Source organism: Dromiciops gliroides, chromosome 2 (genome assembly GCF_019393635.1).
Source record: "Dromiciops gliroides isolate mDroGli1 chromosome 2, mDroGli1.pri, whole genome shotgun sequence".
Taxonomy (NCBI): Eukaryota; Metazoa; Chordata; class Mammalia; order Microbiotheria; family Microbiotheriidae; genus Dromiciops; species Dromiciops gliroides.
The window spans coordinates 330,849,569-330,921,657 of record NC_057862.1 but is presented as its reverse complement, the minus strand read 5'-3'; the positions used below and the strand labels follow the sequence as shown (position 1 = coordinate 330,921,657).

General features: G+C 37.3%; 1 protein-coding gene across 9 annotated transcripts; it reads left to right on the top strand.

The window, feature by feature from the left end:
- Nucleotides 1-33,093: 33,093 nt before the first annotated feature.
- Nucleotides 33,094-71,788, top strand: PWWP2A (PWWP domain containing 2A). Of its 9 annotated transcripts, XM_043982975.1 has the most exons (5): nucleotides 34,001-35,178; nucleotides 53,108-54,075; nucleotides 65,918-66,038; nucleotides 67,847-67,889; nucleotides 69,384-71,788. In XM_043982975.1, the coding sequence occupies exons 1-5, from the start codon at nucleotides 34,523-34,525 to the stop codon at nucleotides 69,459-69,461; spliced, it is 1,866 nt and encodes a 621-aa protein (XP_043838910.1). In that variant the 5' UTR covers nucleotides 34,001-34,522; the 3' UTR covers nucleotides 69,462-71,788. The 9 variants fall into 9 exon arrangements, with proteins under 9 accessions (XP_043838909.1, XP_043838908.1, XP_043838912.1 ...); XM_043982976.1 differs by lacking the exon at nucleotides 67,847-67,889; XM_043982974.1 differs by lacking the exons at nucleotides 67,847-67,889; nucleotides 69,384-71,788 and having other exon boundaries at nucleotides 33,094-35,178; nucleotides 53,108-54,808.
- The last annotated feature ends 301 nt before the right edge of the window (nucleotides 71,789-72,089 follow it).

Sequence of the window (72,089 nt, the reverse complement as noted above, 5' to 3'; positions counted from 1 at the left end):
GGAAGACCTGAGTTCAATTCCTGCATCAGACACCTATTAACTATGTGACTCTGGGCAAGTCATTTAACCTGTCTGGCCTCAGTTTCTTCAACTATAGCAAATGGTGATGATATTAATAATAGCTCTCTCTAAAAGTTGTGATGAGGGGCAGCTAGGTGCACAGTGGATAGAGGCACCTCTCATCCACCTTTGCATAATTATTACTACTTGTTTGGAAAAATGGATCTCTAGCAACTCATGTAACTGGTTTTCTCCTTATGTATACCATTATATTGGTGATTATTTTTTAATCCTACCAAAATAGCATTTAGTGCCGTATAAGCTTTTAAAATGTTTATACATGGGCAGCTAAGGTGGCACAGTGGATAGAGCACCAGCCCTGGAGTCAGGAGGACCTGAGTTCAAGTACAGCCTCAGACACTTAACACTTACTAGGTGTGTGACCATAGGCAAGTCATTATACCACCAATTGCCTCACCAAAATACCAAAACAAAACAAAAGTTTTGCATATATAAATATATGTAGAAATATATATATACAGAAATACCAAATATATATTATATTTGTGTGTATGTGATATGTAATAGACACACACATACAGAATACCAAAGTTTAGTGGATGGAACCAGTCCCAGGACAAAGGATGAGCTCATTTTAGATACAGTAAATTTGAAATGCGCAACAAGATGTCCAGGGAAAGATTTTTAGTAGTCACTTGATTATGTAGGAAAGGGAGTTTAGAGGAGGTATCAGGACTAGGTATATAGATTCATTCCTCCAACCAAGTCATTCATAAAAGTAGTCGACTAGAATAGGGCCTAGGCACCCCAGGGGTAGACATACTTTCAGATTAACATCAGTCCACTACTCTTTGGGTTTCATCATTCATCCAGTTCTGAATCCACACAACCTATCTTACCATTTAATCTGTAACTCTCCATTTTGGACATATCAACCTCATGAGAAACTTTTTCAAACACACGTGGAAATTCGGACATATTGTCTATGGCTCTTCCAGTCTAGAAATGAGGGCATCTGTGGTGACATGGTGGATAGAGTGCTAGACCTAGAGTGAAAACCTGAGTTCAGATCTGACCTCAGATGTTTGCCAGCTGTGTGACTCTGAATGTCACTTGCCTCAATTTCCTCAACTATAAAATGAGGATTATAATTGCATCTACCTCCCACTATTGTTATGAGAATTTGATTAGATAATATCTGTAAGGCCCATTATAAACCTGAAAGCCATATGTAAATGCTAGCTTTTATTATTATTATTATTAATCAAGTAACTGTCAAAAAGGAAATGAGGCTAGTCTTTTATGATTCATTATTGATAATCTCTTGCTGGCTCTTTGTGGTCACCATTTCTCTAAGTGCACACGAGCCATCCTTTTTGATAATATGTTCTATAATTCTGTTAGGATTCAAAGTGAAGCTCACTGGCTGGAAATTCTATGTCTGTAATCACAGACTTTTGATGACCTGCCTTCATACATTTGTGAAAGCCATCTGTTTTGATTGAAATATAGGTCCTTTAGTTTCTGTACTTTGAAATTCTTGTTGCTGTTGTTCAGTCCTTTCAATGAGTCAGAGACGACTCTCAGTGATCTCATTTTGGGGTTTTTTTTGGGCAGAGATACTGGAGTGGTTTGCCATTTCCATCTCCAGCTCATCTTACAGATGAGGAAACTGAGGCAAACAGGGTTAAATGACTTGTTCAGGGTCATATAGCTAGTAAGTGTCTGAGGTCAGTTTTGAACTCAGGAAGATGAGTCTTCAAAAACAGCCTCCACAAAGTCTTCTCTGGTCCTCCTGCTAGAAATGATCTTTCCTTACATTTTCTTAGAGCATTTTATTAGAATATCTCCTTTCCCCTTTTAGTCTGTCTTGAATCACAATTTTTTGTGTCCATGTCCTGTTTCCAGTTTTCCTTCTGCCATTCTACAAGCATCTTGAAGGTAGGGACCAGGTAGTTTTTTCATATTTGTATCACCAGCACCTAATTACTCAACTTTGCATATAGTAAGAACATAATGGGATCATAGATGGAACCATTATCTCAGAGTCCATTCAGTCCAACTCCCTTATATTGCAGATGAGGAAACTTAATACCAGGGAAATTAAGTGACTTGTGCAAGGTCATACAGGTAATAAGTACCAGAAGAAAGATATGAACTCGGGTCCTTGCACTCCACTGTACAAGTTCACAGCTGAGTCTCTCTTACTACCTCCTCACTTATCTTTATTTTCAATTCTCTTTTGTTCCATTCTTTTTCTTCCCCACTCCCCCACCCCGTGAAGAACCCATAAAGTTTTTTGTTGTTGTTGTTGAAGGCAAAAACTTTAAAAAAGAGGTTTTTTCTTTATTTAACATTTTGTTTTGTTTTTTAGTGAGGCAATTGGGGTTAAGTGACTTGCCCAGGGTCACACAGCTAGTAAGCGTTAAATGTCTGAGGCCGGATTTGAACTCAGGTACTCCTGACTCCAGGGCCAGTGCTCTATCCACTGTGCCACCTAGCTGCCCCTTTATTTAACATTTTATTTCCCCCCAATTATATGTAAAAACAAAATTTAACATCCATTTAAAAAACTGTTCCAAATTCTTTCCCTTCCTCCTCCCCTCTTTGAGAAGGCAAGCAGTTCAACATAACGTTCTATCCTTTTTCATCTGAAAATCATTTTCCTTAGAAGAGAAAACTAAAGGAAAAAAGTGAAGGTTTAAAAAAATTATAAATGTGGAAAATGAAGTTAGCTGGTAACTGACTCCATTTAGTGAGAAGCTATGTGATGTATATACTGTGGGCAGAGTCACATCAGGTCAAGTGGGAAGGCAAAAACAGTCCCTGCCCTCTTTGAGCTCATATTCTAATGGGGGAGACTAGATATGTGTGAGACAAGCAGAAGGGAGTTTCAGAGGGAAAGCCTTAGCATTAAGGTACCAGCATGAACTGTTCCTTGGTTTCACCGTTTGTAAATTGGGGACAATATAATTCCTTTCCCTACAACCTCACAGGATTGTGGGAAGTTGCTTTTATGCACATGGAAAATGTCAGTCATTATTAAAACACATATCTGCTTTTCCCAGATAGGAAAAAAACTTTACATTTTTAGATGATTTCTTTTTTTCCCCCTTGGGTGAATGGGGGTGCCCCATGGAATTACAGAGAAGATAGCTCTGGGGCACAACTCCTTTATGTAGAATTACCAGTGAAGACATCAGAAACAAATGCCTTAGGCCCGGAAATTCCTGGGTTGTAAAAAAAAAAAAAACTAGCCGAGAACAAAGGACAATGACTACCAACTAGTCAAGGAGCCCAGGGGCTTATCAAGTATCTGACTCACCCAGGTGAGTTTCTAGCTTTCCGTGGCTCACACAATAACCTCTCAGACAAGATAACCGAAAGCTGCCTTATCTGGCTTTAGGAGGCAGCCTCCCCAGGTCACTGAAATCTATGGTCCGCCAGGACCCTAGAACTATTGCTTGGGTCCTTTTGAGTTGTAGGTTTCTCCCAGGAAACTGACTTGCTTGGGTTTGAGCTCTGGGTTCCCTGTTTGGGCTGCAAGGTCTCTGAGAACCTCTTGTTCTGTGATTCTGGCCCTGAGAATGTCAGCTGTAGGAAGCCAGGAACTTGTTATGCTCCTGCGGCCTGGCATGGCCAAGTTCCTTCCCCACTCTTACCCCCAGCTTCCACAGTCCTGGCAGCGAAACAGAGCACTTCCTGATCTATTCAGATGGTTAGTATGAGAAAGTAAGATGTTTGGGAAATGTCCCTAACCTCATCCAGCCTTATTAATACTCCCCTTAATGGGACTTATTCAAGTCAAACTGTATTATCTAGCTCTTTCCCTACCTCTTTTCACCTATTATAGGATGGCAGCACATTCAGGTAGAAAGAGTCTTTGGAAATCACAATGCTACCTGTTCCACAACCTCAGTCGTTCTGGGCTAGTTGGTTCACATGCCCAACTTTAGGATTGGTATAGTAAGTTCCTAATAAATGTTCCCTGCTTCTTGTGAACTGTTACTTGTTTGAATGTGGAATTTGGTTCTATCAGAGAAATTTTTGCTCACTGGAGGCCAAAGCTAAGGAAATGAAGCAGCTGTGGAACTAACTCTGGGTAGTTTTAGAAGCAGAATCTGGGCCGGAAAGGACCCCAAAAATGACCTAGCCCTACCTCTTTTGTTTTACAAATGAGGGAACCCTGGCCTAGGGAAGATCTGTGATTTGCCCAAAGTCTTGCAATCAGTCCACAAGCAATTGTTAAGCATTTGCAGTGGAGGCATAGAGACACAAAGACAAAAAAGAAAGAAAGGAAAGAAAGGAAAGAAAGAAAGAAGGAAGGAAGAAAGAAAGAGAGAGAGAGAGAGAGAGAGAGAGAGAGAGAGAGAGAGAGAGAGAGAGAGAGAGAGAGAGAGTGAGTCCAGGCCTCAAGGAACTTACATTCTATAAGAGTAGGAAAATGTATGTAAATAAATATAGCATTTAGAAAATAAATATTGGTAAATAAAAGGAGACTAGCAACTGGAGAGGCTCAGGAAAGGCTTTCCTTTCCTAGATGGTGTCATTGAGCAGAGATTTGAAGGACACTAGAAATCTTTAGAGGTGAGGTGGGAGCATATTCCAGACAAATGGAGAAGCCAGCCTGAAGGCCCATGGAGGTGGGAGATAGAGTCATGTGTGAGGAACTGCAAGCAATCTCAATTTGACTGGACAGTTATATATACTTTAAGATTTGCAAATCACTTTCCTTACGACAAGCCTATGAAGTAGATAACACAGGAATTGTTATCCCCATTTTACAGATGAGTCAACTGGGGCTTTGAGGGGTACAGCAACCTGTTCATAGTTACATAGCCAATAAGTATCCCAGCCAGGATTTGAACCTGCTATCCTGACTCTAGTCTATCTAGTGGTCTTTCCATTATACCACATGGCTCTCAACTAGACACCTGACTCTACTTGTATTTCTAGTGGTACTACTGATTGAGCTTAGCACAGTGCCTGGCACATAGTAGGCCCTTACTAGATGCTTCTTGACTTGATTTGACTTGACTAATGCTTATACCCTGGGCTGGAAACAAGTGATGAGGATTAATGACTTTCTCTGTAATCTCACACCACCCCCAAGGATTCCTACAGAGTTGAAGGACACAAATAACAGCTTTCATTTAGAACAAACATTTTGGTTTTCAAAAGGCTTTTTATTACCTTCCTAACAATCCTTTGAGCTAGGTAATACAAGTGTTATCATCATCATTTTATAGATAAGCAAACTCAGTGCCAGAAGATGACCTGACTTGTTCATAGTCACTGGACTAAGGAAGGGTCAGAAGAGGGACGTGCACCTAGGTTTTCTGAGTTCACTTTCCATTAAAGCATGTGCCTGAAAAAAAATCTTCAGTTCATATTTGAAGTGAAAAGAAATTGTTTCTTTTATGTGATAGTCAAGAACTGGAAACAATGAAGATACAGCATCCATAGACTGGGGAACAGCTAAACAACTGTGATTTGTGAATGTAATGGAATATTATTGTACTGTAAGAAACAATAGGGGCAGCTAGGTGGTGCAGTGGATGAAGCACCAGCCCTGGATTCACGAGGACCTGAGTTGAAATCTGGCCTCAGACAGTTGACATGTACTAGCTGTGTGACCTATGGCAAGTCACTTAACCCTCAATGCCCTACACACAAAAAAAGAAAAGAAACAATAAAAATAACGAACACAGAGAAGCATGGAGAGACTTAGAGTAAATGGCGCAAAGCTAAGTTAAACAGAGCCAAGAAAACAATACACACAATGATGACAATAATATTAATGGAAAGGAACAACAACAATCACAATCCAGTCAAACATGAACATTTTGAATGAGCTTGGCCCCAGAGAGGAAGCATAAGAAGATATTTCCCACTCCTCCCCACTTTCCTTTGCAGAGGTGAGGGATTCCACAGGTGAGGAGCACTGCATATAAATGCCACATTTTAAAAATATATTTATCAATTTTTCTGGCTTCTAAACTATTTTCCTTTTAAAAAATATTCTTTATTATGAGGGATGTCTCTCTGTGGGGACATCTAGGTGGCCCAATGGATACAGTGCCCAGTCTGTAGTCAGAAACACTCATTTTCCTGAGTTCAAATCTAGCCTCAGATGCCCACTAGTTGTATGACCCTGGGCAAGTCATTTAACCTGATTTGCCTCAGTTTCCTCTTCTGTAAAATGAGCTGGAGAAGGAAATGGCAAACCACTCCAGTATCTCTGCCAAGTAAAACCCAAATGTAATTACAAAGAATTAGATGGGACTGAAAAATGTCTAATAACAACAACAAAGCAACATGACTGTAATTGGGGAATAGAGATCAGTACAAGAGGATATCTGAGTGAAATTAAAAACAAAATATATCGGGTCAGCTAGGTGGTGCAGTGGATAGAGCACTGGCTCTGGAGTCAGGAGTACTTGAGTTCAAATCCAGCCTCAGACACTTAACACTTACTAGCTGTGTGACCTTGGGCAAATCACTTAACCCCAATTGCCTCACACACAAACCCTCCCCCCAAACAAAATATATCAATTCGAATATATTTTAAAATAATTTTTAAAAAGAAATTGCTTATTTTGTATTTTAGTATCTTTGTGTTAATGACAGAATACAAATACATTATGATTTTTGCTTCATCCTATATAACGTATAAGTGATTCTCTTTTATGCCTTGTCTTAACCCTGTTTTAGGTATTTTCTTAAACACATCCACTAATCTCAAAGTCCATGTTACTGTTGTTGAGTCATTTTCAGTTGTGTCCAATTCTCTGTCACTCTATTTGGAGTTTTCTTGGCAAAGATATTAGAGTGGCTTGCCATTTTCTTCTCCAGCTCCTTTTACAGACGAGGAAGCTGAGACCAACAGGGTCAAGTGACTTGCCCAGGGTCACACAGTCAGTAAGTGTCTGGAGGCTGGATTTTAACTCAGAGAGATGACCTTTCCTAGCTTTAGGCTAGGCACTCTATCCACTGCTCCACCTAACTATCCTCTTAAGGTTCACAGGACCTTAAATTTAGAGCTTAAAGAGCTGGAAAGGGTCTTAGAAATCATTTAGTCTAATACCCTTATTTTACACACCAGAAACTGAGGCCTAGAGGGCCTTGTCCAGTGTTTCACAGAGCAGAGCCAGGATTTGAATCCTTTGGATCCCAACCTGGCACTTTGGTATTATGCTCAAAACAAAGTCAAATTTCATTCATTTCAATTTTAAAAAATCTTTTTCTGATGGAGAGCCAACATTCAATAGCTAGAGTCTGTGCAGAGGACAAACAAGAAGGGGAATGGGAGATCATGCCATATAAGGGCGAGGTGAAGGTACCAGAGATTTTTAGCTTGAGAAGGAGAAGATCTGGGGGAAGAGTTACCAGGATCTATATGAGGAAATGTCTTTTCTTGCTTTTCTAACCACACAGATTGTTAGCTCCTCCAGAATACAGACTAGGTAGCACCAGCCAAGATGGCTATCTAAATAGGAGGCAAACAGCCCAGCTCCCACATATATACTTCAAGGAAAATCCTGAGGTTTGCACCAGACCAAATAATGACCAAGAAATCCAATGAGAAATTATAGTGACTCCTTCTGCTCCAGAGCTGCACAAAAAGTTAGACAGAAGCCCAGGGGAAATAAGAAAGGGTACTCTGCTAGCAAAGAAGACAAGTCAGTGAACAGTAGCCTCCCAGTATTTCCAGAGACATGTAGCCTGCAAAGCAATGCATCCAGAAGCACCAAGAGGGGAAGATTCCCCTGAGAAAGCCCCAGAGTACCTTAGAGGCCCCAACATACAGTTTGAGAAGATGTCTACTAACATGTATGGTGCCATAGTGCTCTGACTAAAACAGCCCAGGCCTGGGGGCTCTGAGGGCCTTAAAATTCTGTCCTAACATTTCAGGCTAGAGAGGGCCCTAAAAAAATCCAGTGCTCTGAACCTCAAATATACAGGGTAGAAGCTAACCCAAGAGGAAGAAACCAAGGAGACCTAAAGCAAGACAAAGTAGGACTGACCACCCCACCCCAAAGCTCAACAGAAAGCAAAGCCCGACCTTGTCACAAAGTCCAATTCAGAAACTAAACCTATAAAGAAGAATAAATAAAAGAAATATCCATCGGTATCAAAATTATTGTAAATCTAAAGGAATGAGAAACTCTAACAAATACAATGACACTGAAAGGGGGAAAAAATGGATTTTCCAGAAAGACTTGCATGAATACCTCGAAGAAATAAAGCAAAAGATAAAAGAAACAAATAAAAGCTCTAAAGGAAAGAATTGGAAGAATAAGTAGCTTTGAAGAAGTGGTAAAGCTTACATAAGAAATGGACTCCCTGAAAATTAGAACAGGTCAAACAGAAATGAATGACCTCAAGAAATAGCAAGAAATATTAGAACAAAATTAAAAGCTTGAAAAAAATAGAAGAAAATGGAAACTACCTTAAATAAAACACTACTGAACAAAGAGATCAAGGAGAGATCATTTAACAATCACTGGCCACCTTGAAAACCATAATTTTTAAAAATGCCCAGATATTATATTTCAATAAATCAAAAATGGAAATTGACCAGATTCATTAGAACCAGAGGCCAAAGTAAAAATAGAATCTACCAATCACCCAAGATAGGAACCTCAAAATGGAATTCCCAGGAATTTCATAGCCAAAATCCAGAGTTTCCACAGAAAAGAAAAAGTATTGCAAGCATCCAACTAGTCAGTCAGTCAGTCAAGACGTTCAAGTATCAGGGAACTACAATAAGCATCATGCAAAACTTGGCAGTTTCTATAAAAGGGAAATCTTGGAACACAATATTCCAAAAGGCAAAAGAGATAGATTGACAACCAAGAGCAACTTACTTTTCCCTACTGAGGAAAAAATGCACGTTTAATGCTTTTATGCATTGGTTATGAAAATACCAGAGTTTAATAGGAACTTTAAATATGAACCTATGCCCAGAGAAACACAAAAAGTTAATTGTATTTGAATAATTGCATTGAGCTGTATGAAGATATAATCCAAACATTCAAGTTGGGAGAGAAGAAACAAGCGTCTCTTTAGAACCTCTAAATGTTATTAAGGAAGTTAAGAAAAACCAAGATCTTGATGCTGGATTGATTCTGTTCTGAATGTTTTAAGATGGAAAAGAGAAGGGAAAGTAAAAGGAGGAATAAATTAGTGTAGAAAGGAGGAAGAAGAGAGTGTTACTTGCTTTTCTTATAATTGGGATGTGTGAGAAGAATATACAAACATAAAGTAATGGATGGATGGAATGGGCATCAGATAAACATTATTCCTCCCTGAAATCAAAGGATGGTTGGTTGAGCACACACACAGTTTGTGCTAAAAAAAAGAAAGAAAATCCTAGGAGATGCTTTAGATTGCTTCTTTGAAAACTGGAGTGGCTGAATAAATTGTGGTTAATAAATATAACCAAATATTATTACATTATAAAAAGAGATGATTTCAGAATATCCCGGGAAGTATGAACAGATACAGAGTAAAGTGAGAAAATCCAGGAAAACAATTGATACAAGGACAGCAATAATATAAAGAAAAATAGCTTTGAAAGGCAAGAACTCTGATCAACCATGTTTTCAGAAGTCCTATGAGGAAGCATGTGACCCATCTCCTAATAAAGAGGAGATGGACACATACATTTTTGGCCAAGGCCACTGTGTGAAATCATTCTTGCTCTACTAAACTTATTAGGTTTTTTTTGTTTTTTAATTTCTGCGGGGCAATTAGGGTTAAGTGACTTGCCCAGGGTCACACAGCCAGTAAGTGTCAAGTGTCTGAGGTTGGATTTGAACTCAGGTCCTCCTGAATCCAGGGCCTGTGCTTTATCCACTGCACCACCTAGCTGCCCCCAGTTTTTTTCTCTTTCTATAAGTTTTTTTTTCTTGGTGAGGCAATTGGGGTTAAGTGACTTGCCCAGGGTCACACAGCTAGTAAGTATTAAGTGTCTGAGGCCGGATTTGAACTCAGGTCCTCCTGAATCCAGGGCCGATGCTCTATCCACCTAACTGCCCTCTATAAGTTTTTAATGGGTTAAGGAGAGATAATGAGGCAATGAAGGTAAGCAATAGTAATTCCAAAAAACCCTAACATTTTGTATATATATGTAATATATATGTGTGTTTGTGTGTGTGTGTGTGTATATATATATATATATATATATATATATATATATATATATATATATATATGAACAGAAGTAAAGTTCAGAAAAAAGTAAAGATAGGCAGGACAATTTTGAAAGTAGCATGTAGAATTTATTTTATTATATATTATGTATTATTAAAAGCAAGTGGTAGGAAATAGAGATTCACAGTTTCATATAGAATCCTCTTCTGCTCTGTGTCTAGAAATGTCCTTTTTTGATGTTTAAAGTTCTGAATATTTTTTTTAAATTAAGAAATGTTTCCAGCACAGTCATCTAAACACATAGGTGTTTAATAAACCTTTGTTGAGGAAAAGAAAAAAAGAAAGAAAGGGACTAAGGAATAGGACTTTTACCTGACTCTGTATACTCCACAAGAGCCAACAAAGTAGTCCACCTAGCACAGAGTAGAGTCAAAGAGTACCTACTTGGGGGCAGCTAGGTGGTGCAGTGGGTAAAGCACCAGCCCTGGATTCAGGAGGACCTGAGTTCAAATCAGGCCTCAGACACTTGACACTTACTAGCTGTGTGACCCTGGGAAAGTCACTTAACCCTCATTGCCCCCCCCCAAAAAAAAACTAAACTAAACAAACAAAGCAAACAAACGAAAATAAAGAATATCTGCTAATTGATATTCCAAAATATGTGGGAATATTCACCTCCTACTAACTAGCTATGTAACCTTTGCCAAATCACTTGATCTCGATGTTTTTGTAGTTCAGTGGTTTCAGTCCCGTCTCACTCTCTGTGACCCCATTTGGGGTTTTCTGGGCAAAGATAATGGAGTGGGTTGCCATTTCCTTCTCCAGCTCATTTTACGGATGAGGAAACTGAGGCAAACAGGGGTAATTGACTTGTCTAGGATCACATAACTATTGTCTGAGGCCAGATTGGAACTCAGGTCTTCCTGACTTCAGGTCCAGCACTTTATCCACTGCCACCTAGCTGCCCTCATCTCTATGGGTCCCTCCCCCTATTTCCTCACCTATAAAAGGAGAGAATTTGGATTATAGAATCACCAGAGTCTCTTTCAGTTCTCATTTGGAATCCTTCTTCCAAAATCCCTGGGAACAACTGTGACAGAGGGAGAAGAAGGAGAGGACTTTCAGGCTTGTCATGGCTTCCTGTACATATTCCCATTCTTCCTTTTACCTGGAAGTCTGACTTTATGAAAAAAGACTGGCCACAAAAAATGACCCATCCTCCAATCGGGTAAGGTTTTGGCTGGTGAGGAAATTACCAAACAGGAAATCCCACACTCCCCTGGGGAAAGTAATGTCATGTTCCTCCCTTAGAGCATAATGACAGTCAGTGCCCATCTAACCAAGGGTTACTATCACCATAGTACCTAGAGCCCTGGGTGGATTGTCTCCTTTTAAACACATCCTCTCACCCAAAACTGTTTTCTGTTTATCCTTCAGGCAACTGGAGAGACAGCTAACTTCATGCTGTTCTTTACCTTGGCTATTACTGGGTTTGCATTCTTATCTAGGTTTTGCTAGTCTCAGTCCCTAAACTGTTACCAGTGAAGGGTTTGGGGTTTGTGGGTTTTTGTTTTGTTTTGTTTTTCAGGGCTAGCTGAGCTCTCTGGGGCCTAGCCTTTGTCTACACTCTCAGGCTACACATTCTCCCACCATAGACTTGGCTTTACCTCATCATGGCTGGGATGTCCAGGGAATTCAGTGACCAGCTAACAAATCTGTATCCTAACTACCTCAGGAAAGGGAAAGGACCTGGGTGAAAAAAGAGCTAGAAATAGACAGGAGGAAGTGTTCTGGGAAGGTGAGAGTCTATACGGCATCCCACACAGCCTTTGTACCTTAGTTAGGAAGTGTTAATTGGATGTAGGGTGCCAAGTTCAAATACTCCTTTAAATTGAGATGGGTTGGTGGGCGGGGGAAGCAGGGGGAAGAAGACAGACAGACAGAGACAGAGAAATAGGGGGGAAGGGGGGAAGGAGAGAAAAAAGAGGAGTAAAGCAAGTAGTAAATTGGTTATCTTAAGGTTCTTTTTTGTTGGCTTCTGTCACTGAACACCATTCCAGGAGATGGCTCTTTGCTTATTCACAAGAAGCTGAGGCAGAGAGAATGATTTAAAAAAAAAAAAAACCTGCTACCAAGACACACCACCGGTTTTTGATTGATGTTTGGAAAGAACAATGGGAAATGAACAGGCTCAGTAGCTCCCGGGGTGTATACCCCCCAGGGAGGAAGAGAATATGGGAAGAGGGGAAGGGGGGTATCGGGAGTAAAGAAAGAGGAAAAAGAAAGAGAAGACAGAAAGGAGAGGGAAGGGAGGGAGAAGGAGAGAAAGCTGAAGAAAGGCAGGAAATTGATGCGAGGTAAGGTTTTGTAAACTTGAACTCGCTATATAAATGTAACCTGTTATTTAGTTTGTAGCAGCCCTGTGATAAGCTTCTGTTTGCAGAGCTCCAGAATTGAAAATGGCAAGGTTTAGCATCTGTGCTTCTGGGTAAGGGAGGGTGAAAGGGGGAGGCTGCGGTGGAGGGGAGGTTCTCTTTTTATTGATGTCTTTGTTCCCAGCTGGGCACTGTGGTATTTAAGGATTTGTCCAAGCATTCTCTGAGCCTAACAGGTCTGTCCTAACTCCACCCCCAGTCCAGTTAGAGTATTTAAATCTATAACATCTCCCCAGAGACTAAGGAGGTATAGTTTAGTGACCATATTTAGGCACCAAAAATCAGGAGACATGTGCTGACGAAAGACATTCCTTTTGGAAAGCCTATTAAAAACTATATTTTGTTTTCAATTGGGTGCTCCCTCCAGATCTTAGGGTCAGAGTAGGATCCACACTTTCATACTTTTTACATGGTTGTATGGCATGTGTCAATCTCTAGATACCAATGAGTCTCATAGATCATAAAATTTAAGAGCTGGAAGGGCTTTAGGATCATCTGAGATAATTTTATAATTGAAGAACCTGAAATTCAGAGAAATTGACTTGTTCAAGGTCACACAGCCATTTTGTGCTAAAGCTGGGATAATACTCAGTATTTTTGATTATTCATACTGTAGTAAAAGCAGCAGCAGTAATAACAATAGCTAGCATTTATATAGTGCTAAATGCTTTATATATATACATGTATATATGTATATATGTGTATATATATATATATATATATATTATATATATAAATAAAATCTCATTTGACCCTCACAACAATGCTGGTACTATTATTATCCCCATTTTATAGTTGAGGAAAGTGAGGTATATAGAGGTTAAATGACTTTCCCCAAATCATATATCCATTGTCAGAAACTGGATTTGAACTCAGCTTTACTGTTACGGGGAAAATTTCCCCCATAACATTTTCCTTACTCCAAGTTCAGCTCTGTTCACTGCATCCCACAGCTGGGATGGATTCATTAAGCCTCTGCTTCTATCCAAAAGAAAAGCAGCCCAATAAAATTTCTAAAATCTTGAGACCCAAAGAAAAAAATCAGAGTGGTTTGGCCATCTCCTTCTAATGGGGGTGAAGGGTGGTGCTCTTTTTTTCATCCATATATAGCTAGTATTGAGCATCCTGACACTCCAGGTCAATGAATCATTTCCTAAAAGAGAACTTTCCAGAGGAATGATACTGAGTACAAGTTACTGACAGTGAGGGGAGAGGGAAAGAAGAGGAATTACAGACCACAATGCCCTCCCTAATGTCAGTGTCTTTAGGAACAATGCACAATAGTCATCTACGGAGATCGACTAGGTCAGTTTTCAAGAGCAATTCGATAGTCCCTCCCTGTTCTAGTTGCTGTGGAAGAAGTACCAGAATATATAAAGAGATGGATATTATATTCTTTGCAACAGTTTCTACCTTAAGACTTGGGTCCTAATCTTCAATCTCTGAAATGACTTATCTGAAATCTCATAGAAAAAGGCATGACTTGATTTGCAAATAAAAATTGGTAAAAAATATCAAATGTTGGGCAGCTAGATGGCGCAGTGGATAGAGCACCGGCCCTGGAGTCAGGAGTACCTGAGTTCAAATCCGGCCTCAGACACTTAACACTTACTAGCTTTGTGACCCTGGGCAAGTCACTTAACCCCAATTGCCTCACTAAAAAAAAAAAATCAAATATTTTCATGTTTAGGGTAAAATGCAGGTTGTCCAGATTCCTTGTCAAGGAAAAAAAAAGGAAGATTAGGATTAAATCAGAAGTGTCACACACCAAACCAAAACAAATTAAAATTTAATTTAACAAAATAAATAAAAATACAATAAATGGTAGATAATGTTAACATATAGTTTTCTAAGTCAACATTCAGCCCATAAGGATCCTTATATAGAGTTTAGTGTTTTATTTATTTATTTGTTTATTTATTTTTGGTGAGGCAATTGGGGTTAAGTGACTTGCCCATGGTCATACAGCTAGTGTTTTAAGTGTCTGAGGCTGGATTTGAACTCAGGTCCTCCTGAATCCAGGGCCAGTGCTCTATCCACTGCACCACCTAGCTGCCTCCCTCATTTATTTTAAAAAATATTTTTATTTAAAGTTTTTGAGTTCCAAATTCTATTTCCTTCCCTCCTTCCCCCACTCCCTGAGATGATAAACAATCAGATATAGGTTATACATGTGCAATTATGTGAAACATTACCATACTAGTCATTTTGTATAAGAAAACTCGAATAAAAGAAAAAAATGAAAAAAGGTGAAAAATAGCATGCTTCAGTCTTAGTTCAATTGATATTCTTTCTTTGGAGGTGTTTAGTATGCTTCACCATTAGTCTTTTAGGATTGCCTTGGATCATAATATTGCTGAGAATAGTTAAGTCATTCAGTTCTTCTTCAAACAATAGTGCTGTCAGGGGGCAGCTAGGTGGCACAGTGGATAAAACACCTTCCCTGGATTCAGGAGGACCTGAGTTCAAATTTGACCTCAGACACTTGACACTTACTAGCTGTGTGACCCTGGACAAGTCACTTAACCCTTGTTGCCCCACAACAACAAAACAATATTACTGTCACTGTGCACCACGTTCTCTTGGTTCTGCTCATTTCACTATACATCAGTTCATATAAGTCTTTCTAGGTCTTTCTGAAATCATCCTATTGTCATTTCTTATAGCACAATACTATTCCATTATAATCATATACCATAGCTTGTTTATTTTTGTATAAACAGGTCTTTTTCTCTTTTTTGGGATGTCTTTGGGATATAAACCTAGCAGTGGTATTGCTAGATCAAAAGGTATACAAAGTTCGATAGCCCTTTCTTTGGGCATAGTTCCAAACTGCTCTGCAGAATGTTTGAATCAGTTCACTCTACCAACAATGCATTAGGGTCCCAGTTTTCCTAAATCTCCTCCAACATCCAACATTTTCCTTTTTTGTTATTTTAGCCACTCATTAGTTACACAGTGTGAGGTGGTACCTCAGAGTTGTTTTAATTTGCATTTCTCCGATCAATAAAGATGTAGAACTTTTCTCATATGACTATAGATAGCTTTGATTTCTTTGTCTGAAAATTGGGTGGCCTATTTCTATTTTAGTTTGATACTACTGGTCTAGATCAAATGTTCTTAACCTTTTTTGAGGCATGTCAGGGTGATGAAACATGTTAATCCTTTCTCAGAATGGTGTCTTTTAATTGCACAAAATAAAATACATAGCATTACAAAACAGATCAATGATGTTGAAATAGTTATAAAAATATTTTTATAAAATTCATGCATCCCACATTAGACCCTTGTCTAGACAGTGCTGGATGAGGCAATCTAGGTCATCAGGGATTAAACAGGAAATATAATGTGGTGATCTGGGGTTTAAAGTAATGTTGGCAAGGCTTAAGTGAGATGCATGGTTGGACTAGCAACTTGTAGGAGACTAAGTGAAGTCACTGTCAGCTGAAAGTAAAGTTTTGGGGGGCAGATAGGTGGCGCAATGGATAAGGCACTAGCCTTGGATTCAGGAGGACCTGAGTTCAAACCCAGCCTCAGACACTTACTTACTAGCTGTGTGACCCTGGGCAAGTCACTTAAACACCATTGCCCTGGGGAAAAAAAAAAGAAAGCAAAGTTTTGGTTGGGGCTCACAAGAGGATAGATTGGGAAGGTAGGCTAAGTAGTGATCACAGACACAGATTAAGACAATGAGCAAAACAGGCTGTTATATGGATTTTGTGATCAAGCAAGGTAAGGGCCAGAGTAAAAACAAAGCATAGTTTGGGCAGCAATAATATCTGATGAGTTTTACAAAACATTTTTTAAAACAGCTAGAATTTATTAAGTACCTATTCTATGCCAGTCACCATACTAGGCCCTGAGGGTACAAATACAAAGAATGAAACAATCCCAACTCTTATATTCTATCTGTTATTTACAATAACTTTGTGAGGTAATTCAATTCAATACTCGTACTAAGGTCAAAGTGCAAGTAGCTTTCTCATTTTTTAGATAGACAAATTATAGCTCAGGGCTAGGACTCAAAATCAAATCTTTTGACTCCAGATTAGTGTTCTTATCAGTACACCATTCCCTCAGTTGGTCTTAAAGCTCCATTAGGAGCTGGAATACATTGCTGCCTTTATTTAGGTGCCTCAGATCTTCCCTAGTCATTCCTTTCTTAGAAGCTGCCCTTCACTCTAGGTCTTAAAGGATCTCTGCTGATTTGGGTGAGTTCTAATCTTCTGGTCAGCCTCTAAGGCCTCCCTTGGTTGACATATTATAATTCAGTCTCATTACACTTAGTACTTAGTGAATTAAATTGAAGATCATCATAATTACCTGAATTTACTCTGCTCAGCTCAGCCATTTCAATTTGCATCTTCTACTAATCTTCCATCTTGCAAATTTGCAACTTCAGGACTGAGAAAGGTAGCTACTTTAGGTTCACCTCTAGAAGTTTGACAGCTAGTTCCCTGTGGGCTAAGCATCAGAGGAAACTAGGGAAGTATAAAAGTCAGAAATCAATTGTAGCTCATGCATATGAAACTGGTTTCCTAAATCCCTTGTCAAGCAAGAAAAAGAACTGCAATGTTCTAGTAACTGCCCATACCCCATCAAAGCCAGGCCCCTTTGTAGTTCTGCTCCTACCAATGCAGTTAAGATCTCTAGGGAGTGTCCATATCTTTTGGAAGAATGCAAATTCTTCCTAGCATATAAGAGAAGACATCTCAAAACCTTAGTCCTTTGACTCAAATACTAAGTCTCAGTGCACTGCCATTCTCATCAGGATTTTGCCACAGAAACATCTTGGCACTTTCTCCCAAGTGCTGGACTTGAGTCAATCTAATTTGAAGGTCATCTAGATCGAAATCACCTTTCCCAGTGAACACTCACAGTGGTACAGTGGGCAGACTTCCTTTTAAGTTCATGAGACATTTCAAGTGTAATTAACTTTTCCCAAATTCATTTGCATTCTCATTATTGGGAAAATGCAGCTGACTCCCAAATTTACATACCCAGCTTTTATTTCTCTGGAGCTCTAGCCCCCCCATCACCAACTGCCTAGTGGACACTTCCATGTAGAGGCTTCTGTAGGTACTCAAATTCCATAGGGCCAAAAAAAAAAAAAAGATTAAAAATGCATTATAGCAGGCAGCTAGGTGGCACAGTGGATAGAGCACTGGCCCTGGATTCAGGAGGACCTGAGTTCAAATCCAGATTCAGACACTTGATACTTACTAGCTGTGTGACCCTGGGCAAGTCACTTAACCCCAATTGCCTCGCCCCCTCCCAAGATGCATTGTGTATTAATATTTTTCTTCATCACTTTCTTAAGTGTAAACAATCAGTAAAACAGTCATTAAGCCCTGATCTGTAGTGTTTGCCAGTTTCCAAGGTGTAAATGCACGCTAAAAATTTAGCAATCTTCTGCTCTCCACCACCACTAGCTCCAGCAGGAGTTGAGTCCAGCACACAGCTGAAAACTTGCCATTCTAACCAGCCTGGCCTGCATGCTATTTCCCAGATGGGATATTCCATCACCTGTCTCTAATCCATTCTCCACACAGTTGCAAATTGATATTCCTAAAACACAGGTCTGACCATGTCATCCTTCTGCTCCTGAAGCTTGAGTGGCTCCCCATTGCATCGGAGATAAAAGACAAAACACTTCACAATTTGGCTCCAACCTATCTTGCCAGACTGATTTCATATTACTCCCCCTCACGCATGCTATGTTCCAGCAAAATTGGCCTAATTGCTATTCCCAAAACATGACATTCTATCTTCTGCCTCTATATCCTTGTACATCCTGTCCCTGGTGCCTGCATGTCCTCCCTTCTCACTTCTGCCTGTTAGGAAACCTTAGCTCCCCTTCCAGGCTCTGCTCAAGTGCCACCTCCTATGAGAGTCTTTTTCCAGATTCCCCCAGGCCTTAGTTCCTCTCCCCTACCTGTAACCTCATGGCTTTGTATTTACCATGCATTTATATTGTATTGAATAATCTGTATAGGTGTTGTTTCTGTCTATGAGAATTTAAGCTTCTCTAAGTCAGCTAACAAGCCATTTATTAGATGCCTGCAGTGTGCTAAATGCTAGGGACACAAAGACAGGTAGAAAAAATCTCTGCCCTCAGTGAGCTGTTCTGCTGTGTCCATTCTTCTTTTGGCTCTGATTTTTTTGGTTCTCTATCACTACGATAATATTCCATAACATTCATACACCACATTTTGTTTAGCCACTCCCCAACGGCTGGGAACTTAGATTGTTTCCAGCTTTTTGTTTTTATAAAAGAGCTCGACTGTGCTATTTTTGTACATGTAGATCCTTTATTTCTAGCATTGTCTTCCATGAGGTTTTTGTTTGTTTGCGGGGCAATGAAGGTTAAGTGACTTGCCCAGGGTTACACAGCTAGTAAGTGTCAAGTATCTGAGGCCTGATTTGAACTCAGGTACTCCTGAATACAGGGCCGGTGCTTTATACACTGTATCACCTAGCTACCCCCCTTCCTTGAGGTTTTAAACCCTGTTGGATCAAAACTTATGATACATTTTTCTTCAGTAATTCCAAAGTGTTAACCAGGATACTTGGACAAATTATTGCTGCACTTAGGGTTTCTTATTCTTTTATGAGGTTAAGGGAATAAGTAGCGAATAACTGATCACTAACCATATTTTCAATTTAGTTTTCAATGAGCATTTAAGTGCATGCTATGTTTCAGATGCTGTGTTGGGATAGGATACAAAAGCAACAATTGTTTTTACCTTCAAAGAGTTTACATTCTTTTTTTTAAAGTAATAAACAAGGGGCAGCTAGATGGCACAGTGGATAGAGCACCAGCCCTGGAGTCAGGAGTACCTGAGTTCAAATCCAGCCTCAGACACTTGATACTTACTAGCTGTGTGACCCTGGGCAAGTCACTTAACCCCAATTGCCTCACTAAAAAAACCCCCAAAAAACCAAACAAAAAAATAAAGTAACAAACATTCTTATTTATAGTTTTGGGTTCCAATTTTATCCCTCCTTCCCTCTCTCCCCTCCCCGCTCCCTGAGGCAAGCAACCAGATATAGGCTATACATATAGGATTATGTAAAACATTACCATATTAGTCACTTTGTATAAGAAAACTTGAATAAAGAAAAAAAATGAAAGAAAGGGAAAAATAGCATGCTTCAGTCTGTGTTCCATCAATATCTGTTTTTTCTTTGAGGTGGATAGTATGCTTCATCATCAGTCCTTTGGGATTGTTTTGGATAATTGTATTGCTGAGAATAGTTGTCATTCACAGTTCTTCATCAAACAATACTGCTGTCTCTGTGCACAACATTCTTTGGGTTCTGCTCTCTTCACTATACATCAGTTCATAAAAGTTTTCCCAGGACTTTCTGAAATCATCCTGCTCATTATTTCTTTTTTTTTCTTTTTTTTTTTTTAGTGAGGCAATTGGGGTTAAGTGACTTGCCCAGGGTCACACAGCTAGTAAGTGTTAAGTGTCTGAGGCTGGATTTGAACTCAGGTACTCCTGACTCCAAGGCCGGTGCTCTATCCACTGCGCCATCTAGCTGCCCCTCATTATTTCTTATAGCACAATAATATTCCATCACTATCCTATCCACAGCTTCTTTAGTCATTCCCCAATTGACAGGCATTCCTTTGATTTCCAATTCTTTTTTTTTTTTAATGTATAAGGTATTTTATTTTTTCTGTTACATGTAAAGATAGTTCTCAACTTTTGTTTATACAAGCTTTACAATTTCAGATTTTTCTCCCTCCCTCCCCTCCCTCCCCCCCTCCCCTAGACAGCAGGTAATCTGATATAGGTTATATCTATATATCTCTATACATATAGATATAGATATATACACACACATATATATACACATAATAACATTAATCCTATTTCTGCATTTGATTTCCAATTCTTAGTCACCACAAAAAGCTGCTATAAATATTTTTGTACAAATAGGTGTTTTTCTCTTTGGGGGGGGAATGAAAGAGTTTACATTCTACTGGCATTTTAAAGAAATTATAAAGAGGAGTAGCTAGGTGGTGCACTGGATAGAGCACTGGCCCTGGAGTCAGGAGGACCTGAATTCAAATCCAGCCTCAAACACTTGACACTAGCTATGTGATCCTGGGCAAGTCACTTAACCCCAGTTGCCTCACCAAGAAAAAAAAAAGAAAGAAATTATAAAGAAATAATATTTTAGGTCATTAATGACTGGTTCATTCATTCGAGAAATCTCTGCATCCCCACTAGATTATATGTACAAGAATAGGTTTAGTCTTTACCTTAAATCATTCCTTAAATGACCTACTTTTGATACATTAAACTACTATTTTCAGTTTCTCCCTTTTTGCTTTTATCATTTTAATCTTATCCTTTACTTTGTCATACAAAGCAACAGTCCATTTATAAATATATGTACATATATGCACCTATAGTTTTAAGATTTGCACTACAGTGTCTTATTTGTAGATGTTTGTTTTTAACAGAAGGTGTCATCTCCACATTAGAGATGAGGAAGTTGAAGTGCAGAGAGGTATAGACTTGTCCAGGGTCACAGAGTTAATGTGTCCACGGCTAGATTGAGCCCATCTTCTTGATTTCAAATCCAGTAAAAGCAATAATTTAAGGCAATAGTAAGGATTTGAGTGGGTAGCATGGAATATTGGATAGACAACTAGCCTTGAATCCAGGAAGACCTGGTTCAAGTTCTGCTTGACATACTGGCTGTGTTACCCTGGGCAAGTCACTTAGTTTTCAAGTGCTCTGTGCAAGTCTCTTTAAGAAAAGGTGCTGACCTATACATTGGTAGAGAGTCTCACTTGGCAGTAGCTGGTAGCACTGAAATCATAGTTCCAGCCTCAGTCCTAGGTGGGAATATTGTTGAATATTCAGCTAGTTCAATAGTACACGAACACTGGTGTCACCATTTTTTAAAAAATTTTTTTAGTGAGGCAATTGGAGTTAAGTGACTTGCCCAGGGTCACACAGCTAGTAAGTGTGTGTTAAGTGTCTGAGGTCAGATTTGAACTCAGGTACTCCTCACTCCGGGGCTGGTGCTCTATCCACTGTGCCACCTAGATGCCCCCGGTGTCACCATTATTACCAGCATTGACCATAACTTGTCCCTTGATTAGGGAATAATTTTATTGTGTCCCATATCTAACTTTAGAAACTTCACTCTGGTAGGAATCATAGTGGAATTTCTCTTAATTTTGGTCGCTGGCTGCATCTTTACATTGGCCTCCCCAATTAAGTGGTAAATGTTTTCTTCCCCCCCCCCCTTTTTTTCTTGGGTACTGAGACTTTTAAATAGCAAAATCAAACTGTGAAAAAGCCTTTCAAATTCACTTTGCAAGTATTGCCTTAGGAATACTTGGCTTTTGTTTAGCCCTAGGTTCCACCAGAGACACAATGGAAGGCTTTAGACTAATAAACCCAATAGGCCTCAAGATTTTTGAAATGTAGATCGAGCTCCTTTATACTAGGACTAAGATTCCCTGGGTCAGTTCTCTGGGGTCAATTATCTGTCTTCCGTGGATTGGAAGAAGAAAACAGGAAGGTGACATATAATCATTGTATTATGGAATTGGAAAGGATTTTGGATATTTTCTAGTCCAGCCTCATCCAGAGGAAAACTTGATAAGGAAACTTGGGCCCAGAGAGTGACTTGCCCAGGGTCACAAAGTCAGAAGTAGAGGGAGACTAGAAAATCTCATGTTCTTTCTACTATACCAGAATCACAGATCCATACTGCCATTTAAACCTCACCTTAAATTTACCATGTAACAAATTGAATTGTTAACCGTGTAACAAATTAAACTCATATTTTAAATTTAAATTAATAAATGAAATAAACTAAATTAAAAGAAATCAGTGTCACCTCTAAGTTCTCAACTACTAAACATTATTTATTTATTTATTTATTTGTTCAATGTATGCCTTGTTTTCCTCATTACATTAGCTAATGAAATTTATGGCTATCACTATTTCCTATTTATTTGTGTTTTCTCCCCATAACATAAAAAATAGTGTCGACTAATAACAGCAACAAGACCTCATATCTTTTATTTTATTTTTAAATTTTATTGGTATCTTTTGTTTTTAACATAGCCCAAATTTCTGCTTGTGTTTCTCATCTTATCCTCTTCCAGAAAGTCATCCATATAACAAAGAATTTTTTAAGAGAAAGAGGAAAAAGAATAATCAGAAAAACCTATCAATACATAAAAATGAAAATGTATTCAGTGCTTATGTTCCACACCTGGGAGCCTCCTTCTGCAAAGGAGTGGGGGTGGAGTATCTTCTCATACCTCAAAGAAGGGATCATGTTTGTTCTTTATAGTTTTGTAACATTCTTTTTTGCTTATTTTTCTTTCTGCTTACATTGTTACTATGTAGATTGTCTTCTTAATTCTACTTCACTTTGATTCAATTACTGTCAGATTTTTCCATGTTTCTCTATGTTCATCAGATTCATTGTTTCTTACAGCACAGTAAGGTCCCACAGTTTGTTTAGCCTTTCCCCAATCAATAAGCATCTTGTATGTCTTGTTAATGATTAGACTGAATGTGTTCTTAACTCAACCTACCAACATGATCCCTAAAGGCCAATAGGATCATGAATCTAGAGCTGGAAGGGACCACAAAGGCCATGATTCTTGTCCAAATCCCTCATTTTAAAAATAAGGGACTCAAAGCCCAGGGAAATTTGGAGACTTGCCCAGTGTCACAGAGAAAGTAAACACCAGCAGCAAGATTTGAATCCAGGTCTTCTATGTTCAGGGACATTTCTCTTTCCAGTTGTCTCTGCTGCCTTTCAGGACAGGAATTTTTTTTTTTTTTTTTTGTCTAGGGCTCTGTACTAGGGCTCAGCTGGAATGTCACCTCCTATAGACTTTTGCTATCAAATTCTTCCAGTTAATAGTTCTTTCACCTCCCCAGACTCTCCTCCTGCCCATTATTTGGTATATATTCTGTATTTATCTATATTACCCCCCCCCAAGTAGATCATACATTCTGTTCCTTGACACAGGGTCTGTTTCCCCTTTTTGTCTTTGCACCCCCAGTATCTAGCACCATGCCTTGGATGTAACAAGCTTTCAATGAATATTTGTTGAATTAAACTGGATTGAGTCTGCCATCATTAATGGATTCGATTTCACAAACATTTATTAGGCAGCTATCATTTGAATAAAAAGTAGTTGTATAGAAGCTACATTTTCTGAGTTATACTAAAATCTTAGAAACCCAACACTATGGAGTAGTTGCAAAAGATACTCTGTAATATATTCCCTCCTCCCTAATCTGTTTAATGACATTTTATCCAGCCTTCAAAGTCTAGATCAAGTCTTATTTTCTCTGTGAACCCTTACTCCTTGAATCCAAGAAAGGATTCCTAAGAATTCCCTGTAATACTTACTTTCTGTACTTCTAATTTTCTTTTAGAATCAGCACATAGGCTTTATTTAAAAATTGAAGACACTATCTATACATAAACTGTGAATTCAACTCTGGGATTTAAAAAAAATCATTCCTTTAAAACCATCATTTATTGATACTTTTTGTTTTTGTATCACTGTTATTTCTGGATAACATTTCCTTGCTTCCCCATTCCTTTTTTTCAATCAACCAATCACAATTACTTATGTGATAATCACTGTAAAGGGGGGAAAACTCTGCAAGACCTCAGAACTATGATCAGTGTAGTGTCCAGTCTCTACAAGACATGATAAAGCATGTTTCTAATGTCTTCTCAGAAAGGTAATGTTATCACAGATGAAGATATATGTGTGTGTACATACATAGCCAATGTAGTGATTTGTTTTCCCTGACTATTACTTAGAAGGGAGAGCTATTGGGTGACATGGGGGTTGGGGAGGGGAGGAGGGAAGAGTTTGTAGGCCTTGATAGAGACACTGAAAAGAAAAAGCCAGCTCTCAAAACCTTGCTTTCCTTATCTCTAAACCGAAAGGGTTGGCCAAAGAGATCAAAGAAAAAGGAAAAGGATCCATTTGTACTAAAATATTTATAGCAGCCCTTTTCATTGTAGCAAAAACAAAAACAAAAAACAATACCCCTTCTCCCCCCTAGAAACTAAGATGAGAGAGAAGGAGCCTACCTACTTATTGGGGAATGGTTGAACAAATGATATATGAATGTAATGAAATAATACTGTGCCATAAGAAATGATGAAGTGGACAGTTGCATAGAAAACTGGGAAGACTTGTATGAATTGATACAGAGAGAAATAAGCAAAACCAGGAGAACAATTTATACAACAGCATTATGGTTGTATTTATATGGTTCTTGTGTGTGTCTTGGGAGGTAGACTCCTAAGTATTTTATACATTCTGTGGTTATTTAAAACTTTTTTTTTAAGTGAGGCAATTGGGGTTAAGTGACTTGCCCAGGGTCACACAGCTAGTAAGTGTTAAGTGTCTGAGGCCAGATTTGAACTCAGGTACTCCTGAATCCAGGGCTGGTGCTTTATCCACTGCACCACCTAGCCGCCCCTATTTTAAATGTAATTTCTTTTTCTATCTCTTCCTGCTTGGTTTTATTAGCAATGTACACAAATGCTTATGATTTATGTAGATTTATTTTATATCCTATAACTTTGCTAAAGTTATTATTTCAGTTGATTTTTAGTTAACTCTCTAGGGTTCTATAAGTAAACCATCATATCATCTGAAGAAAAGGATACTTTTGTTTCTTCTTTGCTTATGTTTACTCCTGCAATTTATTTTTCTTGTTTTCTTGTTATAGCTAACATTGACAACATTATGAAGAAAAACACCTCTGCAAGATTTTAGAATTATGATCAATGCAATGACAAACCAAGATTCCAGGAGACCAGTGATGAAGGATGATGCTAACTTCTTGATACTGAGGTGATGGACTTAAAATACAGAATGAGACATATATTTTTGGACATAGCCAATATGGTATTTGTTTTGCCTGACTATGCACATTTATCATGAGCATTTTCTTTTTCTTTTTGTGGAGGATTGGGAACAGGAGAGAGAAAAAATAGAAGCTTGTTAATTATAAAAATAATTTATATAAATTGAAGTGGTCAGAATAATCTCCAAGTGCTACTATGTCACTAATATTTCAAATCTATGGTATTCAAACAGTGCCTAAAAAATCACTTCATTATTAGGTTGACTGACTTTGCTGCACTATTTTTCAGCATACTTATTTGCTTTTGCTATACTGACATAACTATATAACTATATAACTATATATATATATATATATATATATATATAGTGAGTTCTTTGAAGGCAGGGACTATCCTATCTTGTCTCTTTGTGTATCCTTAGCACTTAGCATAGTGCCTGACATATGACAGTCATAGGCATTAATTAATGCCTATTTACCAACATACCTGCTTATTGATTTTGTGTTTCAAAGGTGCCATGACCAAGTAGTTCCTCAGTGGTGGACATACTAATGATAATGATGGTCTCTTTACTTAACTAGGCTGGTTCTTGGAAAACTGATACAATCTTCTGTGGGACTCACTTCTAAATCAGTTGTCTATATGCAGTAATATCATTAACTACTTATAATAAAGATCAAAATCAGTGTCACATTAGAAGAAAAAGGAAGAAAACTCTTGGTCCAATTACAATAGCTTCAACTGACCTATTCAAATAGGCAGTGGTACTCAAAATGGGAAATGAATAAAGAAAAAGATATGAATTATATTTATTATGATTATAATCTCTGATAGAAATTTAACCAATGGAATTTCTACAATGAATTGGGCAAAAGAGCAGATGACTCAACAAGCAAGTACTTGATTTCCTTGGCAAAGGGAAAGATGGACGTTATTTTGCAAAATGATTCAGAGGAAGAAGGTAGAAGACTATAAGTGGTCAACTCACAAAACAGGAGAGGTAGATGGCAAAATGAGCCTATGTTTTTCTACATTCTTTGACCTTGGCATGAGGCACAACTGACCTAGATTATTCAAAGAATATTTATAGATGATATTGGAAGAAGAATAAATATATTTAAAATGGAATACATCTGGCAATGCTTCTCTAATGGTCTATTTTAACCAGCAGTGAAAATGGAACTACTAAATCTGAGCTCTCATATTTTGATCTTAAATGCCATATACAAGGAATAGAAAATGTAACTTAAGAAAACAGAGTTAGGAAGAACTGGACCAGACTGAATACATAGTGAAGAAAATCATCCTGGAGGCCAAACAATTTTGAAACCCTTGATTAACTTATTTTCAAAATATCTAAAAGAAGGAAAAGATACCCAGATATAGTTACAATTTGTTCATCTCAAAAAAAGAGGTCACAATAAGGCCATAAGCTTGTTTAATAGATGATGGCTTTCTTGTGGGCCCCTCTTGTCCTGAAACTGGACAAGCCAAATCACATCTAAGATCTAAACTTAGGGAGTGCTTTCTGATATGGTTTTTGAGGATTGCATGGCTTTCTCCTCTGCTATAAACAAAGGGAGCCATTCCCTTTTATAAATATATCAATCTAGAGCATGCAGATCCTTGGTAGCTCAGAATGTACTAATCAAAAGTAAGCTAGATAAGAATAAGCATATCTACTGATACTACTTCTCTGGTGCTTAGTGATTATACTTAGATTCATGGACTTGGAGTTAAAAGGCACTTTAGGGGCTCTCTAATCCTACCCCTTCATTTTAAAAATGAGGAAATTAAGGCCTAGAGATGTAACTTGATTTGCCTAACATCACATAAGTAGTAGCAAAACCAAGATTTGAATCCAGGTCCTCTGTCTCCAAATTTAGCACTCTTTGCATTCATTGACTCATGGTTGCCAGAGTACTTCAGCACAGCGCTTCCAATAATTCCAAGTTAGTCTGACACTAGTCCCAGTATTTTTAATGCCAATAATTTTCTAATGATGCCATGTGCTGAGAATCATGCAACAACACTTCCTCTCCTGAATCAAAATTGTGGGTGAATGAAAGGGCAATGGAGAGACTCACTGTAGGCATGAGTAGGCTGTAGCTTGTAACCAAGGATGACTTTAGAGCAAAAATGCATTCCTACCCCCAAAAAAGATACCATCTAGGAAATGCACAATCAGAAAGGAGGCTGTCTAGTCATACAATAAGATCCTGGGGTTGTCAGGTGGCAGATCGGATAGAGCATTGGCCCTGGAGTCAGAAGGAGTTGGGTTCAAATCTGGCTCAGACACTTCCTAGTTGTGTGAATCTGGGCAAGTCTGTTTGCCTCAGTTTCCTCATCTGTAAAATGAACTGGAGAAGGAAATGGCAAACTACTCCAGTATCTTTGCCAAGAAAACACAAAATGGGGTCACAAAGAATTGGACATGACTGAAATGACTGAACAACTACAAGAGCCAGAGATAACAGATAAGGAACAACTAAGGTAGACCATTGTGAGACTATTTTAGGTAAGTAAAGGATAACAGGAGAATGAACTGGCAAACTTAGAATGTTAAAAAACCAAGAGAAAGGTCTCAAGTGCCTTAAGGAGCTCATAAGGATAGAATAAGAATAAGAATGAAAGGCTTGTTTTTTAAATTAAAATTTTTTTTAATCAATGAAAAAACATCTGTTTCTTCCCTGCCACTGAGAAAGAAAAACAAGACTGGTTACAAACATGTATTGTCAAGTAAAAAAAAATCCCAAATTCTATATGTCTAACAACATATAGATCTATATAGATAGATAAAGATATAGATATAGTTATACACACACATGAATAAAAACACAATTAGGTTGATCAGAATTCCAAAGTTTTTTAGAAGTAGTCTTTACAATATTATTTCATAAGTTGTACTTTTGGTTCTGCTCTCTTTCCTTTGTCTCAGTTTATACTAGAAGATGAAGTATTTTAATTTGCAATGTGAAGGGAATATTCACATTGAGGCTCTCATGGATCCACTGAAGTAGTTAACCTTTTATCATGTCTGCTTATTAGGTGAGGTCAAGCCAATGCTGTGGGTTAATTAGTTATTACCATTATCAACAATATATATTTGTTGGGGAACAATAAAGCATGAATTCTGTATAAAACATTAAAGTAGATCAAATCTTGATAAACAGACTAATACTTTTGCTTCCAAAACCACCTACATTGAATGGTTAATATGACAAAAATGGAAAATGTTGAATGTTGGAGGGGATGTGGGAAAATTAAGGCACTATTGCACTGTCCGTGGAGTTGTGAACTGATCCAACAATACTGGAGAACAATTTGGAACTATGCCCAAAGGGCTATTAAACTGTGTGTACCCCTCGATCCAGCAATAACCCCGCTAGGTTTATATCCTAAAGATATACTAAAAGGGGGAAAGGACCTATTTGTACAAAAATATTTGTAGCAGCTCTTTTTGTAGTGGTTAAGAACTGGAAGCCAAAGGCATACCTCTCAAGCTGTAGTATAAAATTGTAATGGAATATTATTGTGCTATAAGAAATGACAAGCAAGATGATTTCAGAGAAACCTGGAAAGACTTAAATTAACTGATGTACAGTGAAGTGAATAGAACCAAGAGAATAGTATACACAGTAACAGCATTATTATTAGATGAAGAACTGTGAATGACTTAACTATTCTCAGCAATACAATGATATAAGACAATCCTAAAGGACTAATGATGAAACATACTATGTACCTCTAGAGAAAAACCTGATATTGGTTGAATACAGACTAAAGCATGCTATTTTTTTTTACTGTTTTCCTTTCATTCCAGTCTTCTAATACAAAATTACTAATATGGAACTGTTTTACATAATTGCACATGTATAACCAATATATGATTGCTTACCACCTCAGGGAAGGAAAAGGGGAAGGAGGGAGGGATAGAATTTGGAATTTAAAACTTGAAATAAAAATGTTTTAGAAAAACAAACAAATAACTATTCCTCAATTACTTCTTTGGAAATACTTACATGAACTGATGCTGAGTGCAGTGAGCAGAACCAGGAGAACATGGTACACACTGAGAGCAACATTGTTCAATTGTTCAACTGTGATAGACTTAGCTCTTCTCAGCAATACAATAATCCAATACAATTCCAAAAGACTCAAGATGGAAAATGTTCTCTACATCCAGAAAAAGAACTATGGCATCAGAAGGCAGATCAAAGCATATTGTTTTCACTTTTGCCGTTTTTTTTCTTTCTAGTGTTTTTTTCCTTTGTTCTGATTCTTCTTTCACAACATCACTAATGTGGAAATGTTTAACATGATTGTACATATATAACCTATATCAGATTGCTTGCTGTCTTGGGGAGGTAGGAGGGAAGGAGAAAAATTTTGGAACTCAAAAACATACAGAAAGAATGTTGAAAACTATTTTTACATGTAATTGGGAAAATACTATTAAGAAAAAAATAAATCATAAAAAGTTTGAAATTATTGAGATTTGTCTAATGAATATTATTGTACAATAAAAATATAAAAAACCCAAATATCAAAAAAACTCAGCTATATCCCTTAATTATTCCATTGTGGACATTTGAGTGTCATTTCTTACTGTTTACTCACTGAACAATCAATACAATTCTGCAATTGGTCAAAAAAGGGGAGGTGGGTAGCAAGGAAAGCACCATTGAGTCAGGAAATCTGGACCATAAAACTAGCTAGCTCTGTGTTGTTCTAAACTCTAGATATGTCACTTGATGTCTTCAATTTTCAGTCTCCCCAGGTCCCATATTTATATTCCCTTTAGTGGAACTGTTACAAGAGTGAGATCACAGAGAGCTCTGAGCTCCTCAAAAGATAAGAAACCCTAGGTAATGATGTTATGAATGGATGGTAAATAAGGTTAAATTATCTCTATAGTTTCTTCTAGTTGTGAGATTCCATGAGGTTAAGAGCACAAGATCTGGTGACTTCACAGAGAAATCACTGTGGCAATTGAACCCCGGGAAGAGTAACCTCTGGATCCTAACACTATCCAAAGACTCCCATTTCACTTCAGGTTTATTTTCTTGTAACACGGTGAGGACTTCTGAGCCACTTCAAGGTCATTGGAAGAAAGAAGCTATGTAGCTACTGGCATCTATTATCCCTTACTTCCTTTTTCAGCATCCACAGCATCTACCACCCTCGTTCAGTGGGCTGAGGCTGCTTGGGAACTTGGGAATCAGGTCCTCCTAAGGAAGGGTCCACCTTCTCAAATTTTCCTCCTTCCATCAAAAAGAGAGAGAGAGAGAGAGAGAGAAAGAGAGAGAGAGAGAGAGAGAGAGAGAGAGAGAGAGAGAGAGAGAGAGAGAGAGAGAGAGAGAGAGAGAGAGAGAGAGAGAGAGAGAGCGACCTAGTTCCTGCATCTGTCCTCCTTGAATCTGAAAGCTCTTTATGAATCATTTAGAGTCCTTGAAAACCTTCTGGGAGTAGCTTCTTTCCTTCACCCAGCACGCCCGCGCGCGCACACACACGCACGCATACAACCCCACCCCCCAAAAGCAATTTGTTGGAAAGCAAAAGAGAGCTGAAAATGTAGTCTTTTCAAAGACTTGAATTTTTGAATGGGGATAGCACAGGCCACATCAAATCCCAGGAAACATTCAACTCAGAAACACAACAGTTTAAAACCGCCTCCACTGAATCCAAGGAAAAGAAAATCAGACCAAGTAGCAGAAATTTGATATAGAAACAAGAAAAATGATTTAAAATAGTTTTCTTCTCATTTCCTGTATTTGCTTAGATGTGCAAGTGCACAGGTATAGGGTGGGGAATATAAGAAATGTTCAGCAAATTTTTATGGAATGGATGAATTCCTGCTATGTGCTTCAGTTTGCAAGTTCTGCATTCCCATACATCAGACACATTAGACATTAGACAAAATATCTTTTTGTGTGCTGATACACAGCACACAGCCATGTTAAAATAAATCTAAAATTTGTATAGTGATTTAGAATTTACAAAGTACCTTTAAGCATCAACTTCTAGATATTATCCCTATTTTTGCAAACAAGGAAACTAAAGCTAACAAGTTAAGTGCTTTTCCCAGAGAGGTTCACTGATTATATAGCAAGTTAGTAACTAACAGAATCAAGATCAACCCAGGTCCTTTGAGTCTTGTATGTAGAGGGCTTGCCACTATGTCACACTATCTCTGGCTTCAGGTTTATAAGGTTGACTCCAGCACTAAGCACATCTCTTTAACCAAGGCTTCCATTTGTTGGACAGAAACTTTGGCTTAGAGCCCCTGACATACTTAGGAGTCTTTCCAAGAGGCAATGCAAGGCACCTTCCATAATAAGTTAATGAATATTTAGTAAGAATTTGTTACATGCCCACCACCACTGTCCAGTAGACATAAGTAGAAAAACAAAACAAAAATGTGATCCCTTCTCTAAAGGGATTTACAATATACTTGTCAGAACTAGTCCCCCAAAACAGAACAATTGGAGAACAAAGAAAGGTTAACCTGAGTATTACTGACTAAAATGCCATGAAAGTTCAGGGAATTATACAAACTGGAAGAATTGAGATGGATCTCATGTAGTTTGTTAAAAAAAAATTTATAAAAGTCTTTCAGGATTAGAAAAAGGGAAGCAGTGGAAAGAAATCCCAGACAAGGGGGAACAGCAGGAGCAAAATCATGGAGGCAGGAATAATCATAACCTGTATAAAGGAATGAGAAGAGATTTTTATGGATTCGCCTGGTCTGTAGGTTGAAAAGTAGGATTTACTTCAATAGATCTGTGGCTTTATCAAAGTGAGTATAGCCTCCTATGCAAGGCAGATGGTAATCAATCAATGTCTTCCCATCCTGTGTGAGAATCTTGCCTATGTTTTCCCAAAAAGCCTCCATATGGAAGTTTTCTGGTATCCCACTTTTGGGGAACTTATGTGGCATTTAGGATGTTATTCCCCATCCTTGCAACAACCCATGAAATAAAGTGGGAAATAAGGTTGAATAATAATAACTCTTATTTATATAGCACTTCTAAGATTTACGAAGTTCTTTCCTTACAAAACAACCCTGTGGAGCATATAGTGAAAGTTACCTCTACTTTACAAATAAGGAATTGGGGTTCAGAGAAGTTAATTCATTTAACCACGATCACATATTTAGTAAATGCTGGAGTTGGAATTCTAATAATGATGGATGGGAAAGGATGTTGATTTGGAGTCAGAAGAAGCAGGTTTGAATCCTGGCTCAGTAACTTACTAGTTGTTGACTTTAGGTATATAACAACCCATGTGAACTCATCTATAAAATGAGAGGATTGAACTAGATGATAGCAAAGGTCTTTTTCAGCTCTAATAGGTTATGGTCCTAGAGTTTTGGTGCTTCATTTTGCATGCATTTGGAAAATGATACAAGTAGTCTACATCTCAAACTAGCTCTTTAGTTACCACAAGTAGGTAACCAGGAAACTGTCTTGCCCTGGGTTCTCATACGGTATGACTTTGAATGGCAGTGCAGAAGCTTAACTCAGAAAGCTTTATTTCCTAAAAAAGACAATATTTTATGTACCATTCATTAAGCATCCACAGTGAAATATAGAACCATTTCACATTTTATCAAATTTAATTGTAAAAAAAGCTCTTAATTGTAGTAATGATCTTTTCCAGTATTTTCCCAGGGGCTTCAGGCCAAAGAATGATTTAAGAAGTACCATGAAATTTTCCTCTTAAATAGATCTCGATGCTTGTTCTGAGCAAATTTTTAATTCAGAATTTGTTTTCCTTCCCTGAAGGTGATCTTCATTCTTTCTTCTCCTTCAAAGTTTCTGATTTTAACCACCTTTTTTTTTTTGCCACCTTAGACAAAAAGAGAAGTAGGTTTTGAGGTTTAATTTAAACGAAGATGGGGAATTGCTGGAAGAGGACCTTTCCGGGCATATTGAACATAAGCCAGGGGAAAGGGAGATGAGAACAAATGGGTACAGAGGAGAAGAGGAATCTAAGGGAAACAATGTACACTTGATGGAGGAAGGGCTGGGGTTCAAGTAAGAATACTGATGTTTTCCATTGTTCTGTGAACCTGGAAAGAAAAAGCATGCCCAAATCCAAAGAATACCGTGTATACTTTGGGGCTGAAGCTGGGGTTCCTGAGGGCAGTCCCTTCATTCTGAAAAAACCCAGGAACATCAGGCCCTACCCAGCTCATTGGATGGTAGCTCCTCTTTGACCAAAGATTTGTGCAGCCCCCACACCCCCGACATTTTTCGTTAGTAATAAAGAAGATGAAGATACGGGTAAGGAGAAGTCTCTTTTTAAAGGATTCTTCGTGGTCCTAGGATCCCAAACTTTCTCTCACTCCCCAAAAACAAGCGCATCTGTCCCAAAAGTAAAAGCCAGATAGATCCGTGCCTAGAAATAACATTTATTCTAAGGGCGTGGCGCAGTGCATCATGGGAATCGCTTTCCCTCCCCTCCTTTTCTACCCCACCTTGTGCTCTTACCCCTCCCCTCCGCAGCCTCTGAAATGATTGGCAAGCCATGTGATTCCCTCCTTTGCCCCTCCGCTTGGACACCTGGAGACGAATGGACAGATACAGCGACAAACCACAAGACCCCTAATTTCTCCTCCAGCCAATAGAAAACTTGGCAGCCCCTCCAGCCCCATGCCTTGCTTCTTTCCTCTCTCTTCTTTTCTCGTTTTGAACCCGCCTTCCTACTCCATCGCCTAACCTTCGACGTTTGACAACTCGACCGGCCAATGAGAAGTTCCCGCTCTGGGTGGAGACTCGATCAAGTGATGGGCATCCAATCCGGCCAATTGATCGCTCTACCTGTGGGCGGGGTGTGAAAGGCAGCCAGTGGTGCGGCGGCATAGATGAACGGAGAAGAAAAGGGGCGGGAAGTGCTTCTCTGAAGGAAGGAGGGGAAGGCCCTGGAACCTAGCGCTTGCCGCTGCCGCCGCCGCTGCCGCCGCCGTCACCGCTGCCCGAGTCGGAGGAGGAGAAGCCAGAAAGAAAATGGCGGCCGTGGCTGCGGAGGCGGCAGCGACTGCAGCGTCCCCGGGGGAGGGGGGCGCCGGCGAGGCCGAACCAGAGATGGAGCCCATCCCCGGCAGCGAGGCGGGCGCCGAGGCCGGCACCGATCCCCTGCCTGTGACCGCCACCGAAGCCCTGGTGCTTGACGAGGCGGACAGCAAGCCCGCTCCTCAGGCCGATGAGCCGCCGCAGCCGCCACCGGGGGAGCTCGCCCGGAGTCCCGGAGCGGCGGGGCCCGAGCCCGAGCCCGAGCCCCGGCTGGAGCCCGACTCTCCGAGGCTCGAGCCCGAGGAGAAACCTCCCGCTCGCTCTGAGGAGAGTGAACCGAAGGAGGAGGGGGAGGCGACGACAGCCCCACCGGGACCCGAGCCCCTGACGCCGCCGCCGGAGGAAGGGAAAGAGCCGGCTCCCGAGGAGCCGCCGCCACCGCCGCCGCCGCCGCCGCCGCCTCAGCCCCAACCCCAGCCCGCGGCCCCGGCGCTGGTCCCGCCGGCGGGCGGGGACTCGGCCGTGGCTCAGCTGATCCCGGGCTCGGAGGTGCGGGTCACCCTGGACCACATCATCGAGGACGCGCTCGTGGTGTCCTTCCGTCTCGGGGAGAAGCTTTTCTCGGGGGTCCTCATGGATCTGTCCAAAAGGTACCGCTCCCGGGTGGGGGACCCCCGCGGCGGATCCGCCTCCCGCCCCCTTCTCTGTCCATGCGGCTTCTGGAGCTGCCCGGGGCCGGCCCGCGGGCAACGTGCTCTGAGTGCTGGGAGGGAAGCTGGGCTATGAGAGCGTGCCCGGGAGGGAGATGCTCCGAGGGAGGGAAGGAGGGAGGAGCCCCCCAAGCTCAAGCTTCCTTCCTGACCCCGGGCCCCCCATCCTCTCCGGTGCTGGGCGAATAGGACCTCCCTTGTGGCATTTTTCACACCACTCTTGGGGAATGGGTGAGTGGACTGGGGGGGGGGCGTTAAGGAGGGGGGGCTGCTTAGGGGGAAGCCGGCTCCACAAAGCCACTCTTTCCTCTCCCCTCCTCCCTCCTCTCCCTCCCGGCGGCTCTTCCAGGAGGGGCTTTAGAATATCTTCCCCCCACCTCCATCCCATTTCTCCTCTCTTAGAGGCGTCTGGAATGGGACAGGTATGGCATCGTGCCCTTGGAAGAGGGATAGTGCATCTCTAGGTGGAATGAAGTTGTTGTGGTGAAGTACCCTCATTTAGATGGTTTTGTAGGGAGGACTTTTGGGTGGGGTAACCTTTATTATAATTATGATACAGTTGAGGTGATTTGATAGACAGTATCAAAACCAAATCTCTTTCATCATCAACCTTAAATTATTTAGGGAACAGAAGGTAAAATCCATTTAATAGGCTGGAGATTTTAGTCGGGAACTCCATTAAAGCTTGATTGAACCTGGTATGGGGATTCTTTTAAGTTGAACAAGGTACTTTAGATTTCAAGTGGATTTTTCTGACTGTTAAGCTAGATCTAATTACAAGGAAAGGAATGATCCATGTGTGTACTTACGATACAGGTCTAACATTTTTGTAAACACTTTTTCCTTTAATTTGACTCCATAGAAAAATTTAAAATCACGATATTCCTTGTAGAAAGATTTAATAAAGAAGACAACGGATGTGATAAGATTTTTCTGGTCCCTCTAGAAAGCTAGCTTGTGAGCCTCCACGAGGGCAGGGACCTCATTATTTAACCCTTGTTATACCTCCATCAGCATCTCACAGTGTTCAGCACATATAGCTGTGCTTTAATAAGTGTTTGGAATCGAAGGATTGACAGTGGAGTAATCATGGTAAATATCTATGAGTGTTGAAGACTGTAGTTTAGGGTGCATATTTTAAAACTGAAAGATTGAAAATTTTGGATCCGAAACTTCAACAAAGTCTAACTGTAACTAGAACTTCTAATTTATATGCTTGCATATCTAACTTCAGTATATACAGTAAAGGTGAATTAGGTGATCTATTTACAAGTTCAGTGTTAACTTTCTTATTCCCTTCTTTTGCAGATCTGAAGTGCAGAGCCTCTCATTCATGGCTCTCTATTCTGTTTCTTTTAACAGCATACATTCTGCTGATGGTATCTCACCTGCTTCTAAATGGCTCATTAGTTTGTCCTTTTTCATTAGAATGTTCATTTCTCCCTGCCCCCCCATCAGAATCCTCTTCCCACCCCCCAAAAACCTGACATATACTGCATTTTAAAAATAGACGTAAATTCTTTTCTTGAAAATAGCGTGAAAAAAAACCCCACACTATTAGATTCAAGGAAAAGGCCAAGAGGTTTTGCAGTTAATTGTTTACTGTTTTCTAGTAATTTTAGAACTTTCAAAATGTGACTTTTTACTAGGCTTTTCAATAGAAATCATTCAGCAGTGTGTATGCTATTGAACCAAACAGAACAGAGGACCAATGATTGTGAGACTCTGGACTTAATATCTGCAAAAGGAAGGTACAAAAAGGTAAGTTGCTCCCGTAAATAGGATCCATGTGTTTTCAAGCCTGAGGTGGCAGTGATTATTTTGGTTTAGTCTTTTTAATTATTAAGGTAATATATATTTTTAGTTTAAAAAAATTACTTTAAGTGTGTGCTTCGGAGAATCACTTTTCACTTCCAGCATTTGTAGTTGACTATTCTTTATAGAAAGGTGAAGAAATCTTACCAGGAAATTTGATTTAAAAAAAAGTTCTCTAGCGAAAAAACCTGGGGGATTGAACCAACTACGTCTTCAGATTTGTTCGTTTCAGTAATATTTGGAATAGCTACTTAGGGCCAGGTTTATAGGATTCAGTTAACTGCCTTCAAGAAGCTTAGTTTGGGGATGGAGGTCAGTGGTAGGGAGATGGCATAGTTTACTTAGTTTCTAACTAAGACTTTTTCTGTACAATCAGCACTTTGGACAAAGTAGATAATCTGATAAATGAAAATTGAATGGGTCTTGATGGGAACCCTAAGAAAGCAGATCCAAGACAACAGGCAGTTAGCCTGTTTACCAAGGCTTGGTGTTAGATCCTGGAGGGGATGTAAAGACTAGCAAAACAGTCCTTATCCTCAGGAGCTTATTTTCTACTGGAGGGAAGCCTATGGATGAGTCAATATAAAATATTTACTAAATAAATGAAGCGGATAACACTTATTTAGGTAATTTGATAGCAAGGACCTATAGGATGTGGTGTTTGAGCTGAGTGTAGGTGTGCAAAATAATCTCAGCTTAAATTTTATCAGGGGAGAGGTCATCAAGCATATAGATATAGGATACAGGAAAACTTAAAGATATGGGAGATAACACTGACTAGGGAATCTAGAACTTTAAGAAGGCACTTGAGCTGAGCCTTGAAAGAAGCTAAGGGGTCAAAGTGAGGAGTGCAGCCCTTTATTTTTGGGGGGGGTGAGTTGCCCTATTTCAAAATCATTTTGGAAAAAGATGGGGGTTTCTTGGTTTAATTGATTTTTAAATTTCTTAAATCCTTCTATACATAACCATCTGTGGCTACAAATACTGTATATTAGCGAGTTATTTTTCTTTAGTTCTCATCAAGACTACAAACTTCTAGTCAAATTTAAAAACACTCATTGGGCTTCTAATAGAAATAACCATGAAGTAACAGGTATAAGGATATCTTTTTCTAACTTTAATTTATGGTTTCTTCTTCAAAATAACAAAGCAAAGGGATATTTATTGGGGACTGAAATGGTGAAATGGTCTGTTACTTTTTTGTGGGTGGGATGGAGACTAGATCTTCCAGTCTCATCTAGGGTTAAAGGCTAGCTTCTTTCCCTACCTCCTTAGGCAGCCACTAGTTGCTCCTTGGGGAGGGGGCAGGGAAAGGATTACCATTTTAGCATTCCTTTTTAGCCATACTGCAGCTCAGAACTTTAGAAGGCAAGTGATCCATTGGTCCCTTCCTCCTTGTAGAGTGTAGATTACACATAGGCATGGGCCATAGAGCCAGGCCTTTCTGTTCCATTTTGCCATGGCACTAAGTGCCAAATATTAGGGAACAGATTTCATTTCTAATTAGAAGGCAAAATGAATGAAGTTGAATTAGGCAGTAAAAGAAATTTCTTGAGTTCATCCAGTGAATAAAAGCATCAAATTTTATTGAAGTGTGAATATTTCCGTTTTTCTCTTTAATCTTCCAAAAACAATGGCTGCCTCATTTTTGGTGAGTTCTTCTCTCTGAGTAAATCTGAACAAAGAGGTGTACCAAAACGATCAATATCTTGTAAGCTATTTTTTGTCTTTCCTTTTTTTAGGAGGGGTTAGAAGAGAGAAAGCATTTGTTGTAATATTGTTTCATTTCTCATGGACACCTGTCTTTGCCTTTTCCCTACCTCTCCCTATCAGAGTACTCTTTTCTCCTCCCCAATCTTAATGGTATTTTGGTTTTTTTCCAGTTACATGTAATGACAGTTTTCAACATTCATTTTTATAAGATTTTGAGTTCCAAATTTTTCTTCCTACCTTGCCCTTCCACAACATATTGGAGTGCTCTTATAATCAGCCATCAAAAAGCAGAAAATGAAATGTATAAATACGAGTTAATATCTTAATATTATCATCCCTAACACAGATGTTGAATTACCTTGAAGGCAGAATGGGCTGTTCATTGTGTGAAAGAATGATGCTCCTGTGTATCCTTTAGAATTTAAAAACTCAGGGGCAGCTAGGTGGCGCAGTGGATAGAGCACTGGCCCTGGACTCAGGAGGACCTGAGTTCAAATCCAGCCTCAGACACTTAACACTTACTAGCTGTGTAACCCTGGGCAAGTCACTTAACCCCAATTGCCTCACCAAGTCACTTAACCCCAACTGCCTCACAAAAAAAAAAAAAAAAGAATTTAAAAATTCAGTCTACCTGTGATCCTAGGTTACTTTTATAGTAATAAGTTTCTAAATTTATTTATATGAGGAAACAGCTTTCATAGTAATGAGCTCTTTGGGCTTAGCCTTGTGAAAGTAAGAGCAAGTAACTTAACAATTTCTTTTTTAAAAAACCAACCCAGTACGTATATTTGACAGTAACACAGGTAGGTGATAGAGCACTGGCCTGGTATCCAGGAGTTTTGAGTTACAGTTTTGGTTATGGACCTAATTTAGCTGTTTGATTTTTGGGTCAGTCATTACATATGGGCCTCAGTTTCCTCCTGTATGATAAATGGCTTTACCTGAATAATCAGCACAAGTCTTCTTTTGACTTTTTAAATTAAAACAATTTTTTTCCAACCTGGCCCAAACCAAGGGTTTACAAAGCAGTTCCTGTCTAAAGAATCTTAATTCCATACACCTTAAATGAGACCAGAATTTCTACCTTTTGGGAAGATTCAAATTTTCAATTTAAAGTTTTTTTTAAAAGGATTATTGATGTTGCAGATATTGTTAGTTATCATTTGTAGCAAACTCAATTTGAACATGTTTGTTAGATTATATTTCAAAATAATAAATCAAGAAATGATTTTTTTTTTCAGAGACCATGGTGCACTAACCTTACTTTTGGTGGGAATTATATGCAGCCAGTCTGGTGAAGCAGTGAGTAGTAGTGTCCGTAGTGTCAACTAAGGCAACACCAAGATTGAGAACATGGACCTTAGTTTGCTTGAATTTTATTGTGGGGTTTTATTTTCAACCCTTTTAAAAATTACTGTTATTTTGTATCCATATCTGAAACTCATATGCTGTGTTCTGGAGTAAAATATAATGGGCACATACAGAACATTTTCTTGTTCAAAAAATAGTTTTAGGATCCACTGCTAACATATGCTTAAGATCAATGCTCCTTCCCTATTGAGCATATGGTAATTTTGTACTATGGATGTTACTATTTTATTATAGGCATTTATTGGAGGCAAAATACTCAGAAGTTGGAAGGTCTTTCATATAGATGAATTCTTGAAATTTTGACAGTATTTTTTAAAAATCTAAAACAATTTATAAAAATAAGACAATGCTATTTTATTGTACATAATACATTGAGATGTGTGCTGGCTTTAGAATCAAAACATGTATTCACATCCTGGTTTTGCCCCTTAATGCTTGTGTGACTTTTTAGAAGTCATTTAATTTCTGTGGGCCTCAAGTTCTTTATAACATGAGGGTATCTGGATTAGATAGTCTCTTAAGGTCCCTTCTAGCTCTTAAATCTAAAACTGTGTATGTGCGCGCATGCGCATGCACGCCCATGCACTTGAGTGAACACGTAGACATGAGAAAAATGGAAACAAAAGCTTTTTGGGAGTGGTGTCTAAACCTGTGATTTCATTGGTATATCTAGCTCCCTTTCTACCAATGCAGATCACCCAACACCTTCCCTGCAACTTTTAGTCATAAAAAACTGCCTTGGTGCACAGTGAACATTCTATATTGTCTAGAATTATATAGATTGCCACTCCCCTACTTCTAAAATGAGATCTACCATCCCAGATTTCTGTACTTTTTTTGGTACTATTTTCAAACATACCCAAGAACATTCAAAGGAGTAGGATTTAAAACATTTAGGTTGTTCAATTATTTGAAAAATGATAACCTAAAATATGGAAGGGACTTTTGGACCTAGTTCTTCCTGAGTCAGAGACCTATGTCCCCTGCCTCTACTTCATTCCATGGTGTGCCGTAATAGAAAACTGTTAGGATAATTTCTTATTACACTGAACATTTTATAAAAGTAAAATAATTAGCTTAATCTTATTACAAAACTAAAAACACCAATCCTTTTTGGAATTTATATTTATCATTCAGTCTGTAGAAGACTTTGAAGTGAGGATTATTTCAGAATTTAACTTTAATACTACTTTTATCAAAGTAAATTGAAATTTCTTATCCTGTTTTGATTTTTGTCAATTTTCTGATACATCCTCCATAAAGTATCAATCAACTCTTAATATATTTTTAAGACCCCTTTTAGTATCTCAGAAGTACCAATACATTCTACTTATTTATCTGTTGTTATCAGTGGTTGGCCTTGCCCATCTCCTTTTCCATTAATACATATCTCGGGTAATGTCTTACAAAATGTTTATTGCATGCAAATTTGTCATAGTGAATTAACAAGCTCTTGTATGTGTCTACAGTGGATTTTCCGTTGCTTTTTGAGTTGTTTATATTAATCTGATGTATTCCCCAATTGAGTCACCACAGGAACAATATTTATGTTAAAAGAGATGGATTTTTGCACTGGCAAGTAGTTTTGGATCAGTAGAAAACAACGTTCAGCTTTCCAGATTGAATCTAGCCAGATTTCCTATTCACTTCACAGATCATTTGTATTGTAATGTTACTCATTCCAACAGGCAGTAAAGACTAGTGATATAAACAGGACCTGTGATCATGAATATAATTCGAGAATTCTGGGATGAGGACTCATTCCAGCTTCTTTAATTTTATAGTCTGAGATAGTTTCCTCAAATTATTTGAGGTTAAGTGATTTATCTAGAGTAGTACAACTAAGTGTCTGAGGCTGTACAGTGATACAGGTTTTACTAGCTCCGTGGCCAGTTCTCCATCCTCTACACAGTGCTGTTTCTTGAGACAATCTACACCAAAAGATTTTTAAAAAATAGTACTTACCCTCATACTGTTAATTTGGTGGGCTTTTGACTAAATTTATAAAAATGAACAGTGTGAGTTTTTGGAAATCCACTATATTTATGAAGTGCATCACTTTATTTAAAACATTTAAAAGTAAATATTCTCTGAAGTTTCTCATTTTCCACTGACCTGTACGTTGCAAGTCTTATAAGAAAGTTTTGTTCCAGTAGCATGTATGTAAAACAATGAGTAAATTCATAATCTTTAGTGGAACTTCAAGTAGGATTGATGTTCAGGAGGCATATTTTAGGTTATCATTTTTCAAATAATTGAACAACCTAAATGTTTTAAATCCTACTCCTTTGAATGCTCTTGGGTATGTTTGAAAATAGTACCAAAAAAGTACAGAAATCTGGGATGGTAGATCTCATTTTAGAAGTAGGGGAGTTGCAATCTGCATTGTGGAATGAGTGGGAGTGCTCATATCAATGAGATGAGCATTCAGAATAGGTCTTTAATTTGTCTGGTGAATGGTTTTCTCAAATATAGTTTATCTTAGTCTATAGTTTTCAGTTTACCATCTGTCTTCTTTTAATACACTTGCATGTACCCTGGCTTAGACTGCTTCATTAAGTTATAGATTTTTTTCGTTGTGAGAGCATTTGGTACTTTCTAGAAATAGCAATTACATCTACCTAAAGGTAATTTCTTTTTTTAAAGTCTCATAATCTAGAGTTATTAGGACATTTCTAGGAATTCTCATCCTTCCTTGCCCCTCTTATGGTCCTGCATCTCAAAATCTTGACCATTGAAATCAGTTGTGGTCACCCAGTAGCCAAGTTTGAGGCTATGTGTGGCTATCATTTTTCAAATATAGGGGAAAGAGATTTGAATGCCTCAATATTTGGTGAACTCTAATCCCCATTTTGTCCTTAGTTCTTCAGAGAACCCGTAATTTTCATTGCTGATTAGAAACTAAGGAGTGGATAATTTTAAAGTAAAGCAAATAATATAAAATAGTTTGAAAAAATGATGATGGTTTATTTTATGACCACTTGCTGAGAAATAGTTGATCCTTTTAATTGTTGGTATACTCATCCAAGCATATCTTAAGTTTTAACTGAACCCACCAACATTATTTTAGTAGATTAAAACTAAAATGAAAGGCCAGATTAGTCATTGGGAACCAAAAGTCCAGAGCTAGAACTTAATGGTATTCTGTCCAGATATTTGAAAACTCTTGTGAATGTTTACAGTATTTAATGAGAAGGTCCTTTGATGGAAGTGTTCGTTTTCTGAAAGAAATATCAGGTAACCTAGTTAATAATCAGTGATGTTCTCTTCTGAATTGGTGTTTTACTTGATAGAAAAGTGTAATCAGGTTTTACTAACCTCTGAAGCATATTATGAAAGAACTCACATTTTGGAATAACTGAAAATACTGAATGAAACACTCTGGGTGATATGGATCACCAATCTAATTAAAGACTAATAATAAAGTTTGTTTTAAGGAATTCTTTTTGCTTTAGTGTCTCTAGCACAGTCTTGGCACAAAGAAAATTCTTAATAAATGCTAAATGATTTTAAAACACTTTAAATTGTTGCTATTTTTATCTCATTTCCTAGCCTATCCTATTTTCTTTAAAGGCTTGTACTGAAACCACTTTAAACCCAGTCATGCTCTTCTTTCACTATCTTCAAATGAGGTCTGTCCACTATCAACCATTTCCTCATCTGTGATTCCTGTGATAGGGTAATGAGAAGAAAGCTTTCTGCTTTAAAATAACTTGCCATGGTTAAATAGATTTGCCCTGAAAGTAGCAGTCCTTAAATGTTTTGTGTGTGTGTGTGTGTGTGTGTGTGTGTGTCACACACCGCTGTGGAAATGTGGTAAAGCCTATGGACCCCATCTCAGAATTTATTTATTTTTATATATATATATATATATATATATACATATATATATATGTATAATTGAAGGAGATGATAAAAATCAGGTTAATGAAAATAAAGATGTAACTCTCCCCCCCCCCCCAACCAAGTTCATAGACCCCTGGAATTTATCCATGGACATCTCCCTCCACTTGCTGTGCTCCTCCAAGCCCTTGCCTTAAAGGGTGCTTTTTTTACTCTATGTATGCAGTACAACTTCTGTGCTGAGGTTGTAGAAGACAGTGGAAACAGTTCTTTCAAAGAGCTTACATTCTAATGGCAGAGACAATGTGTACACATAAACTATATTTACAGAATGAATACAGGGTAGTTTTGTTAGTGGTCCCTCTCCCTGAATAGATTGGAAAAAGCCTTCTTAGGAAATTATTTATGTTTAACATTAAAAAATTTTTTACTTCCAAATGCTCCCTGCCCCTCTCCCCACCCATTCAGAAGGCAAGCAATATGATATCAATTATACATGTGAAGTCATGCAAAACATTTCTTAGGAAATTAAATAACTGGTTCATTGCATGCACAGCTAGGAGGTTTTAGAGTGAAAATTGGAAGGTTCCCATCTATTCATCCTAACCCCCAATTTCTTAGGCAGGTATATCATCAATGATTAAAAAATTAATATTTTTTATTTGTGTTTTCCTTAGTATTAGGAAGAGGGAAATAATTATTAGGGAAACTTAAGCCTTATTCTTTGTATTTTTTGTATAAAGTTTAAAATGTACCATTCGGAATTATTAAGTTATTTTTACCATTCACTAGCCTCCTAATACATGATTTACATCAGTTGTTGTTAATCTCTTTAAAAGAATATGTCTCCCCTCTACTCCTCTCGGTCCCTTACCACAAGCTCCCTAAGGGCAGCAACCTGTTTTTATGTTTTGTATTCTTCCAAAACCCATGTACAATGTCTGGTTTTATATTAGGCGATCATAGCTTTGTGCTTTGGTTGTAATTAGCACATTCATTGTTTGAATGCAGATCTTTTGTTAGTGGTTCCTTACTAATGATAGCTTGTATGTATTTAAGGTTTACAAAGAACTTTAAATATATTTTCTGATTTTAACAGTCAAGACCAAAATTTATTATTATTTTTTCTTTTTTTCTTTTTTTTTTTTTTGGTGAGGCAACTGGGGTTAAGTGACTTGCCCAGGGTCACACAGCTAGGAAGTGTCAAGCTAGGAAGTGTCTGAGGCCAGATTAGAACTCAGGTCCTCCTGACTCCAGGGCTGGTGCTCTATACACTGTGCCACCTATCTGCCCCCAAAATTTATTATTGATAGAAATTTTTACTAACGCAAATGCCTTTTTCCATAGTGCTAAGGTCATAGTAAAAATAATGATAATCACATTTATATAGTGCCTAATATGTATCAGGCACTGGGTTAAGTGTTAATTACCTCATTTGATCTTCATAACAACCCTAGGAGACAGATGCTTTTATTATCCCATTTTACAGTTGAAACTGAGGCAGTGACTTGCCTTAGGGGTCACAGCAAGTAAAGTGTATTGAGGCCAAATTGGAACTCTGGTCTTTCCCACTCCAAGCACAGTGCTATATGGCTCTACCTCGTTGCCTTGGTAAATAGAATAGGTCTGAATTAATAACATTCTGAGATTTTTTTTCTATATATGGCTGATTTTGAAACTTTGTAAATTCAGTTTGTGAAATTTGGTCATTCCAATTCTAGACATTTTGAGTTTTAAGTAGAAAATAAAAAAGAGGTAAAGTTTTTGGCCCAATGCAGATATACTTGGCTTTAATATGCCTGGCATAAATGCAACCCTCCTTATTCAAGGAAAGGTAAATATTAAAATCAGATTACCTTTTTATACTTCAACTAATTTTATGATTAAGTTGATCATTTTTTAATGCTTCTACATGAGGCAGTTTATAGAAAACTTTTTGAAAGGGAATAAATCTGGGGAGAATTTGTAAACAAGGTTTCAATTTGCAATATTGCCTTCCTATCCAGCTAGCTTTACTGGCTGAACTTTCTTTTAAGAGAAGTGAATTGTGGGAGGAAAACATGTTCCTTTTGTCTTCTGTTGATCTTTCTCTTATTTGCTGAAGGGAGAGGCGTGGTCTACTACCTTTGGGAAGCCTGCAAAGCCAATCTCTTCCAACATTGTTTTTGAGCCTTGAGCTGATTACTAACCTCTGCCCCTTTCTTAATAGTAAGTTTACATTTTAAAAGAAAATTGTGTTAACTAGAAAAAAATGTTTTAATTGGGGTGAAGCCTATAAAGACAAATCAGTTCAGCATGGACAAATTGATCTAAACAGGAACTAGAGGAAACTAGATCCAGGTCTGAGAGTATGATTGGATTGAGGTTACTTTGAGGCTTAATGCTAATGAGCAATTTGAACATACCAGTACCTTACCATGAATACCACTTAAGAATTTAAGTCAGGAGCACACATCTGTGGTTTTTAAAGGCATAGAATAGTCCAATTGGCTGATTGTGTTTCATTTTTTGCTGTTGTGTCAGTAAGTGTATTTCAAGTGTTATAAACGGTTTCCAAAAGTAACATTGTGTTGAGCTTAGTAAGGGGGGGGGGCAGTGTGGAATCAGAGAGAGGGTCAGGTGGCCAGAATTAGAGCCTTTTAGCAGGGCTGCTCTACTTTTAGAAACTCTAGCTTGGGGGGAAATGATAGAAGCTTTTGGAAAACAATGATATGTCCATCTATTGATTATCTCACTCTTCTCTCTTTACCAAGGTAGCACTAAGACTTACCTATTTTCTAATAATTAGATTGGAAAGAAGTTAGCTCCAGAATAAGTACTGAATTTTAAATCAGTTGGGTTAGTTCGAAGGTTATATAGATATGCTACACAGACTTGAAATTTTTTTTTTGACATAGCACATACTGCTTAATCATTTTTAGTTTACTCTTTACCCCCTCTCCCTTTTTTTCATAGGTTCATTATTCCTTGTCTTTGGCTTGCCTATCAACTCTAGACCTTTACCTCTAGCTTTGCTACAAAATGTCTCAGCCACATAAGCTTTCCCTCTCCTGTATGTGGGCTCTCCTAGAAGACAAATACTGCTTAAAGTACAAGATAGCTTAGGAACAACAGAAACCCCAAGGGTATGTTTCATCTTATGTTACAAGTAGAGCTGAAAGAAATTTGACCTATATTAAGCACTTAACCATGTGTGCCTTTCCATTATTTTACTGTTTGTCCTAAAATGGAACACTATAGAAAAAAAGAGACTTGCAGTTTTTAGGAGGTTGTAAAATGTTTTTTAAAAACTACTATTTATAGTTATAAATACTCTGTTGAGTACCTTTAATATAAAGATCTCTGGAATGATCTAATCCACAGTATTTAGACCACCTGGCAATGTTTTGTCTCTTGAGTTATATTTTATATGATGGTTAAGGGTCTTAATTGGATTTAGAAGTCATTCCTTCTAGAGTTTTCCATACAACTTAAGTAATTAAGTGATGTTCATATTATATAACACACTTAATTTCAACCTTATAAAGATGAAGGAAAACTTAGCTTTTGGCAAAATAGGTCAGTCTTTTCCAGCCCCATGTAATTTGGGAAAATTACCATTGAACCTCTTCCTTATGTTTGGTTAGTGGATTTGTAAATGCTGTTGGGGAGGGGAGGGGAGGGAAGGGGAGGGAACTAGGTGAGTTCTCTATAAATTTTTTTAAAAATGAAAGTTAATTTTTGATACTTTTGAGTAATTTCAGCATTTACTAAAACTTACATTTTTAAGTAATTTCTTCAAAGTCCATATATACAGTCAGTTGCTAAAGCTTATATGTTCTTCCTCCATATATTCCTTTTTGTATCTATTTACACAGCCACTAACCTAGAATCAATTTTCTTTTTACTTCTTACCTGAACTAGTGCTGTAACCTTTTAATAGGATTCCTCGTTTCAAAGTCTAGCAATACTATGCATTACTGAAAAATGAATATTACTAAGAAGCAGGTTACTCCATAAAAAAAAAAATCTTAAGTGTTTCCCTTTCCTCTAGGATAAAATACAAACTGCTCAGTCTGGCATTTAAATCCTTCCACAGCTTGGCTTTTGAGACTTAATTCGTGTTATTCCTCTCTACTCTGGTTAAAATGGCCTACATGTGTTGTGTATTTCCCTGGACATTCTTCTTTTTTTCTTTGCAGGGCAATGAGGGTTAAGTGACTTGCTCAGGGTCACATAGCTAGTGTGTAATTTAAGATTCTAAATGTGGATTCTAATCTGTTCCCCCAGTTTTGGGGGAAACTGACTAAAATCACTGATAAAATGAGTTTAGGTTTTTAAGGGTTTATTGAAAAATAGAAGGAAAAAGATTGAGAACAGAATTCCAACAGCCTGGCATTTCTATCTTTCCTCAAATTTCCTGTGAAGTCCTCTGCCGCTGCCGCCACCTCCACCATCAAGTCAGGAACCCAAAAAGGGCGCAGGCTCTCTTTCCTCCTTCCTGTCTCCTCCCAGAAAATAGGAGGCTCCTCAGGTTGATTGGCTGGTAGCCTTGATAGGCAGCACCCATGAGCAAACGTCATTTCCTGACGCCAAGGAAAAGCCACATGGCCTTGCCCTCTGAGGCATTTTCCTCGTGGTGGAGCTTTCCCACAGCAAGTCTCCAGTAGGTGGCATCATTCCAATCATTACACTAGTAAGTGTCAAGTGTCTGAGACTGGATTTGAACTCAGGTCCTCCTGAATCCAGGGCCAGTGCTCACCACCTAGTTGACCCTGCCTGGGCACTTTTTTTTTTTCCCGGGCATTCTTTATGTAGACTCTGGGCTTGGTACTGGCTTAGCACCTGGAATGTTCTCTCTTTCTTTTAGAATATTTGGGGGGGCAGCTAGATGGCGCAGTGGATAGAGCACTGACCCTGGAGTCAGGAGGACCTGAGTTCAAATCCAGCCTCAGACACTTTACAGGCTGTGTGACCCTGGGCAAGTCACTTAACCCCAATTGCCTCACCAAAAAAAAAAAAAAAAAAAGAATATTTGGCTACCTCCAGGGCTCACCTTAAGTACCACCTCCTACAGGAAGCTCTTTTCTGAGTTCTCCAGATCCATGTTACTTTCTTCTCCTTCCAGAAATTGCTTTGTCCTTATTTACTTGTATCAAACAAAATTGTACCTCAGTAGAAAGCTAGCTTCTTGACCTTGTAATAGTGCCTTGAACATAGTTGGCACTTATGATAATTACATTGAGTTGAATTAATGCCTTTTTTGTCTTATGAGGCTTTTAATTTTTAATATGCTTTTCAAGGATATAAGCAGCATGACATTGGAGAAGCTGAAAATTGCTGGTCTTGGAGTCCTAAGACTGAAGTTCAAGTCCAGACTTTGACATTGGCTGTAAGACCCAGGGCAAGCCACTTCTCTGCGTCTGTTCCTTTGTCTGTAAAATGAGGATGATGATATCTGGATTACTTCTATTTCAAGAATGGTTGAGAATGCAGGGCTTTGTAAATCTGAAGCTTCTGTTCAATGAGGTGTTTTCCACTTTCATATTTCGAAAGATAGAGCAATTTTATTGTGAACTCCTTCCATTGACACAGATCAAAACTTTTTTACATGTCTTCATTTACCATAGATGAAAAATGTTTTTTTATGTGGGAGCCCAATTTTCTGTGTGTGATGAGCACCTCTCCATTTACTCAGATCTCATTTCAGTAGGCAGGCTGATACTTGAACCATTTTATGTGTTGAAATAATTTGGAAAATCTAGTCATACTCTGATCCTATGGCATTAATGACCACGTGGGAAAAGGTTTAAAAATTGAAGGAAAATGACCATTACTTGGATGTTTGCATTCTTAGAATTATGGATAGTCTTGTGTTTTTATTGTAAATGAAAAGGATTAGAATATTGAGATAATTTCAGGATTGTATTATTTCAGAGAAATTAGGAGGCCCTCTCTCCCCCTTTTATGTGATTCAAGAAATCTTGAAAGTTGAGTTAATGATTCCATAGAATGATTTACCTATAATGAGCGCATGATATAGTGGTTAATTACCCTGAGAATAGGTAGCATATATAGTTTTTGTACTACAAAATGAGCAACATTTTTGTATTCTAAAATACCTAAGGAATGAGAAGGGAGCATGATATACTGAAAGAAGGACCTTATTTACTTCTGAACCTTAATTTATCTGAAAATGAGAGCAATAATGATTGAACTGCTGCTACTTAGTCGTCGTCTTCTTTTTTTTTTTTGGTGGGGCAATGAGGGTTGACTTGCCCAGGGTCACATAGCTAGTGTCAAGTATCTGAGGTCATATTTGAACTCGGGTCCTCCTGAATCCAGGGTTGGTGCTTTATCCACTGTACCACCTAGCTGCCCCCCTGCCCCATAATTTGAATATCATCTTGAGATGATTTGTACAGTGTTTTATAACAAATAAGTGTTAGGTTATCATTTTCACATATTAGTAATACAAATGATATATTTAGCTATATAGCACCTATTTATTTCTTTAGTGGAACACTAAAAATTTAATAACTTTTCACATAATTCAGTGGAAAAGCTGGGGCTTAGGGAAAGTTGTTTTGGAATCATTCTGGTGTTATTGCAGAAAGTCATGATGGAATAGATTGTTTCATGGATTCCATGGTTAAAAATCATTGGCTGGGTTAAAAGAGTAAGTCCACAATATAGGAAAGATCTTAATATCAAAATATACAGTGCAAGAAAGCTCAAAAGTTCTTAGGGAGGATAACTTTAGCATTTTAGGAAAAAAAACTCCCATAAGTTCTGCCCATACTATTTCTTTGTTTTATGAATGTGGAGAAAAAATATTAATCAAAAGTTTTATTAGTTCATTTCTATCCTTAGTCACATGAGTAAATGACCAACTTAATGTGAAAGTTTATTGAGTTGCATTCCAAGGTTATACTAAGACCAAAATTTAAACTTAAGGCATAAACATGTCTTAGAAACTTAAATATTAAGATTTTATATTTTATAGTCCATTTTCTCATGAGTGAATCTTATTGTTTAACTCTAAGTAACTTGCCCAGGATCACACAACAATTAAGTGTCAAGTGTCTGTGACCGAATTTGAACTAAGGTCTTCTTGAATCCAGGGCTGGTATTCTATCCACTGCACCACCTAGCTGCGTGCCATATATATATATATATATATATATTTTTTTTTTTTTTGGTGGGGTGGGGGTGGGGCTTAAGTGACTTGCCCAGGGTCACACGGCTAGTAAGTGTCAAGTGTCTGAGGCCTGCTTTGAACTCAGGTACTCCTGAATCCAGGGCTGGTGCTTTATCCACTGTGCCACCTAGCTGCCCCTCATGACTTCTATATTTTTAAATACCTACTCTGAGCAATGTACTGTAGCAGTTTGCTTATTCTTTATAAAAAATGGTTGAAGAGAGGAAATAACAATTGTTAAGATTACAATAGACTGACCAACTATCCCAGAAATGACTTGTATATAGTGGCTTGCTATTAGTCCTTTCATTTAAAGACCTGAAGACCTGAAGACCAGAACCAGGTAGTTTGGTGGGCCAGGCTTAACCAAGGCCTCATAAACAACCCTTTTCACTTTTTTTTTGGTGTTAGATTTAGTTAGCAGGTTCATTTGGCTATATCTCTACTATTGGCTTTGGACAAGACTACCCTTCCCTCTTCACTTCGACCTCCTTTTTTTGTGTTGTCTCCCTTCATTAGATTGTCAGCAGGGATTGTCTTTGTTTTTATGTATTTGTATTTCTAGTACTTAGCATAGTGCCTGGCATGTAGTAGGCACTTAAAAATGTTTATTGACTGACAAATCAAAAATGTGTAGGTGAGGGCCAAATTTCAAGATTGGAATATTTTATACACATGTGAATTGTATGGATGACAAGTAAGAAAGAGCATATTCTGATATAACAAACTCCGAGGTGTCCGAAATAACTTCTCAGAATTCTTTTATTATGGTGTTTGGTTGAGAGGCACAACAATGTAATAGAGTGTTAGGCTACCTAGCAGTGTAATCATGGGAAATCATTTAATCCCATGGAACCTGGGTTTCTTCCTCATCTTTAAAATGGGGGAATGATAACCTTGAAATACTTACTTATAAGCTCTTAGGGTTTTTGTGAACCTAAAGCACCATAATGTATATAAAGTGCTTTGCAAATCTCTAAGTGCTATATAAAACTAGCTATTATTGTATCAAATATTGCTTTGAATAAGTGCAACATAGACTTTTAGTATTTGTTGTGATTAGACCCTTGCTTTCCAGTTTTTTAAATGGAGATGTAGGAAGTGGGGTACAGAGCATGGAATTATGTGGGACTAGAAGTCATGATATTTGATGTCCAGTGATCTCAGAATCATAACATAGGCTGTATAAAATTCCTTCCATTGGTATCTGAAGTTTTCATAAGAATATTTATAATTTTTCCTCATTTTTGTTTAATGAGCATATTAGCACCTTGGACTTTGAATTCATATTCAGAGGTTTGGGCAGTATATCCCTGCTTTGAGGTAGTTATTTCTGATTTTCTATTATAATCATGTAATCACAGGGTTAAATATTTTATGTAGTATTTTGTGATCTCAAGGCACTTAATTTAGAAAACTTGCAAGATGACATTGAATTCTCTGATTTGTTTTGAGTAGTGAAAGACATAATTATCTTGGAAATATCGTGAAATGATAAAGCTTTTAGATGATATTTCTTAAATTTGTAGGTGGTACTTCTAGAGCCATATTGCCTGCTTATTCAGGCAGTGAGAATGTAAGTCTCCATTATAGCACAAAATTTTAAAGTTAGTCACTATTGTTGTGGAGGGGGAACCATTTATAATATAAAGCCTTTAAAAGTATGATTAAAAGCATTAAATTTTGGAGTAACAGAGTAAGTCAGAATATTTTTTAGCTAACTATGCGTGGGAAAGTGAGGTGACATGTTGAAGGAGGGTGGTGTTAAGAGTGAGCAGGTTTTTTCCCCCTTAATGAATAAGTGAGAAAGGAATTCTTGCTTATAATTGTATTTGTAAAATGTCTTGTTAAAGCTTTCAGGTCTGGCCAGCCTAAGTTAAAATGTAGGTTTGAGAAGTTGGATTCCCCTTGAGTATTAATTTAATTATTTCTTTTTTCCCCTCAAAGGTTTGGGCCCCATGGAATCCCAGTGACAATTTTCCCCAAAAGAGAATACAAAGATAAACCTGAAGCCATGCAGCTCCACAATAGATCATTCCAAGAAGGAACAGAAATCAAATGTGACTTGAATGGTGCTGGTCCTGATGACCATTCTCCCATTCAGCCACCAGAACCTAGCCTTGCTAAAAGCCTGTGGACTTCTAAACCACCTCCTCTCTTTCATGAAGGAGCACCTTATCCTCCCCCTTTGTTTATCAGGGACACATATAACCAATCAATACCTCAGCCTCCTCCTCGGAAAATTAAACGACCCAAAAGGAAAATGTACAGGGAGGAGCCCACTTCTATAATGAATGCTATCAAACTACGACCCAGACAAGTCCTATGCGACAAATGTAAAAACAGTGTTGTTGCAGAAAAAAAGGAAATTAAAAAAGGTGGCAATGCAAGTGACTCATCTAAATGTGACGATAACAAAAAACGGAGAAATGAAAGTGTAACTACTGTGAATAAAAAACTTAAAACTGACCATAAAATGGATGGGAAAAACCAAAATGAAAGCCAGAAAAGAAATGCTGTGGTCAAAGTTTCAAATATTGCTCACAGCAGAGGCAGAGTAGTTAAAGTATCTGCTCAGGCTAATACTTCAAAAGCTCAGTTAAGTACTAAAAAAGTGCTCCAGAGTAAAAACATGGATCATGCAAAAGCTCGGGAAGTGTTGAAAATGGCCAAAGAAAAGGCACAAAAGAAACAGAGTGAAACTTCCACTTCCAAAAATGCACATTCTAAGGTTCACTTCACCCGTCGGTTTCAGAACACCAGCTCAGGTTCCCTTCCACCCCGGTTGCGTTTGAAGCCACAAAGATATAGGAATGAAGAAAACGACTCTTCCCTGAAGGCCGGACTTGAGAAAATGCGGAGTGGCAAGATGGCACCCAAAACCCAGTCTCGCTGCACCTCTACCCGCTCAGCAGGTGAGGCCCCTTCAGAAAATCAGAATCCCTCAAAAGGTCCTGAAGAGGTCAACAGTGAGGTTCAGGACCCAAGTGAAGTACATGTGCCTGATGAGCAGGATGAACAGCAGACATTGGGCAAAAAGGGCAGCAAAAGCAATATCACTGTTTACATGACCCTAAATCAAAAGAAATCTGACTCTTCCAGTGCATCAGTGTGTAGCATTGATAGCACAGATGATTTGAAATCTTCCAATTCAGAGTGTAGTTCTACTGAAAGCTTTGATTTTCCTCCAGGCAGTATGCATGCACCTTCCACCTCTTCCACTTCATCCTCTTCAAAGGAAGAGAAAAAGCTCAGTAATTCCTTGAAAATGAAAGTGTTTTCCAAAAACGTCTCTAAATGCATCACACCAGATGGCAGGACCATATGTGTAGGGGACATTGTTTGGGCCAAGATTTATGGCTTCCCATGGTGGCCAGCCCGTATTCTTACTATAACTGTAAGCCGGAAAGATAACGGCCTCTTAGTCCGACAGGAGGCCCGTATTTCATGGTTTGGGTCTCCAACAACATCTTTCCTTGCACTATCGCAACTGTCCCCCTTTTTAGAAAACTTCCAGTCACGCTTTAATAAGAAGAGAAAGGGCTTGTATCGCAAGGCTATCACAGAGGCAGCTAAGGCTGCAAAGCAGCTGACTCCCGAAGTGCGGGCCCTGTTGACACAATTTGAAACGTGAACATGGACAGTAAGGTAGGCAAGAAAAGTTTGGAGGCTCCACAAAATTTTATTAGGCTAGTTAGAAATAACACAAAGTAGAAATGGCCAAAACCGGGAAGAGAAAAAGAAATTGCACTCAGTTGGCTGCTTTCTTTTAATACTAAAATTGTTCTCTTGATAACTTTCTTGACAGGCAAACTAAACCAATTGAACATGCAGTCAAATTTTTTCTTAACCTGAAAAGTTTAGCAATATTTTCAAATAAAAATCTTGCATTTTTAAATTCCTCAACCTTACCCCAAGGCATAGGAGCCATAGCCTCAATTGAAAGGCATTTTTATGCAGGGAATATACATCAGTTTCTTCCGAATATGTAGCCTATTACTATGTGACACAGGTTACAGACCTGGGGGATGGTAGTAATAGCTGTGAGTGGGGTGGTCCAGTAGGAACGTTTGGGATTTTAGTGACCACTTGTTTTTATTTTTATTTTGTTTGTTTGTTTTATAAAGAACACATAAGCCTTTCTATGCACACAAGGGCAAATTTGACACTTCAGTTTTTGACAAGCTGAAATAGGGATGGATGCTCATTGTTCAGAGGCAGGCTGCAGAATTGCTCAAGAGTTTGGGATCAAGGGCTGTCAATGCTGCATAGTTGAGAATCATAACTTCCTGTTTTTCTTCCATTGAAAAAAAAACCTTCCAAGGTTCTGACTTGGGAGTTTAGATAAAGAGGTTTGTTTTGAAAAATGTAAATAATTGATTGCTAAATTGGTCAGATTTTCTCCTGACTGGCTGTTCCTAAATTTTTAGGATACGTCCTAGTAAATTACACTTTGTGAATTACTTGTCATGTGTAATTGTTGCATTTTGGATGTACCTAATTTCATAATTTTGAAAAAAATATTTCCGTTTAAGGTATCTGTTTGCAGGTCAGAAAGTAAGAAAATGTAATTGTGTAATGCTCTGATATGTACAAAAATGTAAATAAAATTGACTAAATCTGAATTATTTGTGTGTGTTTCTCAAAAAGCTTTGAAAATAAATTTCAGAATATTAGAAAATGAGTATTTTCTATATAGTGCTTAGAGATAGTAACAGATCAAAAATTTAATTGCTCATTTGCCCTGCCACAGAATATTTTTTAATAGGCTCATGATAAGACATTATTCAATACATAGTCCTTAAAATTGGATCTTGTGTAGTACAAAGAAGGGTCCAGTATATTTCTAGGTTTGTCAGCTTATAAGGTATGACTTTTAATTCTCATTGATAAGTCTTAATTTTTCATCACATGCTTATGTTTTCACAAGGAGGTATTTAAACGTAGTCTCCTGTTCTGTTTGGTCCTTTGCCCAATGCTATTGCCCAATTTGGGCTTTTTTTTTTTTAATTTAAATAATGCTGGTGACTGGGCTCCCTCTCTTTTGTTAGTCTCCATTCGTGCCTATTTGACTTTAATTGTTTTCTCCTTTTTCAGGTTTGCCCTGTTAAGAGAAATTTCACTTGCCTACATATCAAAGCAAGTTATGTACTATGTTTTCCCCAAGTTGCTTCATACAAAGGCAATGTTTTTTATGTGAATAGTTTTTTAGCTGTTTTTTAAAAACAGGTACATTATATAATTTTAAATGATAGAGGATTTGACACTTTAAAAGACTTTAGTGCCAATAGGATGACAGAATTAGATATTTTAATTACTTTTGTGGATTTCCAAATAACCCAATTTGAAACCTTTTCTTACTATTATTCCACATTTAATGTGCTGCCTATTGGTAGGTACCCATCTGGATATGATCAGTTATCGATTTCCTTAAATTTACAGTTATTTATGCACTAAACTAGATTTTTCTGCTGGATAATTAAGTAACTTCCAGGAGAACTCAATGCTTTTTGATTGTAGTAAACACACAAGTTGAAAATTTTTGATTGTGAGATGTTGTTTCACTTCTATAATAATGTATTCTTTCCTGCAAACAGAAACAACTACAATATTTCAGGAATTATTTGCGCTGCATTTATAAATCTTTAGTGTTGTGACTGGTGCAGTGGAAAGATTGCTGGACCTCAGGAGTCAGAACCTGGGTTCAGATCTCAGCTCTGCTACTTTACCTTCTGTGTGACCTTGAGAAAGTCACAACCTTTTGGGGCCTCAGTTTCCTTATCTGCAAAATGAGGGGGTTGGATTAGATGGCCTTAGAATCCCATCTAGCTCTAAATCTATGATCCCACAATTATAAAGCAAACTGATAACCTAGAAGCTTAACCCATAGAGTTATATACTGCCCTGTGGTCATTAGAATAATTTGTTAGTGGGGACTATCAGCACAAATTTTGTGAGGAGTTTTGGTTTGAATTTAGTAGACTGTTGTTTGAACCTAAGTACCTTGAGAATTAAGGGCAAAAATAATCACATCTAACTGTCAATTTTATAAACCTTTAGTTTCCCAAATACATTGTATATAGTGATTAGTGTCTGTCACCTCAGAAATGGTGTTCTAACAGGTATTTGTTTAATGTGAAACTTTGGAGGATTAAAATAGAAGTATCAATGACCATTGACCAAACAAATGAGTATTTCATATAGGGTGTGCATTATTGGGAAAGGGAAGAAAAAACAGTCATGTCTGGATTATGTATACTCCAGTTTTTTGTTTTTTTATATATATATATATATTTATCTCTGAGCTTAGTGAAGAACCATAACCACATATTTGCAGTCGTAATTGCCAAGTTCAATGATTGCCTCTGTTATAAAATAAGGCACTAAGACTTATTTCCTTTAGGATGTTATTTTCATCTGAGAAGTTTTTTGTTAAATTGACACTGACATGACTTGTTATAGTAAATATATCAAAGTTGTATTCCTCTGCTGCAGTATATTTTCTCAAAGTATTTTATCTTGGTAGGTCTAGATAGATTGTTGCTCCAACAACCAGAATTTTCTTTGCCACAAAAAGAGACTGAGTTGGATTAGTTAATCCTAATGAATTTCTTTTTAGACCTCATTTTGGAATGTTACAAAAAAGAGACTAATTTTATTTCCTCTCCCTATGTGCATTCATAGTTACATGGGTATATCCCTCCTGCATAGAAGGAAAACTGCTTAACAGCCAAGATGATGATAGTTTGAAAGACATTGATAAGTGAAATATAAAAAGGAATTGCAGAGGGAGCTAAGCCAAAATGAAACAGCTCAAGGCAGGAAAGGGAATTATTGTGTTTTGATTTTGAAAATGTTGCTTTCCTAATTGACTCAGAAGTGAATGATAAACCTCAATGCAATTGGAGGTAAGGAATGAACTGATTTGGATTCAGAGGTTGCTGATAAATATAAAATTATCTATTAGTACCTTCATTTCACAGATTATGAAACTAATAACTCAAAGGTTGACTTGTCCAAAGTGACAGCTAAATATTATAAAAAAAGGTCTGATTCCTGGGTCTGCATTCCTACCAGGCTATTTCCCATTAACCTCAAAATTGCTAATCTTGACCAATTTTGCTCTTGGGGGACAAGTACTGTTTTTTTGTTTGTTTTTGTTTTTTGTTTTTTTTAGTGAGGCAATTGGGGGTTAAGTGACTTGCCAGGGTCACACAGCAGTAAGTGTTAAGTGTCTGAGGCTGGATTTGAACTCAATTACTCCTGACTCCAGGGCTGGTGTTCTATCCACTGTGCCACCTAGCTGCCCTGACAGGTACTGTTTTTGTGGGTTTTTTAATAACCCTCATGCTGAAAACAATGCCTGGTACAGTAAGTGCTTAATAAATACTTGTTGACTGATAGATTAATCGTTATAGCAAACATTAGATAATTGTAGTTGTAGTCAAACATGGTGATGTTGCAGAACTATCTGGTCATAGTGTAGAATAAGGAGAGAATACATTGTACTCTTTAGTGAAAAACACATGCTTTCTGCAATGACTCATGACCTAGTAACAACTTAATAGTGATCCTGTTGAAGTGTGTGGTATATCTTTATTCTCTTGATGGTTATCTACTAGTCCTAATTTTACCTAGTAGTATACCTTAAGTTTGAATTAACTTTATTATATGTGAAGTGTTTTTTTTTCTAGAATGTCCTAAAAGCATAGCATTTTAAAACTTGGGTTCAAGGAATTCTCAGACCAGGTAAACCTAAAAGAGAAAAAATATGGTAGCAGTGTAGGACTTTGGTGTCAGGGTATTTAAAATGTGATATTTTGAATGCTGCTATTTTCTGCTTAATGACCAAAGACTCGTAGGAATGAAATGCCATTCCAGGAGACTAGTATTTTTGAGTCATATTATTAGGCCTGTGTCAGAATTATGATTTCTCAGTGTGTATGCTAATATTGATGTATTTTTAGTTGGCATAAACCTTTGAATAACTAGGGTAATTTAAATTAAGTGAGCTGACCTGGGGAGGACTATTAAATCAATCAACGAGTATTTAATAAGTATTTACTACTATGTTACTAACAATATTAAGCCTAATTATAGTGTGCATCATGAGTTACTGTACTAACATTTAAGTGGGTCTTTAACCTTTACAAAATTGCTGATATGAAAGGAAAGACATGATACTTACATATGTCCCCTTTGCATATTTTCATGTATCTGTGATGTTATCTATTTGGGTACTTCTGCCACTAATGCTGATTTTAACTCTCATCAGATATTCTCATAATTTATCCCAAAAGATATGATTAACAAACATGGGATCACTTTGTAATTGACAATACCTTTTAATAGGACCGATTATAAACAATCCTATTTGAAATATACACTTTGAGAAATGTGAAAAAAAAAGTTAGCATAAGGAAACCCATAAATAATTAAGATCAGTAGAATAGGCACATTTTAATTTCAATTCCAGTTTCTGGATACTTAGGTGTCAGTTTTCTACTTCTTCCCTTTTTTCCATTTTGTGCTCTTTAGTACCTTTACCAATGACTGGGCACTATCATCTTGGTAAAGGAGTTGTAGGACAGTTAAAATCTTGAAAAGTTGAGGTTTTTATATTACAGGGTAGATTTAAAATTTGCTTATATCATTAAAAATTTGGAAAGGGTCAAAAGAATTAGATTTTTCATGTTTTTTATTTTCCTTTTTTAATTTTCCATGTGCAAAGGGGACATGCATAATTTATAAATCAAGATAGTTTCTCTGTCCCTCCTGCCCAAGGTTCCTATACTTATTAGTAAAAACCTACTCAGACCTTTAAAGATCTAGAATTATTTAGCCAGAAATTCATAATTAAATTCATTTTTTACTGGATACTTGACCATGTAAAATATATATACCAGTATCTACACATGTACACACATGCATATGTAAACACCTATGCACTATGTACACACATATACATGCATATATACGTATGTGTAAGTCTAAGGAATTCTTCCTAGTTTTTAAAGGGATAAACTGAGTAGTGGCAAGTCAACTTTTTGATTTTAAGGTGTCTTGGTTGAAAATTTTTTTAGAAAGCCCTGTAGTAACTGAATTTAAAATAATTTACTGAAAAATTGCTTCTCTATTATAATGACAAGAATGGAAGATTCCATCAAGGTTAAAAGCTGTACGCAAAATACTCATGCTGATAAAAATAACAAGCTTCTGTGATATCTAGAGAGAAAAAAAACTTTGTCGGGCAGCACTTTTCTTTGATATTTGTATTTTCCCCTTAAATTTAATGTACATAACTATTTTTTAAAAATGTGCTGCCTAAAATACTGATGGTAATGAGAACAGTTAGGCTCTTTAAAAAATAAGATTTTAAAAGGTGAGAATTAAAGACTTGCCCCAAAGAAAAACTTCCAATCTTTTTTTTAAGCTTCTAAGAAAATGGGTGGAAAGAACATCTAACTCTAGTAATGGAGTTTTCCCATTATTTATTTATTTTTTCCCATTACTTTAGAAGAGTGCATCTATCACAATCTTTTAATTCTTCTGGAATCTGAGCTGCAAATCTAAGCAAAGAATATCCTTTGCTTAGCAGACAACCTTAGTTGTGTTGGTTTTCAAACTTTTGCATAGGAATGAGTAAATCACAGTTCAGGTTTTTCAGGCTGTTGATACACTTCCCTTCCCTTTGGGAATTTGTAATATAGGTCATATGTTTAGCAGCATTTTTGTAGTGTCTTTTAAAGCAGCTTTGTAAAGAGTATCTATATTTACTGACCTTTTGGGCAAAGTAAATTTTAAAGCCTTTTTAAATCTAGAAGAAATTTTGTTTTTCTAGGTGGAATATGTTAGAACTTTTCATTTAGGGTAAATATATGTGTATATATATATATATGTACCTAGACCACATTTATGTATGTGTATTGGAGGGGGCAGAGAAAGTAATCATAAGTGAAGCTCAACTTGTCTAAGTATAGAAGTTTGAGGTGGATTGGCTATTATTACCTGTAGAGCTGTTGCATTATTGATGAGCTGTCCACATATACTCTTTCATTTAAGACAGTAGTACTTATAACCTTCTGCATTGGTCAGTGGTTAATTTCAAACTATTTATAAATTAGGGCAAATGACATTTAAGATTTTAATTTTTTGGTTTGCAGGCTATGAGGAATAAATGAAGGTAGTGTGGAGTAGTATGGGATTTATATTTAGGCAGTCTAGTTGGGAGCATTGATTTTTGTTAATTGCCTATGTGATGTTAGCTGAGTCATTTAAGCTTTTGAGGCCTCAGTTTCCTTATCTTTTGTTTTGGTGGGGCAATGAGGGTTAAGTGACTTGCCCAGGGTCACACAGCTAGTGTCAAGTGTCTGAGGCTGGATTTGAACTCAGGTCCTCCTGAATCCAGGGCTGGTGCTTTATCCACTGCACCACCTAGCTGCCCCCTCTAGATTAGTATTTAAGGATCCTTCTAACAAATAAGGCAAAATTTCTAGTTTACTGATTTTTGTTAGACATGCAATATTTTGTTATAGTAACATAATGATGTAAAACCACTTTCATATTTTCTCCATGACATACTTGGATATTGTATAGTAGTGTTCCCTTTTTTTTTTGTTTTTATTATCATTAGTATAATGGGGAAAATATGTGCCAAAATGGCCACACTCTTTAACTCTAAAATTCAGAGTATTCATGCATTTAAAAAAAAAAAAACTCCAATTATATTTTATTGGAATGTGAGCTATCACAGATATGGAGGAAAGTTTTTGGATAGATAATGGGTGAGAACCTGGAATCTTAGTGATGTGCAACTTGTCTTTAAAAAATTGGGCATTGACCACCTGTCCTAGATTCAGGAGGATCTGAGTTCAAATCCAGCTTCAGATACTTGACACTAGCTGTGTGACCCTGGACAAGCCACTTAACCCCAATTGCTTCCCCACCCCCATCCCCTAAAAATTGGATATTGTAGGTCTTGGCTTCTGCCTCATTTCATTCAAAATATTTTTGTTGAATGTAAACTATATCCAAAGCCTGGTGAATTTGCAAAGATGTATATGACATTTGTCCAAAAGGAGTTTATAGTCTAGTAGCCCACTCAGTAATCTGTTCTCTCCCACACTATAACTACTCATTTATAAATATGAACTTGGGTCAGAGAATGGGTTATCTACAGAGGGAAGACATAGCTGTCTGCTTCAGAGGAGTAGATACAGATTGTATTTGTTTTGGGGCAAGGGAGCTGGTGTGGGGCAAAACCTATTTTGTATTATTTGATTATTGTATAGATTTAGAGCTAGAAATGACCTTAAAGCCTTTTGCAATCCCCCTTAATACTAGTTCATTTTTTCAGTATCTTCCAATTAGACTGAGCTTGAGAGTAGAGATTGGTTTTTGTCCTTTATGTTTCCAGAGATTAGCACAGTGCTTGGCGCATAGTAGGGCGATTAATAAATATTGGCTGACTGTGACAGATAGTAAGTGATAAAAATGGTATTTAAGCCCGGCTTCTCCAACTCCAAATCCATTGTGCTTTCTCTTAATGGCTGCCTCATATTTTCCTTATACTGTTTTTAAAGGGATCGTGTATATATACTTAGGACAGATCCAGAGAAGTTAAATGACCAGTCTGTTTAGTTAAAGAATTGGGATCCCAGCTCCATATCTAGCACTGTGCAATACTTTATTTTTTCTTCTTGTTGAATTGTCTAAAAATAGCTTATTTTAGTATCTGAGGTATTTTATTTTGTCAAGCACCTACTTTCTGGAAACTTGAGAAGAAAAATAGGAGAGTTTGCCAGAGCTGAAGATAAAATCCTACAAGTTGAAGTGGAAGCTAAAGACTAGAATAAAAAAAGATGGTTGTAAGGCCAATTGTAAAGACTACTGAAGAATATGGTGGGTAGGAACAGGGTATTAAATTCCATTGCATAGATTTACACACCACCTATGTCTTCTAGGTCTTTTTTCAGATGTCTTATCTGAGCTCTTTAGTACCACTTTATTTAAAGAGTCCATTGTAAAATTGGAGAGAAATGTGGAATGATGATGGAGCTCCTTTCTGCACAGGGAACTATCAAGTATAGTAAAACTGTTGCTAGATGGATGAACCAATTCATTTCTGTAGAATATGCATTTCAGCAGGAAATCTGGCATTTCATTATTTTAAACTACTTGTTCAAGACTGATTGAAAAACATTGGGTAATTATTCTTAGGAATTCTTTGTAAATCTCTACAAACTCCCCTTCTCCTTTTGGTGGTATATTGGTCAGAATTTGGTGGAAGATTCCTTTTCCCTTTTCTTGAGATGCATCACAAGAATTTTAGCCTCCTGGATTTAGGAATAGGGAAGAGAGGGACATTTTTCTTTTCTTTGTGGGAAGTAAATGTTAGCAAGGGCCTGGTTCAATTCTGAGACAATATTAACGAAAGCACTACTCATTAAACATTTGATTCTCTCTCTCTTTTTTTAAATTGAATTTGATTCTCTTTAAGTGGTTAATTTCAAGTTTGAAACCTGGGGTGGGATGGAACTACATTCAGTGTTAAGCCTTGAGAAAATAACTGATTACTACAGAATAGAAAACTTCTCTGTGCTTCTAAATTAGGTCGTATATTAAAGTGTTCCTTTCTTCAATTATACTCTCATGTACATAGATAACTTATGTCATCTTTGCATTAGTTGTAAAAAAGATAAGTGTATGTATCTAAATTTTTATTTTTACTTCTGGGCTTACTTCAAAAATCTTGGGCCTTCTCTTCCCCTTTTCAGCACTATTGGAAGGATATGGATTTTTAGTTTTCAGTTCTTCACTGCCCCCTTTTTTCCTTGCTTCTTCCCAGCAATAACTCAATAACCTGCCATTGTTGTTTTTTTGTTTGTTTTTACTCTGTAGGCTGTAGTATGTAGCATATATGAAATCAGCATTTTTCTCTAGGACAATCACAACTCTTTCCTAACCCGGTAAAGAAAAGTGGTCATCTCACATTACCATTTTGCCTAGTGATTGCCCATTCAAAGGGTCTTTTTCCTTTTACTGGCAGCATTACATTTTCAGCAGATTACCCCTGGGGCAAAGCCTTTATGGCCTCAAATTATAGTGAGGTGAAACCTGGCACAAACATAGAATAAATCTCAACTCCTTCCATTCATTGGGCCTATGCCATTTCACTGTTTTACTCAGAGAATATGAGAGTTGTAAGATTTTAGATATCATTTAGGCCTAACCCTTTATTTTGCCCATGTGAAAGAGAAATAACAGAGCGGAAGTCATTTGAGGCCAAGAGATTACCTTTATTCTCATTTTACATGGTTTGGTTTTCCTTTGTGCTTATGGCTGGGCCAGCATGATTCTCCTGTTGTCTAGCTATATTGAACTAAAACTCTACCTGTACTCCTATGTAGCTAGTGACCATAAATAGATTTTACCTTGTATATTGCCAACTTGGTATGTAAACTCCTTTTTTTTCTTATTAATTCAGTAAAGTTATAAAGCCAATGGGATGGCAGTTAAGTTCAACAGTTCAATGAATATTCATGGAATGTCTTAAGTGTTTAATATTTTACTAAGCACTCTGTTAGTGTGAGGGGGGACTTGTAAAAACAAATTTTGTGATAGCTATAGAGTTCTTCAAATCCTTTCTGTCCCTCTTGTGATTATTGTTTTAGGGAAAATAAAAAGCAACCAAAATTTCCACGATAAAACCTGCTTATCTTTCTAGTCACTTTTAAAAGATTGCCATATTCCTGGAATCTGTAATAATTAATATTCTTAGTTAAATTCCATTTGTAGTTGAGGTTTTTTGAATTTTTCCTTTTCGAGGTAATTTTTCAGGAATGTCTCATGAGTGGATAGGACCATTTTTTTTCTTACTTGAGTTTCTGCTGTTACTTTTATTTAGTACTTTTAAAAATAATTGTCACATTAGTTTTGGGCAGTGGTTATTTTCCATAACAGGTTCTAAAAGGCAAATGAATGAACTGAAGGAGGAAATGAGTTTATTTATATCTACTTAGTAAGGAGAAATGTAAATTCATGGAATTATATTTTGTTTTACAAAATAAAGCACTAATATCAATGCCTTTATTTAGTATCATTTTAATCATGAATAACTTCCTTTCATTACTTTAATTTAGTAGAGGTTTGTTATTTATTCAGAATAACTCAGGGAAACCCAGTAATAACTGTTACTTCATATGATAAGAATTTTAGGCATGGAAAAATATGCTTATGTGGTTACTGGAATTAAGAGGAAAGGGCCTCAAGTAGTCAGAGCATTTTTGTGCATCAGAAACTCTGAGCATATTCATGGATATTTAAGACTTCCCATTTTTTTGTTGATATTCTATAATTATTCTTAGGTTAAAACAAAGTTCAAATCATAAGTATATTTTAAATATGACAGTTACCACTTCCCTGTATTTCTAAGTTTGCTTTCTGAGTAACTTAGTATGTCAGTTGTCTTGCTATAGAAGCAGATTAGTCCATGTTATTCTATAGTTTAGTTGCAACTGTGTACATAGGTCCCTTACAGTCTTTTGTTTTCTGTTAGTGTTCTATGTAGCATCATGCTTTTTATTTGTACATACATTCTGTGAAGCCAAAGAGTTATTCAGCATAAATATATAATGACAACTGAAATCTGGTTACTTTAAAAAAAAAAGAAGAAAAACTTTTTTTTTGGTTAAATGGGTTAAAAAAAAAACTTGAATGACTACTTTATTTTTGTTAACTTGATTTTTTCTACCATAGGTCTCAACAAATGGCAGCATATTACATCAGACAGTGACGAGTCCTGCTGCTCCCTTACAGTGTCTGACAGACCACTGTGGATTCAGATTGGGAGCATTGAAGTTAACAGTGAAACGGGCAGGTCTGTCTGTTTTAAGCCCTGCCCCAAAGTGAAGGGGGGCATCATGTCATCACTTAATCATTCCCCAAATAGTCTAGGTTAGAGTTGATGAATTGATCAAGATATTTTTCTTGTTTTCATTGACATTGGTACCTGTGTACCTCATGTAGATTTTATACTCTAATTAAGGTCTACTTGGCTGGAGTCTTCGTGTGTGTGCTTTTAAAAATCTGGACTTCTTTTTCAGTTGGTATGCAGGGCCTTACGTTGTATAATCATAATGAGTAATGCTGGAGTCCTAGTCAAGTGGTGTTTTTAAAATATTTTCAACTCTCAATTGCTGTTTTATTTTAATTTGATATTCATCACATCATTACAGGGTTGGGTTTTTTTTGTTGTTGGTTTGTTTAGATTATTTCTTATTGTACATATTCTTGGTCAGTTTATCTTTGGAAGTCTACATAAAAAAATAGGAACTGAGAGGGTGGCAAAGAGTAATGCCAAAATGTTGTTGTCATCTAGTTCCTTAAGTTTTATTTTATTAAAGCACTGAAAAGTTTTGGTGCAAGAGAGTAGTAGTTCTTATTCTGTTAGACTAATTCAGGGCTCTTGCTTTGGTAATAAAGGGATTTGGATTTAATTGTTGCCTTTAGATTTGGATATGTTTTGTAGTCTTGCTTACTTTATAGAATTTTTGAGAATCTAGGAGTATCATTGTATTGGAAGTGTAGAAAGCATATTGGCTCTAATTGTAAGCAGAGGATTGAATTGGAACATTCTGGATCCAGTGTGATTAAAAGCTGTGAATATTCTGAACTTGTACCCATATAAGGTGGCTGGCTACCCATTAGGTGATTTGTTGTGGTCTAGAATGGACAAGTTTGTTTAGTTGTCCCAAAATAGCATTAACTGCATGAATCTTTTGCACCTTTGCTTGCTTCCTTCAACTGAATTTGAAAACAAATGGTTCATAATACTGGAAGAAGACATACACTGAGATTCCAAGGGAAGAACCTGCGAATGCACAACTGTCTGCAATTTTGAAGCAAAATAGGAGCACCATTAAGAATGGGGAACCGGAAATCACTTAGCTTTGTGCATGTGATCCTGACTTACTAGTATGATTTCAAGCAAGACATTTAACCTCATTATGCTTTCTTCTCATTTGTTAAAAAAGACATAATAGTTTACAAGTCTCTGAGGCATTTGAAACTAAGGTCTATAGGAACAAAAGACTATTAGCATTATAATCATAACAATGAAGTATCTGATTTCATTAAGTTGTGACTTATATGAATGCCAAAGGACAAAACCCTTTTGAACTGTCCACCTAATGTATTTTTTCAGAAATACTGACTTGTAATAGGCTGTCTGTGAACTTAGCTTCCAGAAATAATATTCCAACCAGATAAGTAGTTGTCCTTTTGAGTGGGCTATATGTGTTGGTTAAACTTGGATCCAAAAATCTTCATAGTATTTGAAGTATTTCTGGCAGAAACATGTTTCTCATTGATTGGGCAAAAAACTGATGCAAGGTGTTATAATATTTCTCTCACATTAGCCTTATTTTTTACAGGCCTTGAGCCAGCAAGCGGATGAAGCACAAGGCCCCTGTTGCGCGTTAACAGTAACACCAGGCAATCTGGCAAATAGTAGAAATGATAAATCAGTTTTGAAATTTTTGAAATATAATACTGTGGGGGTGTTTTTTTTTTAAAAAAAAATTCTGTGCATGATGTCTAGTTTATTCTTAGGCAACAGTAAATGTCATTTAATTTTGTTAGAAATTATGCCTCACAAAAATTTCTTTCTTTCTCGTGGACCATCAGTTTTGGAGTTCAGCTTTGTGTGGATCATCATATCTTGGAAGGGGTAAATGATTTAGCAATAATTTCCTTAAATACCTGATCTCTTGTGTTACTGTCTTGACTTCAATCTTCATTCTTCTAGATTATGTAAAGAACCATTCAGTGACCACAATGGTTTTTTTGGGGGGGATATTAAAAATACCCATGCTGTATTTTTTCCCCCATGGGGATGGGGTGGAATAGAGATCATTTTTAGGCATCCTCTTGAGATCCATGAGAAAGCTACTTCTGGTAGCGGTGGTTAACCACATCAGAATCAAATTTATCTTTTCCATAAGGTATACATGTGCTTATGCTATGTGCTGCTGTGTTTGTTATAGGCAAAGGTTCTCTTTTTCAGAGGATATCTTTGCTTGGACAAAATGCTTACAAATTAATGAGGATGCAAATAAAATAGCTAAAGAAAATTAGCTTGCTTTCTAGATATACCTGTATATTCTCGGTCTTGGCATTAGAAGGTAATGCTATTGGTTGGTGGTGCTTCTGTGTATGTTTCTGTCTATTGCAAGAGATTGATAAGCAACAGCCATCCTTTTTCCACATCACATACACAAGGACCCTTTAATTTACAGCTGCTTTTACAGAGGCTTTTGCACTTGTTTATGACTCTCCTCAAGATTTGTGGCTAGTCTTTTTTTAAAATAAAAAATTCAGTGAATATCACATTCCAACAAATGTGTACTTAGTGCCAATTGTTGCTGCCATGTAGGGTTGGTGTGTTGCTTTTGCTTCCCAGAAGTACCAAGTAGTTGAGTAGCTCTACTGTATTTAACAGCTTTTATATCTTGGGGTGTGTGTCTGTGTATATGTGTATGTGTATGTGTGTGTATGTGTATATGCACACATGTGGGCACAAACATTTTAAAAAGATAAATACTTGTAAAATATATGTATACAAATGGGTATACATATATATATATATTTATATGAAATAGAAGCTCAGACTTTTAGGAGGTCCTATTTGCGGTATTTTATACATAGGGATAGAGTGGATTCCCTTTTAAATAACATTTTAGATAATATTTGAATAAAAATTTTGTAAAATTAAGTTTTTAATGATAACTAATAACTTAATAGGTTAATATTTATGTAATAAATACTTTTAATATAGGAAAATAGAATATTTGTTGACAAAATGTTGCCATAAGGTGAAATAAAAAGGCTACTGCACAAACAAATATTGTAGTTTTTGTTTAGATGCTCATTAGGAAATTATTCCAGGGTGCAACTCAAATATTTGTCCTTTCCTTGTTGACATCTTTTGTTCAGAGTACCAGCAATATATGTTCTTTTTATCAGTTGTGTTTTGAGTTTAATATAAAACCTAAAGACTTGAAGTTTTAACTGAACCACACTCATTGATTTTATAAATCAGATGACATTAACATGGATTATTGGAGTAAAAATAGAGCTAAATCTTAAAGTGACATAGGACTTTGTTTTTATATAAGTTTATAATGATGCCTGACAACTTTCTTTTCTTTTTACTGTATTTCAGCACAAAGACATTAGCAGCTGGCTGATTTCCTGGAACTCACTACACTGCCATAAGAGAACACTGGCTCTTCAGGACTGAAAGAAATGAGAGACTGATTTTTTTTTTCCCTTTTTTCAAATTTACAAGGAGTAAATGTTAAGAGCCGGGACTAAAACAAATCCAATGTCCCTGGAAAGGGGTACTTGTAAATTGTAAATTGTTTCTACTATATTAAATTGAAGAAATGTTATTAGGGGAATATTTGATAAAACTTTTTGCAATAAACAATGCATGAGATGAGGAGAATGATGTGAAGTGCACATGCAAGGACTCACTTGAATTTTAAATCTGAAGAATAACTGACAAAACTTCTTTTGATTATGAAGTTCTTAACAGTCAATTTAGACATAAATCCCTGAAGATGGGATGATGGCAGGAACTGTTAGACTTTTGTTTTTCATTTTCAGCCTTCTTAGATTTTGTTACATTTTGTGTTTCCTCCAGTGCTTATGTTAGTTAGTGCAGATATGAGCAAATGGTGCTTCTAAAACTACTTGAAGCTGTAAGTCGGTTTAGCCAAGACCAATGTTTCCTGGTAGAGAGATAACGAACAATTTTACATCTCCTGGGAATTTTTTCCCCCCCAAAAGCAGGGATGTAGCATTCTAAATAGAAAGGTTTGCTTGTTAAGAAATATTAAAACTTATTTATTTGCCACCAGTATTTAACATTTTGTGCACCTTTTAATGATTAAATACCTTTTTTCTCCAAATTATGCATAGGAGTAAGGAGGTGGCTTTTTCTCACTGGTGAGAATTAGTATTTGGGAATGAAAATGTTTACAGAATTAACTTCTGTTTCTATGGAAGGATTATGATTTTCTTTCCTTGATGATGGTTCCACCTGGTTTAGAAAATAAAGTTACTTTTTCTAAGTTTTAGAGAAGACAGCTGGAAAGAACTCCTTTTGGGAAGAAGTCTATCTATTCTAAATGCAAGGAAAATTCCTACTAGCATTAGTAGGACTTAAGTCTGTTGGAAGACTGCAAGAATGGACCCATAGAGATGACTTCAAACCTTTCACACATGGAGCATGAGTCCCTAATGATAGTGACCATAATTATTTGGCTTTTTTAGGGGGGGAGGTAAGTATGTAGATGGGAATCCATTTCCTCCCCCTCCCCCTTTTTCTTGAACAAGAAAAGCATAATATACTATGAGAATGACCAGACAGACCTATTAGAGGTACTAAATTTCTAAAGCAATTTTATATTTAATGGTGCCATACTTTATAATAAACATGAACTTTTTTAGTGGTAATATCAAATTATTTTTAAAACCAGAAAGAGAATCTGTAGCACCTACTTATATACACATACACATATATAAATATATATATATATATATATATATATTTAAAACCCACCTCATTTAAAGCAACATATCAAGTAATTGAGCATTTAGCTCAAATGACTTAATTTTTCACAATCCAATCTAAATTTGGAAATTGGTTCTTTTGGTCCAAGTGACATCTCCTTTAGTAATACCCAGGTACTCAGGATGAATATTTAAGGTTCTGGGTGAGGTTTGGAGCATTTATTTTTGCATCTCAAGGAAGGTATATCCAGCTTTTTGCTTCTGGAAAGCTTAGAGATTATAAAACAAAATGAAATTTTTGGGTTTTGCCCTAGTCCTGGCCTCCTGGATATTTTCTCATATTACAGAAGTATCCATTTTGACATAATGGAAGGTAAACTCAGGGCCTGGAACAGCAGGGATGTTATATATTGAAACTGAAGTGCCCTGGCTAAGTCATGCACATTTTAGGAAAACAACCCTGCAGTGCACTTTCCTACCTGCTTAACTCCAGTTGGTCTTGTTCTCTCACCAGCACTAACCAATAGCACCTCCTACTGGGGCTCCATTTGACACCTGCAGTTCTTTACACAGGCAGAACTCTTATGGACTTTGGTGGAGTTTGACTTGTATGGAGACGGCAAAAGCATGGTATTTAAGGGAGAATAAGGATTCTTTATGAGGGGGTTGGGTGGGGGAAATGAACAAATGGTAAAATAAAAAGAAACTGACAAATTAGATAATAAACACTCACAAGTTTTTCTAATGATCAGTTACTGAAGCTGTTTTACTGCAAACCGGATTTTCATTTTTTTGTTTAAAAATGAAATTCAGTGATATTTAAAATGTAGATGTACTGTATTGTTGGTTTTTGCTTTCTTTGCTTTAGTTGCTTAATATTTAAGCTCTGCTTCATGCTAACTTTTATCTGTATTTTAAATGGTCACATACCTATTTCATTTTAGACTTGAATGGAAAAAATGCATCACCTCTCAAGTTTGCTCAGAGTTTAATGTTAAAGAATGTCATGTAACATTTATTCCAATAAAGTCTTGGATTTTTTATATTTAATGGTTTAATGGTTTTCTTTTGAAATTTCTGTTTTTTTTAAAAGTTGATTTTTAGCAATGCATTATCTGAAGCATATTCAAATATGAAACAATCTTGAGATTGATCTTTTAGGAGTGGTTTTTATGAATTGAATACTAGAAATACACATTGTGTGGCTTTATGTAAATTTACATTGTGCAAATTTGACTTTACATAAAGAATTCTAAAAGAAATCCACGTTCCAAAAACTACCTATGCTAAATTTACTGTGCAGTACTGTATTCTCTTTGCCCCTGCCTCTTCCCCCTCAACCAAAAAAGAA

What these genes read in the sequence shown, in the direction of transcription:
- PWWP2A (XM_043982974.1), top strand. Translation starts at nt 34,523, where the DNA reads ATGGCGGCCGTGGCTGCGGAGGCGGCAGCGACTGCAGCGTCCCCGGGG. An exon ending in CTCATGGATCTGTCCAAAAG is followed by an intron (nt 35,179 to 53,107) that starts GTACCGCTCCCG and finishes TTCCCCTCAAAG; the next exon opens with GTTTGGGCCCCATGGAATCC.